The sequence below is a fragment of the Aedes aegypti genome, chromosome 3 (genome assembly GCF_002204515.2).
Source record: "Aedes aegypti strain LVP_AGWG chromosome 3, AaegL5.0 Primary Assembly, whole genome shotgun sequence".
Classification (NCBI taxonomy): domain Eukaryota; kingdom Metazoa; phylum Arthropoda; class Insecta; order Diptera; family Culicidae; genus Aedes; species Aedes aegypti.
The window spans coordinates 395,299,079-395,371,167 of record NC_035109.1 but is presented as its reverse complement, the minus strand read 5'-3'; the positions used below and the strand labels follow the sequence as shown (position 1 = coordinate 395,371,167).

Sequence of the window (72,089 nt, the reverse complement as noted above, 5' to 3'; positions counted from 1 at the left end):
ATATCTCGCGTAACAGTTCTAAAGGGCCAATGATCAATTTGTAAACAAATCGGGTTTTGATACCATTCGATAGCATCTCCCAACATCCACAAACTATGCAAACATTGTCAACATAATCATAAAACTTACCGTTATAAACTCGGTTTTCTAAACGGCCAATAACCGCTTTTTTCCAAATCATTCATTGGCCCCCACTCGAAAAGGCCAATGATTGGTTCTCGCTCCATCAAGAGGGCCTACAATCGGAAAATTTCGCAAACTGTCATTGGCCTTAGCATGGTGAGAGGCCAATGACTCTCTCTTGCTCATTCATTGAAAACCGAAAGGCCTAGCCTTGGGCCAAGCACGCTAATAAAATTCTTTTTTGGCCAATAAAAAAGGCCCATGCCTTGATGAAAATCGAAAATGGGCCAAGCATTTAAACTTATCATTTTTCCACATCTTTGTCAGTTTTCAGAATAAAATCAATTATTAGCGTGTAGTAATAGTAAATCGTCACTCAACTAGCAAGAAATCACATTGATTGAATTGAATACTGAAAAATAGGAATTGAAAATGTGCTGAATAATATTCAAATCGAATTTTCTCAGAGTCAACGATCTGAGGATTGGCCCTTTTGAATTGTTACGCGAGATATGATAGTGTTAAATGAATTTTGACGATACACTGTGATTCGAAACAAGTAATTAGAACTTTGTGTTAAGAAAATTTTTATATTGGAATGCAACCACGGGTTTTATTGTTTCGAACAAGCTCATGTTTTCTACGCGAGAAAACCTTCAGAGGCAGTACATAATTTCGTCGGTGATTGTCCCAAATTACTACTGTGTGCAGTGTGAAGAAGGTTCACGATGAGTGTGTTTGAGTGATACGCTTCCGGATAGATGAAACTGATGCTGCTGTCGGCACGCCGTTGATGGACCGCCACCAAACCGTACCGCGGCGCAGCATCAGCATCAGTGTCTATCTATCCCCCTTGTCTGTCTCTGTGTGTGTTCGGGTATTTGTTTACATGTTGATGATGGAAATCTGAAAGTCTGATGTGAAAAATCCCTTTTGGCACTTGACCGGAAGCGTTGTAACGATTTTCGAGTCGCTTTGGTAATGAGAGCGACGGCCGGCCAGATGATGGTGTTTCGAATGGATGCGAGGAAGAAGGAATTTGTTTGCGGATTTCGGGATGAAAGAAATGGTAGGTAAATAGAAGAAAATTAACATTTACCCAAATCTAAGCCTCATTTTGAATACATTATCGAAAGCATAGAGTTGAACAGTTGTGCTTTATGTTGTAGCAATTGAATAATTAAATCGTTTGAGTAAACTATTAAAAATATGACCAAATCAATTTGTTTTGAAAATCAAAAGACAATCAAGAGGTTATAATTTATGCAAAAGATAAATACAGTCTTAGAACTACAACATTAAAAGGAGTTTTTTCGAGCTTTGATAAATGTTTGATTCTTAAGAGTTGTTTGACGATTTGCAAATTTTGTAATTAAATGAAAAATCGAGTTTAGTACTACGGTAGGTGTCCCAGTTATGGACATAGTGGTTCCCTATCTCGATATATTTTGATATAAGAACATTCAAAAAGATTTCAAATGTGAAAGTTATCAACATTTCGCATATGGCCAAATAGGGAACCACTATGGGCATAACTGGTACACTTTCCCTATACATACCATTTAATTTTAACAAGAATTGTCTATCCTTTGACAGATACGCGTATATTGACCTCAACTGTAAGGCCAACTTCAGAGTCGTGTACTCAAGTCGAGTTATAGTTGAGGTCAAAATACGCGTACTTGTCGAAGGATACAGATTCTAGTTTGAATTAAATGGTATAGTAATAATTTCGATTTTTATTTATTCATCAATTTTAGTTTCAATGTAGGCACTATAGAATTCTATAGAATAGACTTTATTTTTCTACATCCCGAATGATCATCTTTCAGCGTATGGGAGTTAACAAATCGTCGGCAAAACAAAGTACATCATATCGGGTTTGCTTCATATTTGAGGGCACGGCTAGCGAAAAGGAAGCATAACAAGCCGAATTCAACTTCGTCCCGTGTATCACTTTTCCCGGAAACAAACGGAAAACTCTTCTACGTTACATAATAATTAACATAGCTTGCCGACCCTTTAGTCTTTGGCGCGGTAGGCTCCCGATTCTTCAACACCATATGGTATAATGGTGTGGCACTCGTCTCATCGAGATGGGTCCGTTCCGTGTGGCCTTTTTCCGCTTGGGTTTTCCAGCTGAACCATGTCTACCAGCTCGTATTGAATTCAATCTCATTTCTGCTAGCTCTAGAGACACACGAGGTGCGTCAAAATAAAATGGACAAAATTAAATGCTTGCCTTTCAGGCATTTGGTTTTTATTTTATTTCAATTGTATATTACACTGGTTTTGAAGTCAGAAAATTTGTACTAGTATAAGAAGTGAAACCAAAAAAAAAATTGGTGAAATAAGCATTGAAAATCGCGCTATTCATACCGACCGGTATATGGATAGAGGTGTCTTAACATATCAACATTAATGTGAGTTGATTTTTGAAAGATGCTTGTATTGGCGATTGCAAGGTGGAAGCAGTACTAAACTGAACACCAGAATGTGCCAGGCTGTAGAGAGCATGTAGCCCTCATAGCGGTAAAATTCATAACTATTACCCGAAAAACAACGCTAGACTTAAACTGTTTAAAAATGGCTTAAGACGAAACGTCCACAATTGGCCTATTATGACAGTTATGAAAGTAGAGTTGCTTAATGTTCCAGGATTGGCTTTCAATATACTTATTTACAATTTTCTATTACTTTTTGCGAATTTGTGACATTTGTCAAATGGCATTTAGTCGAATGACGTTTGGTCGAAAGTACGTTTGGTCTAACGGACATTTCGTCGAATGCACATTTGGTCGAAAAGCGTTTAATTGTAATAGAAAGCATATTATATTTGGTCTATTCGATGTTTCGTAGAAGAGACATTTGATTGAATATAAATAGGATGGAAACAATGCTTAGTCGGATTTTAGTCGAGAGTAGTATTTTTTCACTAAAACACTGGCTCATTGAGTAGTTGAAAGCAGTACAAGCCATATTATCTATATAAATAAAAATGGAGTGGTGTTTGTATGTCACGAAATGGCTTCCGAACGGGTTAACCGATTTGAATTATTATTCTTCCGTTTTGTTCGTCAAGTGTTCCAATGTATTTGTGTGTATAAAAATATTAGGATATTCACCGGGAAAGTCGGAAAAACGAGCATGAACGGAGCTGTCATTTTGTATGGGACGATCCATAGCGTTTTTCAACAGCCTACTTGATGGCAAGACAAAGTTTGTTGGGCCCACTAGTCAACAATAAATATGCAATTACCAATATATTGTTATTCGATTTGATGAACCATACTCTCCTAGCATATTTATCAATTCCTTCCATTTTGACATTTAATGCTGCTTTTTTATACATGTTCTGCTGGTCGAGACGATCTGATCTCAAATGGAAGCAAGCTGACTTTTGTCACCTCAGTCCACTCGTCTTATGTCACCCTATATGCAGAATAAGTCCAATTCCCCTGTTTGGCTACTTTGCATCCCACTATTCCTCAGATTTCTTGTCCTAATCATTCACACTTAAAAAAAATTACGGATTACGGTGAAATTTCACCGTAATCTCAACAGCTGAAGGTTCGGTGAAAAATCACCGAACAATCCGTAAAATCTTTGAACGAAAATATAAAGAAAAACAAGAAAATGGTTTGACCGGGACTCGAACTTCCGACTTATCGATCAGGAAGCAGGCTTGCTACCACTAAGCCAGCGTTCACTGCTTGTTAGTGGTGTGCAAAAACTGAAATAAAAGGAAGCTCATGCCTGCCAGAGCGGCTGTTACACGATTTCACAGAAGTTCGGTGAAAATAATGCTGTTACCGTGCTGAAGCCGAAAAATCACCGAAAAATCTGTAAAATCTTTGAACGAAATCATAAGCAAAAGCAAGAAAATGGTTCAGATCGGGAATCGAACTCCCGACCTACCGATCAGGAAGTAGGCTTGCTACTACTAAGCCAGTTTTCACTGCTTGTTAGTGGTGTGCAAAAACTGAAACAAAAGGAAGCTCATACCTGCCAGAGCGACTTTCACACGAGTTCACAGAAGTTCGGTGAAAATAATGCTGTTACCGAACTTTTTGTTAGTATTTCACAGGGTTACAGTAAAATTGTTTGTTTCACGAATTGTTTCCGGTAAAATAATAGATATCACGGATTTTCTCCGGTAAAATAGTTCTTTTCACGGATTTTGTCGGTAAAATAGTAGATTTCACTGGAAAATCTGTATTTTTGTTGTTTACAGTTCAATTTCGGTGATTTATTTCACAGGATACTGCGATTTATTTGAAGTGTGTATACTGGCCATAACTGCATAGCAGTCACATTCGCCTTTTTTGACAAATTAGAGTTTACACCATAGAGAGTCATCAAATGATAAATACTTTCGATCAGCTTACTGAAATCTGTGAGATTGTTCTAGAAAATTCGAAAAAAATAACAAGTTGTTTTGTCACATTGGTAATTATAATCGCATAACAGACACATTGAGATTATACATGAGCCTCGTAGTGTAATAGCACTGAAATTTCATTCAGAATTATTTTCTGACTATTCACCTGGTATGCGATATGAGTTGTACAAAATATCAGCCTCAAATAAGCACTACTGAATCTGATGTTGTTCTCATAAATGTTCCAGCACGTCACAATATTTAACTACAGGTCGCTAAAGTTGTATAAAACACTGGTTTTATTGATGTTTACATAAAAGTTAAGATATGAATTGCCAAACCTTTTTGTGATCTTATCCACCAAGCATGCGAAATATACATGTAACTTTCAGTTAAGATATAATTTAGTTGGAATTGCACGATTAAATTTAGATTGAACCGATTTTTTTAACATGCTTGCCGTCTCCATGCAAAATTCTTTGTTTTTCTTATATGGTGAAATACAATACTGATCTAAACCATCAAAAAATATTCAGTAGTATTATAAATTTTGACGACAAGTATTGTTATGTGGCAAATTAAGCAAATAAATTGCCTTATAAGCTGATAAACTTGCATACAAGATGAACGGAAAAGTCAATTTTTGCATTTTCAACAACCAATATCTCAAAAATCAGACGTGCTATGATAATTTTGAAAACGGCAATGGATTCAGTAACCCTTAATTAAATGAATAGCAGTGTTTCGGTGCTTGAGACGAAAACGTGTTCCGCAGTGTTATTAATCAGCTCATAAAATTATTTTTTTTCCAAATTGGCTTAAGTCACAATCAGAGTGAAATTTTTTTTCCCGTGTCGGCTTTTGGTCGGTATTATGACTTATGTAACGCTCGTAACGCCATACGGTTTCGTCAAATAACTTACCAAACGTCGTAAGCAACATTATTAACGAATCGGGTGCGACGTCGTGTGAGCCAAACTGTAAACACAGTTTTTTGTTCTTGCTGTGGTGACAAATAGAGTAACTGTACTATACTAAACTTAAATATATCAGGTTTAACATCGAAATTGTTCATAATCGGTGACGACATCAGCCGACAAAAACGAAACACCTGTTGTAGTCCATCAGAATATGGTAAGAAATTCCACCTGTTACTAAATTGTTCTGCATTTAAAATATTCTTAATTCTTATTGATGTCTTATACTATGATCATCAAAAACAATAGGTATTGATGAATGTCTATCGACCAATAACTATAACTTGCCAGTTGTGTTTTAAACAGGAATATCATCTAGTTAGGACAAAAGCTTTACACTTGCATTTTCTATATTGCAAAACTTCAAATCTATGTGAAATTGGATTCTCTGAGGTCTTCCTTTGACGATGTTTCCTTTTTCCATGCGTGTGCCGTGCAGCAAAAATCAGGAAATTTTCATTACGAAAAGGTCCAGGATCGACTGGGACTCGTTTTCAGACACCTTCAACATGACATTGATTTATAACAGCACGTTAACATCAGGCTGAGAACGGTCTATTCCCAGAAAATGATAAGGGCGCCACGATCTCAAACGTTCAGGAACCACTGCACAGTGGGAAAAAGGTATCAAACCGATGAAGAATACAGAATACATAAGATACAGAACCTTGTGAACGCAACGCGTAAACCTTAACCCTCAAATACCCAAATTTGAATTTTCGATTTAAATATTATTTTTCGTTATCTAAAATCGTTCTAAACACGTTCTGGGCAATTATTTATTTTTATACGCGAATTTTTGAATTTTGGTTTTTGATTTTTATAATTTTTATTTTTGAACTTTTTTCATTTTTTCTTGAAGCCTTTTCTGGTTGTTGATTTTTGGTAATAATAAAAATTTAAATTTTTGTGGTACTTTTAAAAATATTAAATTTTTAATTTTTTTTCGGAGCGTATTTTATTATCCGTGTAACTAACGGAAAAACAGGTTTGAAATTATTTTTATGCCACCTGGCTCTTCTTTTGTGATAGGTCGATCGTATAAAAATATAAAAGGTACGATTGTTTATATTACACGTTAAATTAACTCCGGGTATTTATAGGTTATATAAGAATACAATTTTTCAAACAATTTTCAAAAATACAAAAAAAGTTTCAAAAGTCATAAAAAACTTTTCTTATATGCGTGTTATGAGTCAAGGGACCCAGATAGCCGTAGCGGTAAACGCGCAGCTATTCAGCATGATCAAGCTGAGGGTCGTGGGTTCGAATCCCACCGGTCGAGGATCTTTTCGGGTTGGAAATCTTCTCGACTTCCCAGGGCATAGAGTATCTTCGTACCTGCCACACGATAAACACATGCAAAAATGGTAATCGGCATAGTAAGCTCTCAGTTAATAACTGTGGAAGTGCTCATAAGAACACTAAGCTGAGAAGCAGGCTCTGTCCCAGTGGTGACGTAAACGCCAGAAAGAAGAAGAAGAGTCAAGGTTTAAGCCAAAAATAAAATAATTTTGATTTCCGAGCTACGAAAAAATACACAAAATTCCAAAGTGTACCCCGTCTAAAGGCGGGGTTGGGTATTAGAGAGTTAAGGAAATAACTGCATATTTTTTTAATATTGTGTAAGGAATCGAATGAAAGCGGTTCTGATGGCTGCAAGGATTGTTATCTTGCCCATTTTATCTAAATTCCCCAGTTTTAATAGATTTTGATATGATTTATAACATTATATGCAGGGAAACTAGGTAGGAGCTATTTCTATAACGCTTTTTAGACGATAGGAGTATGAAGATGTGAATGCCGGAGTTGGACCTGACCACACGGATCATTATCATGCTCATTTTACTTCATTTTTTTCTCCATTTCATCAGGTTTTCATATGGTTTATAATATTATATGCAGGCAAACCGTTAATCAGTTATCGACATAACGTTTTCTGAGCAATAATAGTATAAGGAATGGAGTGCATGAATTAAAACTGACCGCACGGATCGTTATAATGTTCGTTTTACCCAAATTCCCCAAATTACCAAGTTTTTGAAAGGGTTTCCTGCACATAGGATAACCTGTATATCTATTGAAATAACATTTTCTAAGCGGTTAAAGTCTGAGTAAGTGAGTACATGAATTAAAACTGACCGCACGGTTCGTTATCATGCTCATTTCAACCAAATTCCTCATTTTTATCAAGTTTTTGATGGGATTTATTTATATACAAGGAAACTGTGTTTAGCTATTGATATAACGTTTTAAAGATGAGAGCAGTATAAAGATGTGAGAGCAGGAGTTGTACCTTACCGCACGGATCGTTATCATGCCCGTTCTACCCAAATTCCCCATTTATCAGGTTTTGTCATATGATTTATCTTGTTACACGAAGGATTATCGTTTATAATCTACTGACGTAATGTTTCATAAGCGATATCATTCTAAGGAAAGGAGTGCATGATTTAAAACTGATCGCACGGATCGTTATCATGTTCATTTTATCCGAATTCTCCGGTCGGATTTTAATTCATGTACTTTCTTTCCTACACTGTATATATACTGCGGTCAGTTTTAATTCATGCACTCTCTTCATTATAATAGTATTGCGCAAAAACCGTTATGTCGATAACATATAAACGGTTTGCCTTCATACAATATGAGAGATCATCTGGTAAAATGGAGAATATATTATCTACAATCATCTATAAAACGTTATTTCAATAGCTCACACACAGTTTTCCTTATGAAACTGGGAAATTTGGATAAAATCGGTATAATAACAATCCATGCGGCCATCAGAACCATTTTTAATTGATACCTTACACAATTTTATGTAAGATACAGTTGTTTTCTTGAGTTTTACGCATTTCCTTCACAAGATACAGAATTTGTCGTTGGTCTGCTGCCTTTTTTCCCACTGTTCACTGTTTCAAGGACTGTGTTATGATTTTCTGGAAGAGCTTCTAATAACATTGAATGCAATTATCTTTATATTGAAGGATTTTCGAGTAATCAGTTGATGATGAACTCCTGGGAGCATGAACGAAACTTTTGGATAAGTTTCTGGAAGAACATTTTGGAAAGTCTCTACAGAACTTTTTGTAGATTTTGTAAAATTCCTAGAGAACTTTCTGGAAGAAGAGGTTTCAAGTAAAATTATTGGAATTATAATAGCAGAAACTTAGAAAGATTTCCGGAGGAAATGTTTGCGTAGCTTCTGAAGGAATTCCTTGGAATATTCCATAAAACCATTCACAGATCTGTGACGCTCCAACAAATTTGCATATAAAAACAGATTATTTCCTTATTTCATGTTTCTGAATAGCATCAATTGATGCGTCGAGTGTTTTTCTTGTGTTGTAACAACACACCCTGTATGTCAAAACTCTTTCCAGGACCCGGTGGTTGTTGCGGAAGAAGCGATATTGTTTACATTTCTATTTACATCTTCAAACCGACAGTTGTTGTTAGCCTTCACTCGATCCTCACCTCCCGCCTAAGTATGTATATGTTGAATTAATGCTACCGCTCCTCTGCCGTCGGTTTGTTTGCATTTGAATTGTGCAAATACGCGAGGCCTTCCCATACTCCCAATCCCAAAGTCCAAACCCGCCTTCTCTTCTGGGTAGCAGGACCAAGGGTGGGGAGGCAGCCTTGTGTGTGTATAGTAAATTCATCAAAATAATAATAATGATAATATCCTCCTCTTATGGAAGCGAATCCTAATGGGGCTCTCGCTACTCTACTAGCTACCGACAAACAACAACGGGCCAGAGAATATCTCCGAGCATCCGAGTTTTTGGTTGCACTGTCGGGAATGATATCTACATTACAGGGCTGGTAGCGAGGAGTGATTCCTCTAAGCATTCCTTGAAAAATTCTTGGAAGAATTTCTGGATGTATTCTTGAGAGAAGTGGCGGGATAATTCCTGGAAGTATTGCTAGAGATCCGTGTATGAGTTTCTGAAAGTATTCTAGAAGAAATCACTGGAGACGTTCCCTTGAGTAATGCATAAAGAAATTCGGAAGAACCTGTGGAATAGTTGCGTAAGAATCGTTACCAGCCCTGTGACATTACGATGGTGGAAGGAGTAGAAGTCTCGGTTCCGTAAAAAATAAGATTCAGGAATAATAGGAGTTCATGCATTGCTTCACACAATGGCGCACTACTCCGCTGATGGAGAATCGGGACCAGAGTGTAGAAGAATAACTGTGGGAACTTGCAGAAGCGAGGAATAAGGTGTGTTGTATGTACCTATCTATCTATACACAGCAACGAACGCAGAGAGAAACAGTATCCTTTTCATTCGGGTTTTCCACCCAAGATGCTTTCTCCCCCTGTTTTTTTGGACGGGTTTTACGGTGGAAGCGCGGTAAGGTTTGGTTCGGGCAGGAATCCAACATTCATCATATTGTGTATACACTTGAGTAGACTCGTAATATTCATTTCTCCAGTGCAAAAGGTTCGCTCTCCGGGCTGCAACATGGGGGAGTGTGGTACAAAATGCATGGGGTAATGTGGTTTTATGCTAACAAAATATTTTAATAATATTCTCTGATAAAAAGGCTAAGTAATAGGAGTTAGCACTTGATTGTCCATAATAGAACACGCTCAATTTCCTATTTTTCATAAAGAATAACTCATTGAATGCATACAGCTGTGGTTCAGACTCTTCCAAGGATTCCATCAGGTTTTTCTTTATGGATTTCATCGGAAGTTCCTTTAGGGATTTCATTGGAAGATGATCTATGGATTCCATCAAGTTTCCTTCTGGGGATTTCATCCGAAGTTTTTCTAGAAATTCCATCAGGAGTTCTTCAAGGGTTCCATCTAGAATTCCTCCAGGGATTCCATCAAAAGTTCCTTCAGAGATTCCACCTCGAAAAATTCCATCAGGAGTTCCTCTAGCAGTTCCATCATAAGTTTCTCCATGGTTTCTAGTTCTTCTAGTTTTTTATAGAGTTCCTCAAGGGATTCCAGCAGGAGTTCCTATAGGGATTCAAGTTTCTCTAGGGATTCCAATAGGAGTTCCTTCAGAGATCTCAAATGGAATTCCTACAGGGATTCTTTCAGAAGTTCATTTAGGGTTTCTATAAGAAGTTCCTTCGGAGTTTGCACCTGGAATTCTTCTAGAGATTATATCAGGGGTTCCTCAAGGAATTCGTTCAGGGTTTCTACTTAAGATTTTATAAAAAGTTCCCCTACATATTATCAGAAATCCAGTGATTTCATCAGGAGTTCCTATAGGGACCCCAGCAGGAGATTCTTCAAAGATTCCATTAGGAGTTTCTCCAGGAATTACATCAAAAGTTCTTTCAGAGATTACAGCAGTAGTTCTTCTAGGGATTCCAACAGGATTTCTTCTAGAGATTGTATCAGGATTTCCTCCAGGGTTTCCATAAGAATGTTTTTTCAGAGATTCTACCTGGAATTACTACAGGAATTCTATCAAGATTTTACGTAGGGATTCCATCAGGAATTCCTCGAAGTTTTTCCAAGAATTCCATCACAAGTTTCTCTGAGGATTTCATCCGGAGTTCTTTGATAGATCACACTAGGAGTTTCAGCCGGAATTTCATTAGAAGTTCTTCCATTAGGAATACTTCTAAGATTCCATTAGAAAAACTTCTAAGATTTCATAATGAAATGTTACTGAAATTCTATCATGAACACCTTCTGGGATTCCATCAAAAATTCTTCTCTAGGGAACTCTTCTAGAGATTCTTCAAGGGAGTCCTTCCGGAATTCCTCAAGGGATTTCTCCCGCAATTAATCAAAAAAGCTTCACGAAATTCCTCAAGGAATTAATCTCGGAATTCCTGAAGGGATTGCTATCGGAAATCTCCAAGGATTCTCGAGAGTTATCAGGAATTCCTCCAGGGATTTCAACAGAAATTTCTTATAAGGATTTCATCACCGGAAATTTCCAAGATATTCCTCGCACACACACCTTATTCCTCGCTTCTGCAAGTTCCCACAGTTATTCTTCTACACTCTGGTCCCGATTCTCCATCAGCGGAGTAGTGCGCCATTGTGTGAAGCAATGCATGAACTCCTATTATTCATCAAGGGATTCCTTCCAAAATTTCTTAAACCTTCAGTCGTCGCGAGGTTTGCCACCGTCAGAATCACAACGCTGATACTGTGTACGATGAGCGAGGTTTTTTACCCACTGTTGTACAAAATACAGATTTTACCAGAAATTTCTCATAGGGTTTTATCAATAATTAAGGAATCCATCAGTATATCCTCCAGTGACTTTATCAGGAGTTTCTCATAGGATTAAAAAAAATCTTTAAGGATTCCTTTATGAATTCTTTCAGTCACTCCACCGGAAATTTTATCAAAAATTCCGCTAGCATTTTCTCTAAGGATTCCATCTAAAAACCCCTACATAAATCCTCCAGGGATTTTTCTAATGATTCCACCAGAGGTTCCTCCATGGATTTCATCTGGAATGCACCCAAGGAATTTTTCTCCATTTGGAAAACGTGATTTTACTAGCAAGCCAGGTTTCCCAACGAAAGGGGGTGGTAAAAACAGAATTGATCGATGTCACTATTAGACTGTGGAATCTTAATGACGAACCTATAATTCAATCACTTGAAATTCATAGGTGTTCCGTGCAACAAGTTACATATGAAAAAAGTTCCGCGAGTCAAAAAGCCTGAAAATCCCTGTCCAATTTGATGAACTGTGGGTGAATTGCATTCATTGATATTTGAAATGGCTAGTGAGATATCAAGAAATTTAGATTACCAACAAATTTTAATAACAAAAAAAAGGTTATGGCCCTAATTACACTTCACTAAGAAGATAACAACAGCAAATCAAATACCTGTTGAAAATTTGATTGAGAGGTTTATAAAAAGTAATGTATTAAATTTGCAACATCTGACAGTGACTTGACTGACCCACTGTGTGACCATCCATCTGGCTGAATGCAAATAGTATTCTCGTTTTTCTTTCATTCATTCATCTTGCACACAATTCAGTATACACGCGGATAGGGCAGGTCAACCGAGAACCAAGACTGAAATGGAAGGGGGCTACAGGACGAAGGATGGAACATCGTTTTCATAAGCAATAGCAGTAGCAGCCTCAATATAGCATTCACAAGTATCATCACTCATGCACGGCACACAGGAATAGGATAAGCACACACACAGAGAGGGAGAGAGCGGACAGGAGCGCCGACGAACCTGGCAGCAAAAAGAGGATATTCCTCCCCTCAATTCTAATTTAGAAGATTAAAATTATTCATTCGAAACACATGAAGCGATTTCTTGTTCTCGTTGTTTTTCCCTCCGCTTCGGAATTGAACTCGGGAAGTGTAGGTATAAGAAAGGAGCTCACAGTGCCGGCTGCAAGTTTGTAACTGGCATGTTTATTTTCAAGTACTCTCAGAATCATCGGATATGAATGGGCTGCTTTCGCTCATTCTGAGAACAATTGGTTAAACGTCGAGTCTAGTACACGACACTGAAGACGGCCTTATAGTTGAGGTCGAAATACGCGTATCTAACTCTAGTGGAATTAAATAGTACAGTAATAAATTTGGTTTTTCGTTTATTTACAGGTATTCCACTAAACAGCTCGAAGATTTATTATCACTAGAAACTATTTTAGATGTTCGTATGGACATACGGATACCATAAGAAAGTTTCAAATTTATTAATCAGTGATCTCTCCATAAAGTTCTCCTCAAACCCATCCAGATGAAAAAAGTCATTCGCTGTAGCTTTCTTTTGAAAACTTCTCGATAATTACGAAAGTATTACTGCAGAGTATGAATGAAGATGGATTGCTCACGATATTTTCGATAAACTCTCGCATAACTTATGATCTCTCCCTAAAAGCCAATGCATTGGTAACTAAGTGTGTAGCTCGTCGTTTTAAAACGAATGCATGGACCAGATAGCCGTAGCGGTAAACGCGCAGCTATTCAGCAAGACCAAGCTGAGGGTCGTGGGTTCGAATCCCACCGGTCGAGGATCTTTTCGGGTTGGAAATTTTCTCGACTTCCCAGGGCATAGAGTATCTTCGTACCTGCCACACGATATGCACATGCAAAAATGGTCATTGGCACAGTAAGCTCTCAGTTAATAACTGTGGAAGTGCTCATAAGAACACTAAGCTGAGAAGCAGGCGTTGTCCTAGTGGGGACGTAACGCCAGAAAGAAGAAGAAGAAGAATATGCAATCAGATACACAATTTGGTTTCCGCAGAGGCAAACGAAACGAACGACTGTCTTGTGCTACTTTCAACAGAAATCAAATGGGCCTATGCTCAAAACGAGCAAATGGGCACAGTATTTTTGAACATTAAGGGGGCTTTTGAATCAGTATGCATACACAGCTAAAAATATGTTGTAAATTTAAGTTAATGTTCATGCACATATTTGGAGCATCAAAATACACTGAAATGTCAACAATAAACCGCTTATTTTTCAATCAAATGCACTTTAAATTTACACGATCATGTAACGTTCAAGCATCTCCTTTCAGACTAACTCCACGATTATGGGCTTTTGACATTATTTGATAACTACTTGTACAATTGGTTGGCTGAAAAACTAATGAGTTTTTCTCACAGTACCTCAACAACATCACATGGGTCTCCCCTGGGCTCATGCTTAAGTCCCCTTCTTTATAACTTGTATGTCAGAGACATTGATGATTGTCTCGTGGAAAAATGCTCGTTAAGACAGCTTGCGGATGATGTCATTGTTTCTGCCATTGTTTCTGCAAAGATCACTGCAAGATGATCTAGACAATTTGTCTACTTGGGCCTTAAAGCTGGGTATTGAATTCTTTCCGGAGAAAACTAAGTTGCGTGACCTTGCAAAGATGAAGCTTCAATTCATGGGTAAGGAATAACTCAGGGTCTTTCACATATGGTCGGTGTTCAGACATACCGCACTAGATGAACATTTGGCGTTTAAAGATACGATAAGCACTCCATCAATTCTGATTTTTCCTATGATATTTGATACAGATGTATCATCAAATAGTTATTTTCCATTATTACAGCAAATAGTGCAATACGCTGAAGATTTTACCATAAATTCTTCAAAGATTCCGAATAATAATTAGTTGAGAATCTCTGAAGGGATTCGTCAAAATCAAAGTATAGTTAAGAATCTCTCCAGAAATCTACACGAAATCTTAGCAGTAATAAATTGAAACTCGCATGAGGAGGTTAGGATTTAACAAGAAGTACCTTAGAATTTCAACAGAACCGATGCATGCAAAAAGGCCGTTCTCGGAGATCATTAGAAGTAGGGCTTCGCTATGCATATTTCCTGAAATCCTTTAAGGGTCCTTTCATTTCATAACGACGAAAGAGGTGCGTGGGTGTCCTCAAAAAAATTGCCATTTTGTCTTTATCAAATTTTGTGAATAAACAACCCTAAGCTTTTACAAGTCCTCCAAGGCAATCGCCAAAAAAATTATCTAAAATTTAGAATGATGCTTAAAGTTGCCAAAAAGTTGATCAAGTACACTTAAAATATCATTACTTTAAAAAAGCTCAAGCATTTTTTAAATTGAAAAAAAAGTGCGATTCTGATTTTCTGCAGAGAAATACTTTGAGGTATGCAAACATCATTTGCCGGTAGTGTATACGAATAATCCATCGCAAGTTGAACAAATGCAAGCATCATAGGCGTGCGTTGCACTCTTAATGGATGATTGAAATGTATTCAACATGTTCTACCAATCCAATATAGATATTACAAAACTGTTAAAAGCTGAGGTTTTAAGTTGGATTGCTTCGAACCATGTAAGGTGGGCCGAAATTCTTTGGGGAGGACATTGGAACTCACGGTGTCAGTTCATAAACATATTCGTATAAATCACAGAGGAATAAAGAGTTATTGATTCCAAGCATGCATGCATTGCACATTTTCGAAACTGAAACGACACGGTGTCATTCCTCCCCTCCAGTGCACACCCCTGGCAACAATAACACCAGTAGCAACAGCAATCAACGACCTGATCATCGAAAACGGCAAAAGCATCATCTTGGCAATGGGAAAACAACACACACAAAAAAAAAAACCTATCACTCCCATTTGGCTGGCTGCCGTTGTTGGAGCAGTTCACAACAAGCTGCAGGTATCGAGATTTCCTTTTCTCGGTAATTAGAGAATTTTACTCTTCAGCTCCGGAACCGAAGGAGCTGCCGAGTGCGGATTAGGGTGGTTCAAATATCGAAACATACAGTTTGTGCTCACAACATCTCTATTGTTGTGCATTTTTGGCTCATTGACATAGATTGGACAAAGGGAAATTATCAAGGAACTGGCAAAAGTTGAGAAGATATATTTTAATAAATCGCAGAGGGTCAGAAAACCATGTTTCGAACCCTATGGCAGAGGTTTGCACTATATTCAGTCAAAAATTGAATAGCAAATAACTTTTACTCATGGTATAATAATTCTGAATCATATTTTCAAACTATAATAACATTTAGAGGATAAAAATAAAGCTTTTTGAAAAAAATACAGGACATTGAAGTTTAGTTCGTCACAGTCCTTACTTGCTTTTCCATAATAATTCTTTAAGAGGCAAATAATCATCATCGTTTCACAAATTTTCAAACCCAGTTTTTTGCTCAAAATTTAAGCAATGTTCAAGAAAATCTATCATTGCATTACACTTGCTATCTGGATGGCGATGATAGATTTGTATGAGGATTTCTTGAAATTTGAACGAAAAAACTGGTTGTTCATTTTTGATGATTGCTGATGATTGAATGATGGATTCTTGAGCCTTAAAAAAATTGAAGGTGCAATATCACTTTTAATCCAAACGAGCTCTTATGTTGATAGCACACTCAGAAATTGACCTAGAACCGAATGAGCCAAACGAGCTAAAACGAAATTTAGAATCACCCTACTGCGGCTGGATTGGATTGGATGGGGTGGGTGGATTGACGGTCGTCGACATCGTCATCATCGTCGATATGGTTGTTCTGTTTCTGTTTCTGAAGGTTAGCAGGATTATCGAGTTCAAATTATAGCCGGCCAGCTAGGGTGAACCCGTTGCTCCCGGTCGGAATCCCGGAGGGTAGTGAGAGGGAAGGTAAGGGGACGACGCAGTTCAGCGACAGGCAAATATAGGGAAATTTCGATCCGATTTAAAGCAAATTATATCCTTGAAGCGTGGCTTTGGTGCTGATGCTGCGCTGTTACTGATTTTCTCTCCCGTTCCCCTTCGGTCGTTGGGCACCCGAGCAGAAGAATATTTCCGCAGAATTCCGAAACTAAGGTATTCCTTACCAGATAATTTCAAATGGTACCATCAGAATTGAGTATTGAAGAGCTCTGCATAAGAAGTAAAATATCTCAAATAATATCACATGCATCTACTATCAACACCACACTGATAATTGGATCAGGTATTGCAATACCGAATAATAGATATGATGATTTTTGATATAGAAGTATTTTTTTGAATAGTAGTTCAATACCTCAAGCAATCATCAATAGTTTATTGATACGTCACTGAGGTATTTTGATTGTTATAAACAATATTTTTAATAGCATAATAATAACAAATTGAAGTGTGGACAATACCTGGACAACTGAACATAGCTAATTTTAGTATAATACCAAAATATGGTATGCTATTGACAGGTGCTCATTATAACTTTTTGTTAGGGTATCGGGTCCTCTAGGCAACTGCTTCCGTGCAGTCAGCAGCGGAGTGTGTATTTTAATAATCATTTTCCCGGCGGATGGTGAGTGGTGATGGCAAAATGTTGACGAGGCCGACGACGGGCGGGCGGCGGCATCGTGGTTGCCATTGACAAGGGGTCGACAAGAAAGGTTTACGCTGACAAGAAACGTCAACATAAGACGCTGAAGTTGCGATGATCATTTGCAGTAGGTACCTGCTATATTGGGAGTTTGAGAAAATGTTCTATAAAACTGGATTCGCAAATCAGCAATTAGGAAAATTTAGGGAGCGGTGGTGTACTTACTGCTTTGCTCCTAATACTTTTTTTAATAACACCAACACGTTAATGCTTCCAGTGGACGATTTGCCTTTTGGAGGAAGCACCACACTAGACAACGGGCTAGCATGCAACGCCCAGTGTCACAGTCGAAATACTTTCCTGACGAAAAGTTTTCCGGACTGAAACGGGAATCGAACCCAAACTCCTCGACACGATGCGGCTAAATGCTTGGTAACACTAACTTGAATGGTGAATGGTAAAGTTTTTTTTTTGATCTTATGAAGCAATCTGTAGAAGCTTATAGATAAGTTTTTTAGTTTATAATTAAAACACCTTTGAATATATTTTATAATTTTCTGCGATTATGAAAAGATGAAGAGGTTTTGTGCCTCTTTGAGAAAGATTTCGAAAGGAAATCACTCAAAGGAGTTTTCCGTCTTCCAAAATTATTCTTAAAATAAATAAACAAATAATTTTCTGCCATGTCTTTGTTGGTGAGCATCCATTACAATATTTTCATACCTAGATTTAATTTATTGATGGCCTCCATAGAGTCATCAACAAAGTTCCATGATGTTAAATAGCTTTTATAGCATGTCTGGCAATTTCATATCAAGATCCTTGCAATTTCAAGATTCTTGCAAGATCCGTGACAATTTTCTGACTGTATCTTTGTATAAGTGAAATACTTTGATATAGTTTGAGTGAAATCCTTGCATTCTAAGTAACAAAGTCCTTGACAGATGACAGTATCATTGATAGATTCGCATCTGGAAGGTCCTTGCCGTACATTTGGCTAGTGGAGCACTTTTTGAAATTAAATTGTTGCAGGTGCTCCTGTTCTTCATCACCACTCCGTTTGAAATCTGGCCTTTTTAACACCCCTAACAGGGAGCAGAAACATCTACGAAAATCGTAAAGCAAGCTTTATGTTGGCCAATCTTTCATTAAACGAAAGATGAATCAAATCCAAACCAGAAAAAACTTGACCGATTGGTTACTTGCTGTTGGTGACTAATCGATCAAATATTTAACTCAAACGGATGTACGGTACTCTAGATTTGTTCTCGAGAAAATTTGAGGTTATAATTTTTTTCTCGAAATATCATCATGAAAGAAAGGTACTTTATATGACATTAAACATTTTAAATTCGACGGAGGTGCAAGTAATAATCAATGGCATTTTTGTTATTTTGGCAGAGACAAGATGCGCTAATGTAGATAAATAATTTTAAGTTCTAAAGGATAACATAATGTTATTTTTCGTATCATGTTTTGTTATTGTTGCTTATGAGGCAAAGTTTTAATTTCCAACAAATCTGCAAAAGTCATACACCGAAGAAAATATAGCCGGATTTAGAGGAAAATCCTCTTCCGTCATAACAATTCAATCAAGCGATGGCAGTAATAGGTAGTACAACAACGAAATGAGCACTTCTCCGCTCCTTAATGATGGTGATGGCAGCTGCTAAGAATACGCAAAACGACGCATAGGGAAGCAGGAAAGATTGGTGGGTGGACCCAGAACAATGAAAGCACCGATACGCTTCCCCAGACGTAAAATTACATACGAGCCCCCTACGCGTTCCGTCCGTTCCCTATCTGTGCCCTAAACCTAATGCGTTCAAGAGTGATAAAATAACAATTCATTTCCGCTCAAGTAGTACCATAATTTTCCTATAAGCTCGTTGGTGAAGGAAGATTATAAACTTCCCTTGAAAAATAAGTCAAATAAATTACTTCCCCTTCCCGGTATTGTATTTTTACGACTCGTGCAGTTTCGTTTCCATCTCCTAGTATCAACAGCATAATCGTCGTGTTTTCCATGATTTCCTTTCGCCTCAAAAGAGATCCTAATTGTTTCAGCGGAAACGAATTGCCATTAAAAAAAAAATCCGACCAGCGAACAATGCCTCCGCCAGTGTTCTGTTTCTTTTTCCCTGTTTCATAGACGCTTCTTCCTATTATTCTTAATCTTCGCGCATTTTATAACAATAATTATCATTTCTTCTCGAATGACACCATTATTGCTGTGTACTTTCTGTTATCATTGTTTTCCACCATAATTAATGCTAACACATACTTACACGTGTAGTTTAAATGTAGTTACCCTCTAAATACCCAATATACCTATATCTATGTATCTTTAAATTTGGTTTCATTTCTAAACTTACGCAACTAAATACTTGTCATACTCATTCTTTGCATTCTCATCACTACTTCACCTTTATCGCATATTAAATTACATTTTTTTAAAACACCACAGATTGTTATCTTTTGCTTTATCTACTAAGTATTTTGTCACGTTTTTTTTTTTACTTCTTATTTGCAGCTTTCCACATTCAAGGGAAGGCGCCACTATCGCAAGTGACGTTTCATGTTTGCATAAACGAACATAGCGCTGTTTTGGTATAGTACGGATCCAAACGATACGATTTATTAGGTTAAGTACGGAAAGTTGCTTCCAAACGGGGAAGAATAATTTCTTACAACAGAAATTCAATAGCTCATTTTCTTGTTGACGCAATTTAATAAATTAACTAAAATTAAAATAACGATTTGAGATTTGCGTGTTCACTTGGTATACATTGCATTATCCGTCATCCGAACAGTCGGATCTTTTGGTTTGTCTTACTGAGTAAACTCTCTGGGTTTCCGATTCACTAGCGGAATCTGGTGACGAAATAATGCTCGAAAATGTCCCGGTCACCGCGGTTGCATTTAAGTCTTATAGGCGTGGGATTTGTTGCTGTGTTTGTGGGTGTAGCTGCGTTCCAATATTACACTACGGTACCGTAATTGCTCATGTAATCGTCCGACATACGAGTCCCGTCGTAGTTGTCGGATTCTTCATTTCGTATACAAATTTTCTTTCGCCTGCAGGGTATGAGAGAATAGCTTCAGTGGAAGAAACCTTACGGTGGATGATTTAGATCCACCTTATAATGTGTGACAACGAGCTTGAGAGAGATGAGTGAGTTTATAATAAAATATTGAAGTTTTTAGGAACGTGAGAACTGTGATAAAGGCTAGTAAATGCAAAATTGTACAATGTACACAGTACATTTGCATTTGGGCCAGAAGCTTAATTTAGGATGCCAGATACAGTCAAAGCTTGTTATATCGACATCGCAAGGGACCGTCGTAATAGAGAAAAGTCGTTATAGAGAATACTAATAACATTCAAATATTTTTCAAGGGACCGAAAAATGTCGCAATAAAGAGCTTTTGTCACTATAAAAGTTGTCGTTATAACAAGCTTTGACTTACAATACGTTCTGTTTTGGAATATGGATGTTTTACTTTTGGTTGTGCTACTCAAACTTATTTTTCAAAACTTGAAAAAATCCAAATTCGCTGTTTAAGAATTTGTTTAAAATTAATGAATTCCACTCATACAAAATCTGTTGAAGTTTTAGCTGGCGTGGTTCCACTTAAATTCCGTTACGATGAATTGAATTCTAAATTTCTAATTCAATGTTTTAGTAATAATCATCCAATAATTGGAATTTTGAAAGATATACATGAAATAAATCCCTCTTGTAAATTATTGAACTCATTTAATTATACTATTACAGAAAATATTGTTCCATTTGTTTCAAATACTTTCTATGATTGTAACATAAATATCCACTCTTTTCATCCGTTGATTGATTTATCTTTACACATGGAATTGAAACAAATTCCAAATTATGCACATAATCATTTTTCAAAATTATTATTGGAACGTAAATTCAATGGATTTGATAGAAAGCGAATATTTTATACGGATGGATCGCTAATTAATAATAATACTGGTTTTGGTGTGTATCATGTAGATGTAACACATTTTTTCAAATTGCAATCCCCGTGTTCCATTTTTGTTGCGGAATTGATCGCTTTATATTTTACATGTAACCTTATAGAGCAGTACTCTCCAAATGTTTTTATCGTATGTACTGATAGCATGAGTTGCATAAATGCTATTAAATCTATTAATTTTAATTATAAAACACACCATTTATTATTGTTGTTGAGAAGTTTGTTGTATAATTTACATAATCGAGGATTCCTTATTAAATTCATCTGGGTTCCAGCTCATTGTCAAATATATGGTAATGAACAAGCTGATTATTTAGCTAAGATGGGTGCAACTCGTGGTATTATTTTTCATCGTGATATTTTCTATTCAGAATATTTTGCAAAATTGAAAAGAGTCACAATGGGCTTCTGGCAAATTGATTGGGATTCTAGTGATAAAGGTCGTTGGTGTCATTCTATTTGTCCAATTGTGCATAAAAATCCCTGGTTCAAGTATTTATCTGTTGGTAGAAATTTTATTTGCCTTTTTTCCAGACTTATTTCTAATCATTATATTTGTAATAGTCATTTATATCGCATTAATATTGTAGATTCTAATTTATGTGACTGTGGCGAGTCTTATCAAGATATAGATCACATTATTTTTCATTGCAAGAATTATGTTTTACCTAGAAAGAAAATTCTTGATAATTGTCAAACATTGGATCACTCTGTACCTACATCCATTCGTGATATTATTGGCAGTAAATCTCTTTCTATGATGAAAATTATTTTTGAGTATTTAAATGAAATTTGTTATGTTGTTTGATACTGCCTTTTTTTAATTATCTTTTCAGAGTTCAAGAAAACATTCTCCTCGTTTGTCCCTCGACCACCACAGCCCAATGATGTTCTCCTTTCAAGATCTTGGCTCTGTTATGGATTATTTCCGGTTGAGCCTTTATTTTTAATTAGTCTTATTTTATAACGTTTTTGAAAAGATGAAGAGGTTTTGCGCCCTTTTGAGAAGTATTTGAATTAAAATCACTCAAAAGGGCTTTTCCCTCTTCCAAATTTTTTGTTAAAACCAATAAATAAATAAATAAATAAATAACAAGCTTTGACTGTAAAAAATCGATATTCAAGCAACTGATTTACTTTTACTACACGTTAATAATTCATTTCATTCTGAAAACTGCCAAAAATCTACAAAAAATGATGAGTTTAAATGTTTGACCCATATTCGATTTTCAACAAGGCATGGGTCTTTTCTATTGGTTAAATTGATTTTTATTAGCGTGCTTGGCCCAAGGCTAGGCCCTTTTGGATTTAAATGAATGAGCAAGGTGTTACCATGTTAAGGCCAATGACAGTTTGCGAAATTTCCGATTGTAGGCCCTCTTGATGGAGAGAAAACCGATCATTGGTCGTTCGAGCAGGGGGTTAATTAATGATATGGAAAAAAGCGATTATTGGCCGTTTTGAAAATCGAGTTTATAACGTAAAGTTTTATGATTATGATGACAATGTTTGCATAGTTTGTGGGTGTTGGGAGATGCTATAGAATCAAATTGATTTCTTAACCAAACCCGATTTGTTTACAATTTGATCATTGGCTCTTTGGAATTGTTACGCGAGAGAGAAAGTCTTCCTGAAAAGTTCAGCATTTGGTCGTTCCATAAGTTGGCGCATTTGAATTGAAGTTAATATGAGGTTTTTAGCTCAGCCATGTGGGAAACAGCAGATTGTCAAGAATATTGGTTCAATTGAAGCCAGAATGTCAAGAACACTACTTGATACTATAGCAAACAATATTGAAGAAGGTTTTTTGATGATTAAAATTGATAAATTTGATGTTTCAACTATTCGAAACAGATGGGCAACTCTACTTTGTTCTTCTTCAATCGCATAGTCGTAGCCACTAGACACATCATAGCCACCTATGACGCTCGGCGAGATACTGCTTAAAGTGCATGCATATAAGTGAAGTGCTGATCTAAGCCTAACTTTCAACCAGAGGCGACTCGTAACCTCACTTTCTACCTGTTCTACGAATCAAAAAATAGCTAATTAGGTAAATTTAGACTATAAATCAAAAAGTACATTATTGGAATCGTCTTTTCTAACAAATCACTTCTCAATATATGCAATTTTGTAGCTGAAACTCTTGAATTTCTATTCGTGGTACAGGTAGATTTGAGGTTGGGGAATCGCCACTGCTTTCAACAACTGAAATGTCAACGCAAATGAGCTTATTTTTAATTACAACCTTCTACACATATGTTCATTAGGGTATCAACAAGTGTATTTGCCATTCTGGGCTCAATTGAAAGCTGTCAACTAGTATACGGAACGAAACAGTGACATAGCGTCGATTTTCAATATATTTGAAACGAATATCCCATACCAACTTCGAATTGATTGCGCCAGCTGATGGAGCAACCAATTGAATTGAAATTTCGAGAAAGCTTTCTTCTTACCCAAAGCCATAAATCTAGTGGGTACCCCGTTGAATTTTACAACTTTTTTGTTCAAGACTGGCCTAGTGCTGCCGGGCGCTTCGAAAGCCGGTCTCTTGCCCTGTTCATGGTGTTGTTGGACCAAATACCGATTTTTTTGCCTTGAAACTGTAGTTAAGATGTCTTCTATATTATCCATGCATATAAGTAACAGAAAAAAAATATTTTTAGGTGATTTAAGGCCAGTATCCGGAATTCGAAATATCTGGACACTTCGAATCAACACGGTATTTAAGTCGTGAAAGACATATTTTGAAATATTTTCAAAAGTTTAAAATGATTTACTTTTCTTCAAAAGCTATCAAATGAAAATTATGGTCCACCATGTTAAACATATTTTAAATTATGGTCCATCATGCAGACACAGACCAATGGTATTAGAGGGATACCTGCCCAGCAAGCCGATGCTGGGAATCAACACTGATGCAATTCTCAAAAGTTATTAGAATTCATATTTAAAAGCAGAAGTAATTCAGAGCTTCCGTTCAACAGATGCTTGTCTGGTCAAGGCACGTTATATGCGAAAGTGTCTTAAGCGCCACATGTTATAGCTTCCCAAATTCGCTCTCTTTTTTATTTCGAAAGTTAGCACAATACAATGTTGTAGATTATTGAAAGTACGAAAACTTTTAGGAATATCATTTTTCATCAGTTTGGGAAATATAGATAACTTTAGAATGTTATGGTCAAAAGTCGGTTGTTCCTCAAAAAATATTAAATTTCCCGGCCGCCTACTATGCTAGAGTTTTAGATATGAGTAAAATTGTACGTTTGCATCAGAACATTTCGAAATAGGGGAAGTGGTGGTAAAATGAACACCGTGCTTTTTACCGAGAAAAAACAAATTTCAATTAATTTTCATCACACACGGATGATTTAGAGCTCGTTCGCGGTGTTCGGGTTGATACGAAGGTCAATTGTAGTGAAAATATCAACGAAAGCAAAGATTTTAGAAAATCACGTTTGAAAATTAGAACTGACGTAACTTTTAGCTCGGAGGTCATGAAGTTTTTCAGTGAGGTAAATAGCCTTATGATATGATGTCAAATCTGATACCACTAAATTTCTTTTTGAATGGGTTACAATCATTAATGGATATATTTTTGGGAACGCGATGAAAATTTTCAAAAATATTTGTTTTGCTCACGTTTTTTGCAGAATGCTCATATTACCACCAACAGTTTTCATTTTACCCGCATAGTCAGATAAAATGAACATCGTTTTGTGCTAGCGGTAAAAGTATGTGAAAATTTAGAAATTTTAGTCTGGATTCGTGTCGCTAGATAACATCCTTATTTTTGATGTTGTGCGATAAAACTATACAAATTCCTCGTATTTCTATCAGAAACAAGATAATATCCTTAAGGTGTTCATTTAACCACCCCTTCCTCTATGTCTCTTGAACTACAAAGTATAAGTGTACCGCAGACACCATCAAGATTAAACGTCACACTTAGGGGTCATCCAAAAATGACGTCCATTATTTGGGGGAGAGGGGGTCTTTGAAAGGGTGACAGTGCATGCATTAGGTATTGTAAAAAGCGTGACAGAGGGGGGAGGAGGGGTCTAGAAATCCCGAAAAATTATGGACGTCATATTTGAATCGTCCCTTACTTTGATGGATCGTGCATACTATTCGCACGGTTCTACTAGGAATGTATTCAGCCAAATGCATAATTTGGACCGCAGAGTTATATAATGAAAAGTTTAGGTTAAAGTTTTCTTCAAAGTTGTAAAGTAATCTACAATCTGCTTCTTCATGCTGAACAATTGCCTCGCTATCAACAACAGCACCGAAGAAACTACACATTTGTCAAAATAAGCAAAGTTTAAAGGTGTTTGCTCGTCTTGCTAGTGATTTTTAGTATTTTATTTTTTCTTATGCAAAAGTGAAGTAAAGTGTTAAAGTTCAATTAATAGTTTTTTTTTTCTTAAACATACTCTAATAATCCCTTCTATATATTTAAAAAAAAACTGTAGTGAGAAATTGCAGTTACTGCTACAGTCGAACGCCAACTATTGGCAAAACGGTGTAGAGAAGGTATACCATTCGAACGTATGCATATTGACCCTTTACATCTTGTCGCTGTTCGCCTTCACGTCCGCAATAGCATGAAAATACACCTTCCTCCCAAAATCATGACCTTTTCTCCTTGTTTTGAGTGCCGCATTTTTACCCGTGCAACCGGTTGAGAGTTCTAGGTATCACTCTGGATCGTACATTGACGTTCAAGCCCCTTTGCAAGATGGCGAAGAAAGCATATGAGTCACGTCTACGAATACTCCATATGATCGGAGCTAAATTGCCCCGAGGCACTCGGACAAGTTTTCTGCAGGTTGGACCGGTATTAGTTACTGTAAAAGTGGCGTACCGAATCGGATTGGTGAGCCGAGGGGGACCAGCAGCTTTGCAGATCCTTGCTCCGGCATATAATAAAATAGTTCGGTTTGCTTCCGGAGCTTTTGTCACAAGACCGATAAACTCGACCATGGCCGAAGCGAACTCCCCATCTTATGAGCTGCTGGCGATTCAGTCCGTAGCAAGGACAGCCATCCGTATTCTTTTGAAGACCAGCCCTTTGATTTCGGCGCACATCGGAGCTTTTGGAGGAAATCACCGACACAGCACTCCCTGCAATCAGTCAACTTATGAGACAAGGCGACCGCGCTTGGAACGAACGAAAACCCTGAATTGTATGGGACGTGAAGAGGAGTATCCGAGCCGGTGACCCTCCGGAGAAAGTCTGCCCAGCCGTCCAGCATTTATTGTCGACTCGCCTCTATAATTCGACCATCTCCGTAATGTATGATTCTACCTTAAGAACAACATTCTAATATCACATATAAACTGTCGGAATGATGTTAGAGGATAATATTGTGTATTTCTTTCACTACTGGACTGCGAAGTGCGGCCTCATAAGTGCGAAAGTGTGAATAAAAGTGCAGGATTGCATTGAATCCTGTTGGTGTCTTCAGAGCACTTAATCTTTGATTCACGAAAAATAAGTCCCCCGAAGACACCTACCCGATTTGATGCAATTGCGCACGTTTATTAGCGTTTCCGCACTTGTAAAAACTTCTGCGATAGTCCAGTGGTGAAAGAAATGCGCAATAAGTATTGAAATTTTATACTGGTCGGACTCGATTATCCGGAGACTCGATTATCCGGGTTTCGATTATCCGGAATTTTAGACTCGATTATCCGGAATTTGTTTTTTGATGTTCTTGTTTTTCAATTTTTATGCATAAATCTGATATAATTTGGTATTGCAATATACAATATGAATGGTTTTGCAGTTTTGAACGTATTCAAGATAAGGGGGTTTGAAAAAGTGATTTTTTTTTCTATCTTTATTAACGAGATTTTTAGCCCTGGGCTAGTTCATCTCAGGACCAACGGCTTTACTTCCCTTCCGAAGGAAGTCGTCACTGAAATTTTTAGTGACTATCTCGGGAATGGGATTCGATCCCAGGTCCTCGGCGTGAGAGGCGTGTGTTCTAACCACTACACCAGGTCCGTCCCCAGTGATTTTTTTGTGTATGCTGGTCAAAATTTTATTTTTTCTTGTAAAGACCCCTACTGTTCCTAGAAATAATTTTTGGCTACACCACCGCATTATATAAATAAAACAATAAAAAAAAGATAACATTTAAGTTCTTTTATCGAATATTTCGATTAATTTCTGAGTGATTCGATTATCCGGAGGATTCGATTATCCGGAGTGAAAAAAAAATCGATACTCCGGATAATCGAGTCCGACCTGTATTAAACTCTCTCTTTTCATATTATCGTTCCAGAGAGCGAGTAGTGGCGCTTAAGCCTAAGCTATGATAAGAGCCACTAGGAGAAAATTCCGGTATCAAACCCCTGGGCCTACGGATAACAATGGAGTGCAAATAACCATTCTTAGCAATATCACTCCCAACGGTCATAACCCGGTCGTATAATGAATCATAGACCATCACTCACCCACCTTCCCATCCACATCCTTGATATCTATGAGGGCGTCGGTGAGTCACTGACCTCTTGCTAAGTAAATATCATATTATCATTATTCTTTCCTATCCCAGTAACGGAGAAGATGGGCGTGGCCGGCAATGAAAGTTCTCATGTCTTCTCAACTCTGAACTCTGATTGGATGGCTATTCACTCCAAAATAGCCCTCCATAAGCAATCGGAATAAGATTAAGAAAACAAAAACATGAAAGCTCTCAGTATGCAATCTACGAAGTGCTACATTACTACGCAATGCAACGCAACGCAACTCGCCTCTACAACTCGACCGTCGTCAACACTGACGACTCCAAGCGTGATAATACGGTAGGGGCCGCGTTCTATAATATTGGTCTTGGCGGGACGTTTAGTCTACCAAAAGAATGCAGCGTTTTCTCAGCAGATGTATTTGCGATAAAAAAGGAGGTTTCAATTCCCAACATAAGAAACGAGGCAGAATCTTCTAAGCTCCCGCGAATTAAGAAGATTGCACAAATAGTACGAAACAAAAACGTTCGGTTCTGTTGGATCCCGGGACATGCTGGCGATGATGCACTGAGAGCGACGAAAGAACTATACGGCGCCGATGGGTTAGCCAATGGTAAGGATTAAGAGATAACAAGTTGAGAGATTTAAAGCACGATATCAAAAGGTTGTAAGAACGTGCCAATGCTGCCGACCAAAGCGTGTTAACGAGGTTGAGAATTCTTTTATAAAGGGAATCTCCGCCCACCTACGAGTGTTGCAGAACCACAATCGATGTGCGACATCTTATTCTGCACTGCAGGAAGTTTTAAGGCCATTTTAATAACTTACGCCTGGAAAAGTATATGAAAAAAATACAAAAACGTTTACATCTTTTCAAAGGAAAATTTTTGGAGAAAGATGTCTTCAGAGCAAGTATGTATTTTGCTCATATCTAAAACTCTTCAGAACATGGTAGGCCTAAAAATGTGATTTTTTTTGTTAGTACCAGTGTTAGTGTTAGTTTATTGAGAGAGACCCGATATTCAACCATAAAATTCTAAAGCGACCTATATCTCCCAAACTATTAGATATGGAAAAAATGATGTTATAGCAAGTTTTCGTATTTTCAATAAACTACAACATTGTAAAACATAGTACTGTGCTATCTTTTGAAATAAAAAAGTTAAGAGTGAATTTTAAAAGTTATGAAATGTTACGCTTAGGACATTTTTGCATATAACGTGCCTTGGCCAAAAAAGCAAAAGGTTTAGAAAACACCAAAACGCTATCTCTCAAATTTTTCAAAGTACATATTATATTATTCCACTGAATTTCGTTCCGTGGACCAATGTGCAATGTACAAGAAATGGCGAATTTTGTATGGAGTCGACAGGCATGATTAAAAATTTGATATTGATATTAATTCGTGTAACTTCAATCGGAATATATCTCTTACGAAAGTTGAAGTCCTGTTTGCATGCTCAGTGGACTCAATTATCAAACAGTTTAGTAAATCGTAGTTTAAATCTCATTTAAACATCAATTATTCAATGCAAATCTGGCGACCTGTCACACAAAATTGAGACGAATTGAAACATTCCTAAAAACAGAAACTGTTTCAGCAACTCCTAATTTACTGGAGACCCATAATTTAATCTTTGTGGCACGCGATAAGAGTATTTTTATTTCACTGTGTGATGAATTCACTGAACCGCAATTGTGCTATTGTGAAAATCAATCAAATACATGACGCGGAAACTGACCGAACTTAAGGACGTTTGAATAAGCTCATGAGCACTTTTATTCCCAAGGGTTTGGGATAAGTATCGACAACTGTATCAATAAACTGCCAACGTCTCTCCATCGATATACCTACAGTCATCGTAATGCAATGAAATCCTCTCACTGCTCCCTCATCGAATTATCAACCGCACTCATTTGCGTTTCATTGACTAAAAAAGTAGCGCTTCTATCACGAGAGACACTCTCGTGCCAAGTGTTTATATATAAGAACCGCACGGCGCTAGACAAAAAGCCTCGGCCGGAATTCAACAGGTCCCTCATCAAACTACCACCCTCTTTTTGGCAGTGGCAAACTCACACATCTCTTCGGCAAGCTCGTTATCACACTTCACTCCCTGCACCCATCGGAGCCCAACAACAATAGGAATAAATAGGAACGACGACGACACAAAAAAAACATGTTTTGACACTTACCTGCTCGCCGCTTCCGTCCCCAGTTGGTCCTTCTTTTTCGCTTTCCGCTTTTTCTTCGCCCCGTATCCGTAATTGTCCCGTGCGGTCCAGCCCGGGTACATTTCCATGTGCAGCTGGCGTTCCTGGCGGGCCTTGTCGTAGTAGACGCTCTGTTCCTCCCGCGTCAGCGAGTGCCACTTCCGGCCCAGGATCTGATTAATGGCGGCCGATTCCTTGAGGGTGCACTCGGCCACCACTTTGGCGCGCATCTCCTTCATGTAGAGCATGAACGCGTTCAGTGGCTTTTTGATATGTGGTTTGGTGTTTTGCGGTTGCTGTCGGTCGCTGGAGGAGCACTTCTTTTTTGAGGCGCCGGTGGAGGAGGAGGTGGATCCCGGTCCGGATGAGCTGCCACTGATCGATTGACGTGCGTAGCGGTTGGTAAGTTCTTGGGGCATGTCGTTGCTGGATTTGGATGGGGACCCATGGTGGTTTGTTTGCCGTATGCTGTAGTTGTGGGAGATTTCTTGGGAGGGAGAAATTTCCTGTTTCACTTGGTTTAGCACATTGTGGGAGTGTACGGAGTTGAGGAGGGAGGAGGACTGGTAGCGTGAGTACAGGTCACTAGCTAAGGTGGTGTAGATTTGAAGAGATGATGGGTACGTATTTCGGAAACTTGGCGCCGTGGAGTACATTGATGGAGTGTGCCAAGAGGGTGGGACGGGTAACATATTGGAGGATAGTATAGGATAAGGGTACTGACTAGTGGAGAAGGAATAGAGCGACTGCCGGGCGGAGAGTCCGATCGCTTTTGAGTCTAATTGGTAGGGAATGATTCCACAATGTGCTGGCGGTGGGTTTGAGAGTGGGTCGTCGTTGCAGAAGAACTGCGATAGACCTATTTTACTCATGGAGCCCTGTATTGCACTGGCCGTTCCGCTGGAATATTGATAAGGCGGTAGATAGCCCATGTTGAAGCCAGGTGAATGATCAGGTGAGTTGAGCTTTCCAGCACTGCTTCCACCGCTGGCACCACCGGCGTACGGCGGGCTTAGATCTTGTCGCGAAGAATTCTTCACCAGATTTTCCGCACTTTCCGTCAAATCGATCAGGTTAAACTTCTCCTCGAGTAGATTTTCCGACGAAGCTTTCTCATCTTCACGGTCGCCTTCGTCTTTGAATACTTTCACCTCATCGGTGCTGCCGAGATCATCGCCGGAGGAGCCGGAATGTGTATTTTCGTTTGTGTTTGGCATGCTTCGGCCATCAACAGCACAAAACTACGCGTGGTGTGAATGCTGCTACTGCTGGCACTGAACATAAATTATTTCACTGCTGACGATTCCACGAAGGCGGTGTGTGGAGCATCAGGATTGGAAAATATAGAAAATCTTCTTCACAGTTGTGAACTCGAGTTTTCTTGTTTCGTTGGCTGCTGCACTCTCTTTGCTTCCAGGCAATCCACTTTCTTTGTGTGACACGAAACTTTTCCTTGCGCGAAGTGTCTCCTTCAAGGAGAATTGTAATACAAATTCTGCAACTCTCTATTATTTATGGCACTATGGCAAATGACTTTCCTTCGCACATACAACCCAGCAGAGGAAACACTACACACACTATATCCCTTCACAGCGAGTGAGATTTTTGCACAACTTCTCTCAGACTCAGCTCTTACGAACTAAAACAAACATTTTCGTAAAAACATATTTTCTCTCCTAGTTGTTGTAGGTGGTAGTTGTCGTCGTCGTCGCAAAACTGACGACGACATTGATGACTAGAGCTTCGTTGCAATATTGCACTTTTCTCCACGGCACTGTCTAGACTAGATATTCAACGCGAAAGTATGCATGTAAGCGCCCGGCTTACATTCGACCAAAACGTGTGATATTTTATGCGAGTCACTTTTTCTTCGGTAAAACATCCATCATGTTCACATTCTAGTGTCACATCAGAAGAACGCACCGCACGAACCGGAACTCACGACCGCGGCAAATCATTATCCGATTCCGCGAAACCAAATGTCGACGACAACGATTGCGACGACCCGTGGTATGCCTGTAACGAAAAGGAGAAAAGGGAACAATTAGCGTGTGGTGACAATTTGAGTAACAGTAGGTGTAATTAATAACAGCATGCTGCAGAGTAGACTGGCCCAGCTCAGTATGGGAGAAAAATAAAGTTGTATAATTCCACGGGGCATCCCCCAGGATTATTTCTTGGGGTTAGAGGAAGCCTTTCTGAAAAATTCAGCTCATTTGGTCATTCCATGAGCTGGCGCATTTGAATTGAAGTTAATATGGGATTTTCAGCTCAAACATATGAGCAACAGCACATCATCTACTGTTTGGTTCAGGAAAATTGATGATTGCGTTCAATTGGACCCAGAATGTCAAAAACACTACTTGATGTAATAGCGAAGAATATTGTAGAAGATTGTACCATGATCAAAATTAATAAAGTTGGTGTTTTAGCTATCTGAAGTATATCATGCAATACTGCTTGTATTTCTTCAACATAGCTTGGAGGTAGCCACTAAGCGCATCATAGCCACATATGACGCTGGGCGAGCTGAGGTACATGTCGCATGCATATAAGTGACTGTACGAGAGTGCTGATCTAAGCCTAACTTTCAACAACTGAAAGAGTAATGAAAATGAGATTAAATCCCGATACAACCGTCTGCAATTATGTTCATTAGGGTATCAACTAGTGTATTAGTCATTCTGGGCTTATTTGAACGCAAACAATTAGTATACGGAACGAAACAGTGACATAGGATCAATTTTCAATACATTTGAAACGAATATCCCATACAAACTTCAAATCGAATGCGCCAGCTGGTGGAGCAACCAATTGAGTTGAAATTTTGAGAGAGCGTTTTTCTTACCCCAAGGCTCATATCTAGGGGGTGCCCCGTTGAGTTTTACAACTTTTTTGTTTAAGGGCCAGTCTACTGCAGAGCACAGCATATGTGGCTGATATGTTGGACGACTCAAAACTGCATATCATACTATGTACCTATAACGAAAACTTCTAATTGATAGAAGGTTCATAACCATTGATGAGGCCTTCCTTAGCCGAGTGGTTCGCGTTCGCGGCTACAAAGCAAAGTCATGCTGAAGGTGTCAGGGTTCGAGGTTAGTAAGTTTATTTTCAAAATTAGGTTTTTCAAACAGGCATTGCAGAATCCGTTCTCAATTGATTTCGAAGTATGATCAAAGCAAGCGAAAAAAACCATCGCATTTGTATCGGTCCGTGATTTGCAATGTTTCGCAAGTTTTAACATGCTTGATAAATAGCAGCAGCGAAGGAGAGTCCCAAAGAAAGAGCGATAATAAACCCCATTTTGCTCGCTTATTTACCATCAGGGTAGACATAAATCAACTAGATTCGCGTATAGAACCACGTAGTGCACGTAGCGGCACGTTTTTTGGTCTTCATGTTGGCACATCTTTCTTAACTGGTGTCTTTTACACCATGTTCCCCTACAAAAAAAACTTATATATGTACATATAACTCTACAGAAAAATTGAATCATTTTCTGGAAATTCGTATAATGGTTGTCGAATAGCGCAAGATTCAGGAATGCGGAGGTTTTCCTTTTAAATTTCAAATTTAGTAATTTTCATTGGCTAAAGGGTATACGGAATCAAATTGCGATACATACATAAATTTGGCAAAGCTCGCACGTTCAACCATTCATCTTCAAACTTTCAGGTTTACTCCCTACATAAAACATGTTATGAATATTTTCCAGTGGCGACTCGTAACCTCACTCTCTACCTGTTCTACGACTCTAAAAATGACTATTTCGACAAATTTAGATTATAAATCAAAAAGTCAATTATTGAAATCGTTCTTTCTAATAGACCTGTGCGCCGAAATATTTTTGGTCGGCGGCGGCGTCAGAGCATTTTTGTACCGGCGGCGGCGGCGTCATCGGCGTCACGCCGTTGTCTATTTTCGGCGGCGGCGGCGGCGGCGTACATCGGCGTGGACAAAAATTGAACGTTAAAAAATATCGAACATATAACTTATGAAACCGTATGCGTACAAATGCAATCGAAACCGAACTTGAAATTCCATTTCCCATATCTGTCTTACAATCTTATGATTGAAATAGAGTGCAGGAATACTTTCAGTCATTTTGGTAAGAATTCAAAGTTTGGAAGTTTATATAAAAAATCCTAATTTCAACACTAGTAAAACTATCATATAATATATTATATCCCCGTTGTTGCTACTAAGATATATTATCTGACCTGATTATTCGAACTTTTTATTTAAGAAAATTGAAGAAAAGTAATTTAATTTTGTGCAAAATTTTGTTTGTATTTTTGTAGAAGTTTACTGGATTTTTCGCGTTACTTTTTGAATTAACTTATCTGATATCCATATCTATAGAATCGTTCCTAATATTCCACAATAAATAATCACAGCTTTGGATATTGTCAGTATTTTATTTTCTCGGAACAGAAAAAATGTACAAATTTCTATCATAGTTTCTTGCGTGCTGTTTAGATTACTCGAGAAAAGTTCAACATCATGAAGAAAGCATGTTGAAAACATATCTTGTTTTCAGCAGTAAGATGATATCTACCATATAACTATAACTCAAAAGTGCTACATACTAATAAAAAATTAAGTCTTTATTTTGATGACTTCATTTCAATGCCAGTCAAAAATATGTGTAACCTCAATGAGTTCTCAATGTCCTTAATGCGGAAAAAGTTTTCAAATTTTTAAACTGCTTTCACTGAGAGCTGTTAAATGTCGAAATTTCGGAAACATTGAAGTGCGTTTAGCGTTTTTCTAAGCCAATATATGGCCAACTGCAAGTAGTTCAGATATGATCACAAGAGAAAAACATTTTCCAATGACTTTTTCCGCGGGGATGGAAGATATTCGCATTATTCAATTGGCTTGTTAAGGGGTATCCAGCTTTTTACATATTATGATTCTACGTTAAAAATTGAGCAAGAATCCAAAGTTTCATAATTTTCCGTGCTCTGGAAGTATTTTAAAAACACGTTTGAAGTTAGTATGGAAATCCATTTTGAATCACCCCTCGGAAAATTTTACTACAAGGCGAGCTGTCATTATGTGGATTGAAATGTCATGGAGTCCTCAGATTGAAATCTTTATTTATCATTTATAATGTGAAAAGTGAGATATTGAAGCGCAATAAAATTGTGCTATACTTAGGAAAATGTACTCTTTCGATCAAGCTATGAAAATCTGTAACTTTTTCATCGCTAAACAACCCAATTGTCAGAGTCACGTGATGTTCATGACATTTAACATCACTGTCACTTGTAATTGTAATTGCTCAATCCACACCCTGGCAGACAATTGTCCGCCAATCTAGACACGGGCTGGGTGAGGACCTACCAAGCCTCCCCCGTTAACATGTCCTATACCGTTTAGCACACCGGGTTCTTCCACAAGCAGGCGCCGGAATTAAAGCGGTCCCACGAGTTTCAGATACATTAAATAGATATAGTCCCTCTGGCACTAAACCGAATAGCGCCCTCCACCTCATCACCAGCACTGCCCATCCCGCACGCCAAACAAAATGCCGGAAGTGGCGTGCCGTGTAGCACATCAGATGTTCTACAGAGCACACCACCTCCGACACCATGCTCAACGTACAGCAAAGACAGCGCTAATAAAAGCGGAAGGCGCACCACTCGGTTCAGTGCCAGAGGGACTATAAGTATAACGAAGAAGAAATGAAAAGATAGTAGAGTTGGTTCGGTTGTTTGATTGCTGAAACGAAAAAAACAGAAACAAAGTGTTAACATTAAAACGGGGTTTTATAATTGATAAATGTATCGATAGTTTCTCATCTGTTACGTTTCCTTATCGTAGCGCTGTCGATTTTTTCCATCTCCAGGGTGTTCATCTCCGCTCGAGCAATGAGGACCATGATGAAATGAGAATATAAAAATGTGAGCATTAGTGTTGATCTACTAATAGATTAATTTAAACTGCTTTTCATGTGCTTTCAAGTCCCTAAGTAACTTGTGAACTCCTACTCAATTATGTTTTGTTGGCCTACACGTTTTATTTAGACACAATTTTTATTTAGAAAACTATTTGGATCCGAGATTTTAGGTGCAGATTGAGTATGTTTAATAAAACAAGCATCCTGTTTTCCTGTTGATGATTCTGTTATTTATACCAGCTGTATACAAGAATTTATTAATGTAATATATGGATATTGAATAAGTTTCAACGCGCGATTATAATACTTCAGTTTTCGTGCTGTTGTATTGGTGTATGTAGTGGGAAACCAATCAGTTTGGTGATTCTAACGGTAACAAATAGCACGACGAAAGGAAAGTTGATAATCTATCATCATTATGATTTCAGTCCTAATTTCATAATCCGTTTAATAAATTCCGCGTATGCTTCGGCAATTTTAACAATTTATACATATGTATTCGAAGAAAACAGACTACGAGCATTTATTACCTTGCAACACATTCCTAAGTGATCAGATATTTATCATTTTCTACAGCCTAATTTAATAATACCTACATTGGGTTGTAACAAAAAATTGATCTTGGGATGTTGATTTGCCTCCTAATCATAGTTTCGACAATAGTCACATGCTTACTATCCCTTATGGCAGTGTTGTTGATTCTATTGTCTATCGCTCATCAGTTTCGCGCTACCCGGCAGGGACTTGGTCCTGTGTACCCAATACTCTGCTGTGTCTTAACTTCACGCAATACATTCTGTAGATGTGTGATACAGTTTGCGGAATATTATGATTTATTACTTCATTCAGATGGAAAATTCTGTTATGGTACCATATTCACATATCAGATAACTCCCACCTGGAACGATGTAATACATCGGAGACATGTAGATTCAGATGTATGTATACGATCTATGCCTAGTTCGGCTCTGATCGACAGGCAATCAGTGTATTCAGTTTTTCAACTAGCTTGAAGCGATGAACGTATCAAGACAAGCTCTCCACTATATCTGCTAGCAATCACCGGTCGTCGATAGACATTTCGGTTCTTTTCTGCTAAAGAAAGATCCAATTGTATGCCAAAGACTATGGCTCATGCTTTTCGATACAGCTGGAAAAACAAGAACTACACCCAGCACCAAATAGTACGTAACTATGAGGCGGACCGGAAGGTTTGATGAGCAATCCCCACCACATTTAACATCACTGTCACTTATGGCAAAAATCATTTTTAATTTGATTTCTTAGGAACAGGTTTCTGCTTTCAGTTTTGATATTTTAACTGTTAAAATGATCAAAATGATAAGAAGCTGAGTAATCAAAATGCGGCATCACAGTATCAACATTAGTTTCCAATATAACTAATGTTTATTCTGGTATCATTACACGTAGTTGAAATGTTGTTCACATTAGATGCCCAGATTTTGACAGCCTTTTTTTCAAAACTTTGTGAAGCTCTCCTTCAAAATGTAAACAATTGATCAATATTATATATTTGCCTTGTTATGAATATTAATAGTAGCTTTAACATGACTAAAAAATACTTGGTTGAAATTTATTAATCAAACAGTGAGAACAACAAGATTTCTGAAAAAGGGACTAACAAAATCGGGTTAGTACTGTATTCCAAAATTATATGATTAATAATTCTGTACTTCATCAAACGTTGATCCAAAGCGGCGGGACGACCGTACTCAAGAGTCTGAAATTGTTATCCCGTATTTGTTCCTGTCATAATAACGGAAGATACCAAAGATACTTATTCGAAGAAAAATCCATGCCCGTCCATTTATTTTTTCAAGGTTACCAATAAGAATAACAGAATAAATTACCGTCAAGCTACAATTCACCGTGCATTAAAAAAAAATATATGCATTTCAATAAATTATATTTTTTAACAAATCATTATAAGCCAACTAGAATACCACTATGAAGCGTGCAATTATACCATAATTCAGGGAAAAATAAAAAATCAGTGATGCATAACAAAAACATACTCAAAAATTATGTTTACAAATATCATGTTAACGCCTTTAGACGGGGTACACTTTGCAATTTTGTGTATTTTTTTGTAGCTCGGAAATCAAAATGATTTTATTTTTGGCTTAAACCTCGGCTCATAACACGCATATAAGGAAAGTTTTTTATGACTTTTGAAACTTTTTTGTATTTTTGAAAAATGTTTGAAAAATTGTATTCTTATATAACCTACAAATGCCTGGGGTTAATTTAATGTGTAATATAAAAAATCGTATCTCTAATATTTTTCTACAATCAACCTATCATGGAAGAAGAGCCTGATGGTATTGAAATAATTTCAAACCTGTTTTTCCGTTAGTTACACGGAAAATAAAATATGCTCCAAGAAAAAATTAAAAAAAATATATTTACAGAAGTACCGTAAAAATGTGATTTTTTATTATTGCCAAAAATAAGTAATCAGAAGAGGTTTCAAGAAAAAATGAAAAAGGATAGGGATGTTCAAAAATAAAAATTATAAAAATCAAAAATAGAAATTCATAAATTTGCAAATAAAAATAAATCATTGCCCAAAACGTGTTAAGAACGATTTTAGATAACGAAAAATGATATTTAGATTGAAAATAAAAATTTGGGTATTAGAGAGTAAAGGTCGACTCGCACCATTCTTTATCACCATTCACCGTGCGTATAGTTTTCGACATGATTTAATTTTGTACCTTGAAGAAACGTTGTTGGTGGAGAAAATATGTTGCTAGTAGTATGCGCACTCTTTTTTAAGGTATTCAAATCTTATATTTAAATAAAAATCATAAAAAGTTGGAAAAAATAACTAAATCATTAATTTTTTATCAAAATCGTTATAGGAGGTTTGACTGTTTTGTTCAAACCATTTCATATTTGCTCAAAAACTAAATATAAAGTAGTTAAATCGCGATATAACAATAAATTCAATATTATCCAATAATTTCAAGCCTTGTATACTAAGGCACGGTAAAAGGAACCATAAATATGGAAAACGGTCCATTCACCGTGCATTTGTGTTTCGACTGAATCGCAAGAAAAAAAATCTGATTTGCATAAAACCTCATGGCTCACCTCATACGATGAAATACATCTTACTGCAGCGAAAACTTGTTGAAATAATGAAAAATGTGATACTCTAACGTTGAAATGAAAAATGTTAATTTTTGGCGTTTCTACTAAGAGTATTGAAAAATCGCATTATTGAACGGAATTCACATGATTTTGACTGCATACACTAGGTTTTTCAAAATGTTTTGTGACAAGAACTACCTCATTTCATCAGTTTTATCTTATTTTGCTGCCAAAAGAATAATTTGCGAATATTGTATAAATATTCTGTAGGAATTTGCATATGTGCACGGTGACTGGTGACCCTGGCAAACCCTGAAAAATATTTTTTAAAAATTAATAGTAAAATATTTTTTTAGAGGAGTATTCATGAATATTGATGGCATAACACCTTTTTAAAGAGAGAAGAGCAACTCACTGTCTTATGGAAATATTCTTCAAAGATCAAGAAACACTGAATTTCTTACGAGATCCCCTGGTGGAATATCTACAAATTTTATTAGAGGAATTCTTGCAAACTTTCTTTATAAACCTCTGAACATGCTCAAGAAATAGTTCCTTAAAAGACTTTAATTCAAGGATTATATAGAAAAATCTTTTCAAGCATTCGTGGAGCATTTATTGAAAAAAAATGTGAGAATATATTAAAAGAATTTTCAGAACGAAATTTTGTAAAATAAGTGCATGAAGCTCTGCAGGAATTCGTGTAAGAATATTCAACAAAATTCTGACTGAACCACTGAAGTAATTCAAGCATAATCTAGAAAAAATTTTGCACGAAACTTATGAAGAAAACATCTCAAGATTACCGTGTGTTCGATCTCACACCGACAACGGCAGAATCATCCAAGCCAAGCGCAAATTGAACCATTCAATTTGTTGCCCATTGTTTGGTTCCTTTGCTTCATCGCATCGTCAGCCCAACGCTGCGATAGGCATCATCCATGCAGCATCCAGCGCACTGCTGTGCGCACGTTTTTTATCTATCGCCGTACTGTGTCGCCTATAAAAGGCGACAGTAGTTTGTATGCTCTGTATATAGTTTCTTCCATTCCCCACCGAGTAGGCACGCTGCCTCTCGGTGGAAATAAATCGATTAGTATTATCGAAAGCAGTTCGAATTTTTCTTCGTCGTCATCCCCGTCATACCTTCCAACACAACGTAGGGCTCCATCTCCAATCAAACATTGGTGCCGTGACCAGGATTGGCCGCCACGGAGCGACCACGGACCGACCGAACCAAGGACTCCAGGACTGCCAGCGATCATGAACCAACAGTACCACGGGATCCAAGACGACGGCAGAGACAAACGGACCTACAACTTCCTCCTTCCGGACCAGCGTGTTCACCTACGGATTAAACGAAAAGATCTCTGGACCAGCGTTTCAAGCCATGGACTGGAGAAGCCTCCTCCGGACCGGCGTGTCCATCCTATAGCAAGAACTGATATCCTTCCGAGCTGGCGTGCTCTCCATCCAAAGTGGTACGTCCAAATATCACACCGGTAACCATCCAATCCTTCGAACCGGCGCGTTCTTCATCAGTGTCCAAATTCCAAACCGGCATGTTCATCTCCAAACCGCTACATCCATCCTCCGGACCGGCGCGTCCACTTTCGGGCTATGATGGCATCTAGTCCAACGGCAAATCCATCTTCCAAATGGTCGAATCAATTGGCTGCTTCTTCCACCGGCGTTGTGGAAATTCCGAAGGTGTTCCTTCTCATCCGATTCGACCAATGGCCGTATCCGCTGGCACCCGGAAATTCTGGCCTTCAACTCGGCGAAGTCAGGCCAAGTTGTCGCTCGAGATAACAAGAATCTTCCATCGACCAGCCCCAGTGATATCATCCCAATCCACCAAACCACCCGGACTATCAATCAAATCCAATCAACCCAATTCGAACGGACCGCAATGTGAACGAACATCATCCATGCTACCTACCTACAGCAGTCATCCAACGATCATCGTTCCAACGGCAGGCATCGATCGAGCAAGGCAAAATAAAAAAACGAATTTTCAATTTCGTTTTGAGGCGCCGGGATGTTCGATCTCACACCGACAACGGCAGAATCATCCAAGCCAAGCGCAAATTGAACCATTCAATTTGTTGCCCATTGTTTGGTTCCTTTGCTTCATCGCATCGTCAGCCCAACGCTGCGATAGGCATCATCCATGCAGCATCCAGCGCACTGCTGTGCGCACGTTTTTTATCTATCGCCGTACTGTGTCGCCTATAAAAGGCGACAGTAGTTTGTATGCTCTGTATATAGTTTCTTCCATTCCCCACCGAGTAGGCACGCTGCCTCTCGGTGGAAATAAATCGATTAGTATTATCGAAAGCAGTTCGAATTTTTCTTCGTCGTCATCCCCGTCATACCTTCCAACACAACGTAGGGCTCCATCTCCAATCAAACACCGTGTAAGAACTTTTGGAGAATAGGATCCTAAAGCCTTCCCAATTCTAGTGCCAAGCGCTTAAGTTTAGGCTAAAAACAAATGTTTGCTCAATTTTCAAATGCTTTTCATTTGCTTAACTCCAAAAAACATTGGTTATGTTTTTTTTTAGATTTTGTCACACCTCTTGGCTTAAACTCAAATTTTGGGTGTATTTTGTTTTCCGTGTCCATTCCGAAATGCCAGATAGGAACAACCCCAGTGTTAAAACTACAGCCCCTGTGGTGTTTTTATCGAATAAGCGAACGTCAAACATGATCAAAAATGTCAAGGTTCATTTATGGACCTAATTTTTAAATTAAAGTTTAAACATGATATGGTGATAGTGTTAATGAAAATTGAAACGAATTCCGGGTGACTTTATTTTTGTGTTTTTCGTGCTGTGAACGAAGTTGAGTCTCGGCCTGGAATTCAGCTGAGATCATGGTCCAAAATGTTTCCGGAGGTTGCAGGAAGCAACCGGTGTCAATGAAATAAATTGGTGAGTTTGTTCCATCGTAACAAGGCCTACAGCTATATTTAAAGTGGAGATGAATCGAGGGCAAGACTTATCATCGATCAAGTTTTCAACATAGAGGGATGTTTGCTCATGCTAATTTTTAAATTAAAATTTAAATATGATATAGCCGTTATTTGAGCTCAAAAAATTTGCTAAAGAAGCTGCAGTAACATGCTATTTCGTGTTATTGAAGAAAAAAACAAGATTTAATTAAACATTTAAGGACCCTATTCTTCGGAGAAATCCCAGAAAAAACTCCAGGAATAATAAAGAAACATATTGAATAATTCCTGAGAAAATGCAAAGCGCAATTACTGTTGGAATTCTTGAAGTGACTATTGTACGATTTATTAGAAAAACTCCAAAAATAATCAATGGTAGGATTCCTTAAAAAACAACTTGGAGGAATAGTTGAACAAATTTTAAAGATATTTCAAGAGGAAATCTCACAGGACTTTTTGACAGAATAAATGTGCCGTAAGTTATTTATTCTCCTAGTTCATTGTAGTTTTTTTAAAACGATATTCTTCTCACACACTGGTGAGGTGATTGAGATTTTTGAATAAATTTATGCCGCATCGTTAGAACAGTTTTTAAGAAGTGCTAGAAACAACTCCTACAATACATAATTTTGCAATTCTTAGAAAAACTCCAGAAGAAATTACTTTTAAAAAAATCCTAAAGAAATTACTATGAGAATTTCAAGAACTAGGTGTCTCAGCGACTCTTTTCGAAAACAATAATAGAGAAATCCATTCAAAAATTCTAGACAATCCTTGAACGAGTTTACATTAGTGCTCCTTTATAGAGAGATAAGCGGAAGTAAAATGGAATGTTTTGGCAACATACAAGCAGTGCTGATTTTGCTTGGCGTCGAGAATAATATTGTAACACGGACATGACTTTCTCATTGCTAAAAAGTGTATTTTGTTTCTTTATAGATCTTTGAGCTACTTTTCCAAACTAATAAACAGCAGAAAAAATCAACAACTAAAAATCGCATTGACAAAAATTTAAAAAAGGGAAATATTTCATATTTTTTGCTTCATGTAAAACAACTTTTACCGAAATAATTTCAAGCGGATTACATTACTCCTCAAGAAAAGTTCGAAACAAACATAACGCATGTTCGTTTGGCTCACGCTTTGACAGCTCTCGCTGCTCGATTGGCTCACACTTTCAAAAATGTCAGCTTCCGCGAATCTCTCTCATAAAGGATTACTAGTTTACATGAATAAGGGTGAATTCATGATAAAAACTGAGGTGGAAATCTATCGATGTATACATGAGCTCTTGGAAAGTAAGGAATTTTTAGAGAACAATTTTTTGAAGGAAACGCCGAAGAAAATCTTGGTAAAATCATTAGAATAATTTAATAATTTAATCTTAAAAAATAAAATCCTGGTGGAATCTCAAGAATTATTCACTTCTAGAAGGTATTCTTAAAAGAAACTTTGAAAAGATTCTCCATGGGATCCGTAGAAAAAATTCTGAAGGATCCACTGGGCGATTTTCGGGACAACTTTTTTAAAAAAATCCCTTGAAACATCGATTTTTTTATCCTTAGACGATACCTAATTAACCTGGGTTATTTTTTAATTATTATAAATTATTTGAGTTAATGTGTTTATCGGCGTGAAAACGCAAAATCGGCGGCGAGACGTTGATCGGCGTATGGCGCACCGCCGATGTATCAATCGGCGTCGGCGTGACGTGAAATGGGTCGGCGGCGGCGGCGTGGCGCGGCGGCGCACAGGTCTACTTTCTAACAAATATCTGCTCATTATATGCAAATTTGTTGCTGAAATACAAGAATTTCTTTTCGTGGAACAGGTAGATTTGAGGTTAGAGAATCGCCACTTAAATTTTCCCATGTTTTTTTTTTATTCAATTTCAATTTCATATCAAAATGCACGAACTTTTCTCTTGACAATACTCATAAAGTCCTGTACAATATTTCGACCAACTTTTTTTATTTTGCATGGCAGTCCATTTTTTCTTCAAATCTTCCTCCGATTTTACTTCCTTAGGATGCTTCCGAAGTTCCTGCTTCATGACGGCATAATACTTTTCAATTGGCCGCAGTTCCGGTGCGTTTGGGGGGTTGAGATGCTACGGCCAGAAAATCGCAGGGCCATCGTGTGACCTCAGAAGAGGAAGTAGACGCTTTTGGAGGCATTCCTTTAAGTACACCTGCTCTTTTACCGTTTCCGTTGTCACGAATGGGGTGCTCCACTTTTACCACGCGCAAATCATATATTTTTTTGGAAAACTTTGACATCTTCTGCTTTCTAACGTCCTCAGGGACCATCGAAATTTTTATGAGCAGTGAAAAACTGAAGCCCCGAAAGCTGCCGGAAGTCTGCTTTTACATACGTCTCATCCATAACGAGGCAATGTGGTTTCGTCAATATTTACGTAAGCTCTACATTACGTGCACGTATTTTACCTTCCGTATTCTGTCGTTCATCGCGATTAGGCGCCTTTTGTTCACATCTCGAACCAAACTGTTGGGATTCCTCAACATATGATATCCATTTTTGCCACTTTTCCTTTTCGTTCGTTGTCAAACTTTCGTGGTACCGATTTAAAACACGAGTAGACACAGTAGAATGTACGGGAAGTGGTGGTAAAATGAACAGGGGTGGTAAAATGAACACCGTGCCTTTACCGAGAAAAAACACATTTCGAAGCATTTTCATCACGCACGAACGATTTAGAGCATAAATCGGAGTGTTCAAGTTGATACGTAAGTCAATTAAAGTGAAAACATAATTAAAAACTAAGATTTTAGAAAACCACGTTTGAAAATTGAAACTGACGTAACTTTTAGCTCGGAATCTTCAGGTTTTTCAGTGAGATGAATATCGTTGTCATATGATGTCAAATCTGAAACTTTTAGAATTTTTTTGAATGGGCTTTAATCATTAATGGATATATTTTCGGTAAGGCAATAAACATTTTCAGAAATATTTGGTTTGCTCCCGATTTTTATGTGATGTTCATTTTTCCACCAACAGCTGTTCATTTTACCCACATAGTGCAGATAAAATGAACATTTACATCGTTTTTTGCTTGCGCCAAAAATATGTGAAAATTCAGCTATTTTAGTCTGAATTCATGTCGCTGCTATAGAAAACATCCCTATTTTTGATGTTGTGGGATAGAACGATACAAATTCCTCGTTTTTCTATTAGAAACACGATGATTTCCTTATGGTGTTCATTTTACCACTCCTTCCCCTACCATTCCCAGCTTTCTGCTAATAGTCCATTTTACGAGACGTTTCTGAACAGCTGATCGCTTATTTAATGAATGAAATTTTAAGAGTAGGCGGTGTCGTAACGTGTGAAAGTAACAGCAATATCATCAGTGTTGCCGTTTCATAAAATGGACTATAGCACTATGAGACAGATCTGGATTTTTGAGGTACGTTCGCAAAATTCCTTTGCGCCACTGCTGTTCTTCCAACTCCATCTTCAATTCTGCAATTTGATTCCGTACACCCTTTAAGTAATGCAAGGATCGTATATAATTGTGGATCCAGACATTCAAAGATAGGGGGAGATCCCCCAGTACCGAACACTTAAGCCGCTAAATTCATATTTCAAAAAATATTCGTTTTAACAATAATGCCTGCTACGTTTAGTCTCAGAACAACGAGAAGAAGAATGAGGAACTGGCGTTGCATTTGGCTTGCTCACTGTGGACCGCATATACCACTGCGTCTACGCGTGTATATAGATATTGACGTAACATAATTTATGATAAAGGTTTGATAGCAGCTTACTAATGAAAACTTCTAAAATCTATATTGATTTACAATAATCAACTCAGATTGACATATTTCACCTTCTTTTGAACTTCATCAGTTCTTGTTTTAAAATACCGACACGTTAATGCTTTCATTTGCCCTTTTAAGGAAGCACCACACTAGATAACGGACTTACATGTAGAAGTGGCACAGTAGGAAAAAAAAATTCACGACGAAAAATTTTCCGGGCTGAAGCGGGAATCGAACCTACATTCCATGGATTGATGTGGCTTAATGCTTGTTAATACTAACCGTAAGGCTACGAAGCCCGCGCTGCATAGAAAATCATAACCTTCATACTAATCCCGAATCGGTTTAATCCAAAGAACAGCACATGTACGAAAAAAGGCGACATTTTTTAGTTTGAGCTATTCACTGCGAATTAATAGATTGTTTGTAACATGTAACACTCCCACATGTTTCGAAATTTTCATTTTTTAGAACATTGGTTGTTTTTTACAGAAAAACAGCATGGTCAATTACCTCGAATGCTAGGACAATTAGCTTTAGCTTGAAGCGATTTTCAAAGCTTACGGGCATTCACCAATCACGATAGGACCATACAGAGCCTAGTACAGAGCAAATCATAAAAGCTTTTGATGCTGTTGCTCTTCATACATATTTGGTAGCAAGTCATACAACTATCATTTTGCAGGTAGACGAATCAAGGGCGTCATAATTATATTTATATTATATCATAATTATATTTTGGGGCCTTCCTTAGCCGAGTGGTTAGAGTCCGCGGCTACAAAGCAAAGCCATGCTGAAGGTGTCTGGGTTCGAATCCCGGTCGGTCCAGGATCTTTTCGTAATGGAAATTTCCTTGGCTTTCCTGGGCATTGAGTATCATCGTACTTGCCACACGATAAACGAATGCGAAAATGGCAACTTTGGCAAAGAAAGCTCTCAGTTAATAACTTTGGAAGTGCTCATAAGAACACTAAGCTGAGAAGCAGGCTCTGTCCCAGTGGGGACGTAATGCCAAGAAGAAGAAGAAGAATAATTATATTTCAATACATGTTCTAATCCAAAAACTTCATTAAACTTGGAATCGACAATTTAAAAAAAATATGCTTATTTATTATCACAAATATTATTATTATTGATATTATGTATGACATGACATTAATACATACAAGCTGGCGACAAAGTTGATGCTGCTTCTATCACTCCCCCATGAAGGACGAATAATCACAATTACAAGTTACACTTCATTCATAAAAAATGTACCTAGTGTACTAAATACAAATATAAACGGACAAATTCTTTGAAAATGATTACCGTAAAAAGGGGTGTTAAGGGATGAAAAAAAAATTCAACTCGAATTTCAAGCAAGTTCTAGTATGTCAATAATTGAACAAAGTACAGCCCTACCATTCTCTCGTCGTGTACATCAAAAGCCAAATACAATTATGAGGATCCCATAACAGATTTCTGAGATAATAATGAAAATGTGTGATTTTTGACGGAAATGCAAAATGGGGTGTTAAGGAATTTGAGTTTCGTAAATAAAACCATATTTTTCAAACAGTTTAACATAATCTTTTTGATCAATAACTTTGGTGCTTCCATTCAATTTCATAAGTTATGTTCAACCTTAATCAGATAATACATCAATATTATTGAACTTGGAACTCCTTCAAACGCAAACCGTTTCATTTTAAGTGCTAATTTTTTCATATTTATTAATCCTATTTGGGAACTATGAAAACATCATAAAATTGTCTTGAAATGGTTTTTATACTTATATGCAACAGGATCATAACCTAAATATTTGCAGTTTACGTATCCTATAAGCTATGCAGAGCAACTTCGTAAATAATCTATAGTATAAGGATAATTTCAACAAACTTTTAGTTTTAATGGGGGAAATGGTCAATTTGTCCTGAAAATAAAACACTACACTAAACAAAGTATTTGCATGTAACACCCACTGGCATGGTCGAAAAAATACCGAAGAAGAAAAGTGTTCCAGTATGGAGTGGAAATCAAACGCTTACTATACAACACGTTAAGTGCCCGACTTATCAAAAATTTTACCAGTAAGTTCGAACAAGTTTTGGAAATAATATCTACAAAAATCCGATATACTTTAATACGTAGTTAACTAGATTTTTCAACCCGCTTAACCAATTTTTGTGATTAGACATTATTGGAGATATTTTTTATTGTTACTGAACAAAACAGGGTCCGTAACTTTTACAATGCAGTTCTACCTCACGGAGTAAGGCAAAAGTATATTGGAATATATTACAGCATAAATCGAATGAGTTTAGTAACTTGGAAAAAATAGAAAAGATAATCCCTTAACACCCCTCGTATTTTCAAAAACAGACTTTTTCCATAAAAAATATTAAAAGTCGAAATCAAGATAAAACTTTTAAAATTTGTTGCCTACATTGTGATCTCAATTAAATATACTTATCTTCTAAGTTACTCACATATTTTTCTCAATATTGTTTCATAGTTTTGTAGTTTAATGTATTTAGCCTATAAAATTTGAGCAAAAAACTTTTGAATCGTTTTCAATATCTAGACTCCACAATACTTTATTTTATTAGACATTCCCTATCACATACTGCAGTTCACAATCTTCCGAGCAAATCAAGCATTTCAGACGACTGATATATCGACTTTCGACGTTTTTGTGACTTGTCAAACTTGATTGAGAAGTTCAATCCCTTAAAACCCCACGAGTCCTTAACACCCCATTTTACGGTACTGGTACTTGGTGGCCTGCTTACCCTTCTGATTTTTTAACACAATTTGTTCTGTTGTTTTAGTTTTGGAAGTGCTGCTCATACACATTTTTTCCAAAATTGAAAATAATCAATATCGTTTTTTTTTAATAATTTGTTTAAAATTGATGATTTCCACTCACACAAAGATTGAGGATGTTTTAACAGGAATTGTTCCATTAAAAAATCAATTTCATGAATTAAGTTGTAAATTACTCAATGTATGTATTTCGAATAATTATCCTATAATAACTATTTTGAAAAGGATTCCACAAGGATAATTTCTACAAAAATTCTTGGATTTCTCCAGAAATTCCTTCAATAATCTCAAAGGATTAGTCCTGTTATTTCTTTAGTAATTTCTGGAGAAATTCCTTCAAGTATAATTGAAGAAATTTCCACAGGTGAGCAATTCTCGCTGAAACCAGGCCGCCATCGGCACCCATCGTTAGAATTCCATTTTTTGTCACTGATCGCTAGTATATGCTAAACTAGAAGGTGGTCCTTTCGGTTTTCTCTGATTGGTGGACCCCTCGTACGCCAGCTAGCTAAACAGTTTGCAAATAAGCCCATTTTTTGATAAATCTTAGGTATTTCTTCACGTGATATGATTGATATTTCCCTTGGAACACATAGCAAAATTAGTGGCACCGTATAGAGGAAGGACAATATGAGCAATAATTTCAATGATAAAATCTGGCGGCCATCTTGAATTTTGACGCCATTTTGATTTTAAGCTGTAGAATGCTGCCCATATAAGCATAACTGTCCCATATGGATTTTTGAATCAACACCTTTTTTCGTCGCAACATTCATGTTTTTATATGTACTTTACTATGCATAAAAAAGTGAACACAAGGAACACAAGGAAAAGTTGCGGAAAAATATGAAGCTGGTGCAGTCCCATATTGAAAAATAAAGGCATAACAGTCTCTATATGAACTTTGTACCCGAATAACAATTGCAAAACGTGAGTTGTGTTCAAGATTATATTTTTTGCTGATGCCTAGAGGCAAAATGAGTTATCTGTGCGGTGGTGCTAAATAAATATGGCATGCAGAAATGTACTAGAAAGTTATGAATATTTGTATGAGAATACAAAACTCAAACTTCGAGCGCAATTTTCTCAAAGCCTACTATTTCCATATGGGACAGTTATGCTTTTATGGACAGAATGAGTCTCAGATGAAAGTTATATCCTTCCTCTATACGATGCCACTAATTTTGCTATGTGTTCCAAAGGGAATTATCAATCATATCACGTGAAGAAAAACCTAAGATTTATCAAAAAATGGGCTGTTCAGCTAGCTGGCGTACGAGGGATCCACCAATTAGAGAAAACCGAAAGGACCACCTTCTAGTTTAGCATATACTAGCGATCAGTGACAAAAAATTGAATTCTAACGATGGGTGCCGATGGCGCCCTGGTTTCAGCGAAAATTGTTCAGGTAGACCCAGGGTGGCTAAAAAAATCATCTTCAAATTCCCGGGTTTCTCCCGTTTTTTTCCGATATTTCAAAAATATTCCCGGTTTAATTGAATGCTAAAAAATGTAAATTATAATTTTTGCCATTTAAAATACTTCAAGTACAAATATTATTCATAGAGAGTTGTAGAAAGTTGTTGTCGCGAATTGCAAGCTTTTAAAATAAATGTAATGGAGAGCATCCAAACAGTATATTTTGTCATATGAAATTCTTCATAAAACGTTATGGAAAAAATCATCATTTACAAAAATTTTCTTGAATAAAAGGTTGTAAATTGTTGTCCAATTAATTACTGAAGTATACAAAGTCTCCGTTTTCTTTAAAGATTTGCTTCCATATACTATCCCTGACATTATTGATTAGCTTTAGATTCAAATGTTGAAGCTATGATAAACATCCAAATCCAAAAATGCGAAAATTGTTTGAACGCGAATTCAGCATGGATAATAAAAATAAAGCAAACTAGATTAAAGGTTTGTTCTCTAAAAGTCAGAACAAGTCGCCACTTTGACTATTTGTTTCATTATTGATTATCTCGGAGATGGGATTCGATCCCAGGTCCTCAGAGTGAGAGGCGTGTGTCCTACTACACCAGGTCTGTTCCTTTAATACATTACTTTATTTGGTATCAGGAGATGGAAGAGATCTTAGAGAACGTTTAATTTATGTTCGCAATTTAACATGTTGCCAGGGTCATGGTTTAGGGAGCATTTGCGTCTAATAGGTTTGATTTGCTTTTATTTATTTTTTGTTAAATTTTGATAAAAAAGTATAGAGGTCTAGAAAACTTTTTTGATGAAGAAGACAACTTTCAATACTAACGCAAAAGTTTTTAGCAAAACAAATAATCTCATCTCATTGTGAACGCTTCGAAAGCATTCATTGCAAAGATATTGAACTCGATAACTGCATGATAAAATTTGATGGTTTGTTTCGAATTTCCCTCTAGTAAGGAGAAACTTACAGGTGAAATCACCAAAAGTGAAAAACGGAGTCTGAAAAGATTAAACAATCATATTGTTAGTATCTTTATAGGGATTGTACTGGTTGGAACATTATCTGGTATGCAAAATTTTACCGGTATTCATTGAAATCCCGTATATTTCTCGGTTTACTCCCGGTTATTTGAAATTCCCGGTTTTTTTCCGATTTCCCGGTGCACTGGTCACCCTGAGACCTCTCGAGATTCCTCCAGGAATTGTTCCAGAGATTTCTTCAGGGATACCTACATGAATTCCGCCTACAGGTAGTACTGCACGAAGGAATCCTTAGAGTAATCTCTAGAAGGATCTCTGGGAAAATTCCTTGAGGAATCCTTGCCTGATCCCTGGAAGATTCCTTGGAAAATCATTAGAAAAATTCTTGCAAGAGGCTTTGGAGGAATTTCTGAATAAATCTCTGGTATATTTTTAGATGAGCCCTTGTAGATGAATTCAAACTCTTTGAATGTTTTGGCTGTTATTCCTAGGCGTGGCTTATCTTCCTGAGAAGTTTTAATGAGGGTTCAGCGATCTTTCTGTAGCCGCAGATTATTGCAGAAAGTGCACAAGTAATTAATTCAGCAGGTGCAGGTATATCAGTATTTATCCTGGTTTTCACCAAAATTTATTATAATATTTCGGCCAGAAAATTCATCGTAAATTCGCTTTCTTAGTTTTACCAGAATCTTCTCCAAAACTATTCTCAATTTTTTTTTACATTTTCCGTTGGAAATATTTACGAAATATTCACCTGAATTCTTCAAGAAAGTTAGCCAGAAATTCCTAACTTTCTTGACACTTTGATTTCCAAATCACACTATATTTGTCTTTATAATAATGAGTATTTTTTTCTAGTTGTTTGTATTTGAAAAGCTAACGCAGCATAGAATGTCATTATCATCAAATCACTTTAGTGATTATTTTTCTGAAAAAAGTGACTTTAATGACTTTTTGTTGGAAATAGTGAAATTTTGGTGACCAGGTCGAAAAAAGTGATCAAATCACGCTACCGAAACCGGTTCCGGAGTTTTCCTATCAAATCTAATTGTTCGTACCCTAGGTGCTCTTGTAAATCAGAATGAAAAATCATAAAATGCGTATGAACTTTTAGATATGATATGTACCAGTACCTTCTGAAACAGGTTCTAGGTCTCCCTGCGCCCAAAGTGGCCCTACTTACAAAAAGTTCTATTCTATAAATCCTTAGCTTTCATATAAAGCTAAATGAACGGATGGATTTTTGAGAGCGTTTAAAATGCATGGGCCATTTTTAAATCTTAATGCATAATGTGACACTTTTTCTTAAGCAGCAAGTAGAAATTGAGCCAATGCTATAACTGAAAAAGCTGTCTCATAATGTTATGATATTTTTTTTATGTTTTTAGATAAGACCTCTTTTTGTGTCTTTTTGAAAAAGATTTTTTTAATAGTTTTATGAATTTTCCTTTTTCAAAATTTGAAGTCAAAAAATAAAATAAATAAAATAAAAATAGTTTTTCGGAAGTGAATGGACATGCAAAACGCATCTTCCACCCCCTCAGTGCACCTACCTTTTCATAACAATTTACACCATGTAGGCCACATTATTGTGTGCCCCGAGACGGGAACTTGCCCCGCTGTTGTTGTGTTGTAATATGACGTCACGGCGGCGGCGGCTTCCTTTGTGTTCCTGTATGGTAGTGCTTCTAATCCCCCCGGCGGCAGGGAAGTGTAAGAAGGTGATAAAACTGTTCTTCTTTATACCCCCACCGAAATTGCGGTGCGTTTTCCTTTGGAGTTTCTTCTGACTTTGAGGAGAAGCGCTCGGCACAAAACGAAGATGCGTTGCTATAAATAGGTCCGGATTTCTCGGGGTTTTTGTGTCGTGTTTGTTGCCGAGACGGGCTTGCGGGATGGGAGAACCAGCCAGTTTTGTGGCCAGTCTACAATGACGACGCTCTGCAGCCTCTTTCTTCTTTGCTCTTGCAGCGAATGAATCGCATAATGTTGATGGCACACGCAAGTTTTCCACTTTTCCGAGAACTATTTAGCTTCCCACATTTGCTTCGACACTTTGACGCTAACAAATTCGCAGTTTTCTTCGGTCAAAAAGAGAATTTTTCCTCCACTGAGGAAAAACAAGGATGCACAAATTCACTTCCCACCATATTTACTCAGAAAAACAGCAACAGAATCCTTCCAATTTGTGAATTTTTAATCCCTTTTCACATTGCACTCTAAGCACCAGATATTTTCTCAACCGGAGGAAGAGAAAGGCGATCCGCTGGAAAAACGTCTCAAACCGAAAGCAAAAACTAAAACTTTTGTCCTTATTCTTGATTGTGATGCTTTTGGCTGTCAAACAGCGAGACGACCGATTGAAGTAAAAGTGAAGACGTGAAGAGCGCGTGAAAAAGCAAAGTGAACTGACTTGACAACGCGAAGCGACTGAGCGATGAATGGGAAATTGGAAAATCTAGCCAACGATCGAGAAAAACCGGGAGAGGAAATTCGACGGTCGGTGAGAAAATTGCACCTTCTTTTCTCGCATGCATGCAAAGTTCGCCCACTCGCGAGTAGCGGCACGAATACAAACAACACTCGCGACGAGATGGAAATGACACTGACGTTTCGCGGTGGCTCACGATTCCGATTGACTGCGGAGGGTTTTGGCTCAAATGCGAAGCGTTTGCGCAAACGGCATACCAAAAATTCGATCCCGCACGGTTAAAAATTAGAAGCGTGAGCGTATTGTAATTTTCACGAATGATTAGACTTACATGACGAAATTGAGAAGCTGCCAATAATGTACTTCTGGTACATTTTCAAACACCATCCACCTTTCATCCTTGATTTCAGTCACTACCAGCGAGAACACGATCAGCTGGAGCATGAGAACAATGACGATGACTGTAAACATCGGAAGACCAGCTGGTTTTGTTGTGTACACAAGACCAGCTGGTGAGTCGAGAACAAAGAAAAAATGGTAAACATTGAGCCGGCCGGAGAAATCTAGCGTAACATTTGAAAAGGGCCTATCTGCAAAACGTAAACATTGAGAAATTCTCAATTGAAGATTCCGTACCATATTTATAATTCCTATTTTAAACCCATTCGCATTTTTACTAGTTTCATACCTGTGTTCGAAACCCATTAAAGTCTGTTGCGTGGCCCATTATGTTTCTAATCTCAAATAACACAACAACTCGTCAAAATTGTTGAATTCAAACATCATCGGCAGATAGGCCCTAATATGAATCTTCAAACCAGTTCGGCCCTTTTTACAAGTTGTGCTATTTCAAATTCAAATCGTTGTGAGCCACGTAATAGACCATTATAAGTGTCGAACACAAGGGGTCCATGACGTCCATCAATTGGGGCCTTCTCCAATGGGGGGATGTACGAAAATGTGACAGTGCATGGATTGGGTATTAGAAAAAGCGTGACTACCACAAGGGTTCTAGAAATCCCGAAAAACGATGGACGTCATTTTTGGATCTTCCCCAAGTATGAAACTAGTAAAAATCGAATGGGTTTGAAATAGGAATAATCAATATGGTACTGAATCTTCAACCGAAAATTTCCAATATTTAGCTATTATATAGTGTTCACATAATCGCTAAATTTTGTTCAAGATTTATGCAAACCAATTCAAAAATCAATAAAATTAGCAAATTATAAAAGAGCCTAACTGAAACCATGGTCAATTAAAGGGCCTAATTGAAAGGGCCTAACTGGTTTGAAGACTCGTAAAAGGGCCTATCTGCCGATGATGTTTAAATTCAACATTTTTTACTAGTTTTTATGTTATGTTAGATTTAAAACGTTACGTGGCCCAGTAATAGACTATGAGTGTCGAACAAAAGTTTAAAACTATTAGATAGCAATGAGTTTAAAATAGTAACAATCAATGTTACAGAATCTTCAATCGAGCATTTCTCAATTTTTACGTTATGCTGATCACTATACAAGGGCTAAATATTGAAAAATATGGAGCAAAATTAAAAATGCACGGAAGGGCCAATCTGATTTTGATGGAAATTTTCAGTTAGGCCCTTTTATGACCAGTTAGGCCCTCTTAGTTTTATCATTTTCAGATAGGCCCTTTTAAGTTTGAATAAAATTACCATTAATAATGCATTTTGCATGCCCGTAGGGGTATGTAGGAATAATTTACGTAAAAAATGATACGAATAATGAATAATCAAGTTTGTTTACATTTTGCAGTTAGGCCCTTTTCAAATGTTACGCTAGAAATCTGTCATGAACATCAGGATAATTGCATGGGCGGCGGTGATCGAAAAGGGGCAGCGAAATCGAAGGCGAAATCTGAGAAAGACGAAATTCAGATCACTAAAGTCTAAGTGGTGAAAAAAATCGCAATACACACGATAGAAAAAAATGTGCGGTAAAAACTACCATTTTTAGGGGGTTAACTTAAGCGTTCGCACCGGCAATTTTCAGCAGACCATAGAAATGCACTTGATTTTACCATGTCTGTAGTTGGAATCAGATTGTTGTAAATTATTTCTGTTAAATGTACCAGCAATGCGGTGGAGTGTACCGTAAACATAGTAAATTGGTCTGAATTTCCAATTAAGGTAGTTTTAAGAATGGGCGTAGTCAGCTAAAATAATTATTTTTATTTTTAGAATTTTTTCCGTGTACGCACTAAGATTATTTATTACCGAAGTCGGTAAAATTTTACTGGGTTTTCGAACAGCAGAGATAAGTCGGTAATAGTTTGTGAGTACCGAAAACTCCGCAAACTATGAAATATTGAGATGTCAAAAAACTACCGATAAAGTCAGTAACAATCCATCCAAAACGTTACTGTATTTTTCGGTATAGTAATTTTTGTTTACTTTTATCACTGATTTTTCAGTTTTTTTTTTTTCAACACCCCCAATCCCATTCTCATTTCCCCAAATTTGAACATATTTTTCTAAATTTCCACTATATTTCCATAATTCTCATATTCCGCCCCTGTCGACTACTCGTGATTGGAATCTGGTGTCCTATTGTAACGCGCCCACAAACTCAATTTCCACAGCCTCCGACGAGTTGGATCGCCGCGAAGTTTGGAATCCGCAGTCATACAAGAAAAGATCTTTCCACCGGAATCGGAATGGCCTCTCGGAAGTATGTAATTGACGGCTTATAATGATGTACTAACATGGTGGTGTTGTGTTATTTCTCACGGAAGATAATAAATCTGTACAATAACAGATGTGCTATCTTTCCAGCTTGCGCGATGCTGTGCGAGTTTAGTATAGATGCATCTGGTCCATCGAAAGATTTTTGAATACTTACCGTGAGCAGCGATAGGGCTTAAATATTAATAAAATGGAATTTCCGTTCGTCCATTCCATGAAAATAATCATTAAGAGGCATTCTGTTGCAGAAGCTTTTTACTAAAAGAACATTTTCTCTTGACAGTTTGCAAATTTGATTAGGTATTTGTTTTCGTTGCGTTTTTTTGCGAAAACTCGGTAAAAAATATTTGATACTGGCAAGTCAGTACTAACCTTACTGACTCTTCACATTTTCTCGGTAATTTGTAATTTCACGGTGTTATCAGCACAAGCGTTTACCGTGTGCAGTAAAAAATATAATATATTAACGAAAAATCAGTATGTTTACCAAGAAATGCTGGAATCTCAGTATTTTTTGTGATGTACTGATCAAAAACCGTAAAATAATTTACCGAACAGCGATATCGTTTTTATGTGTGTATACAGCAGCTCGCCCAGCATCATTGGTGGCTATGATGCGCTTAGTGGCTACCACCAAGCTATGTTGAAGAAATACAAGCAGTATTGCGTTACTACTTTAGAAAGTTGAAACACCAACTTTACTTATAAGTATACTTACTTATTTGGCTTTACATCAATTATCTTGACAAAGCCTCGCCAACAATAATTCGCCAATTCACTCGGTTCATGGCCGCTTCTCTCCATCCTCCTGTGACTCACGCTCTCCAGGTCCTGGTGCACCTGGTCAATCCACCTAGCTCGCTGCGCCCCACGCCTTCTTGTTCCGACCGGATTCGTAGCGAATACCATCTTTACACGGAAAAAATCCGTTGCCGGAATCATGAACGTAAAGTCATGAAATCATAAAATTTTATGTTTCATAATATCATGACTACAAGTCATGAAACCATGTCTATTAATTCAAGAATTTGTGTGCTCAGGGCGTTACATAAATCCAACTGTCACTTTTATTCATTTAAGTCAACACGTCTTTTGCGATCGGTAGTGCTTTTTTTAAGTGCAATTATAAATAAGAGGAAGAGGTTAATTTTAATACCATGCTTGTCGGAACTTTACCATCGTATCGATGACATTCCCGATGACCCAATTTAACTGTCGGTGCTATTAATAGAAGTAATAAACCATAGAAGAAGAATGTCGCTGGCGTCGCAGCAGGAACATCTTTTGCTGGCGGAGATAGGCGGGGCTATAAATGTCAACGCGAAAATGTATGCAGTTTGACATTTTTGTACCCAACATGTTTCTGAGCGAGAACAAAGGGAACACCAGCGACATTATTCTTCTATGGTTTATTATTTCTATTGTGCTATTTGATGTGCGAAAATGTACTTGCAAGCTTTCACACTCATTATTCCGTACCGCCCAACTAACAATTTTAGCGCTATAAGCCAAGATTATTTGCTTTGTGCTGTATAACAGTTGAATTGAAGCAGCGAGCGCAGCAAAAAATGAAAGCTGTCAAAAATAGAACGATTAGCGTTAATACAGCTGTAACGCAAACGTTTTGCAGCTACAAATCTTAGATGAATAAATTTCGTCAGTTATCGCTTTTACTGTTTTTTTTTGTGGGCTTCGTGGCCGTGCGGTTAGCGGCGTCAGTCGTTTAGGCGTATTGTGTCACGGGGTGTGGGTTCGATTCCCACTCCGGTCGGTGGAAACTTTTCGTCAAAACGAAAAATTCATCGCTGGACTACTGGGTGTTATGTGTTGTCCGTTGCCTAATGTTAGTGATCGTTCAGTCTGTGCAGCCTTTGGCTGAAGACGGTGTAAATTGTCTTTTTTTTTTCTTTTTTTAAAAGATAGCAACCTAATGATGTGGAATAAAACTCGCCATCATCAATCCGGCTGCTTCTATACAATATGATTTGTTATGCTGCTCAATATATATTTAAGAAGCGCTTTGTCGTTAGTTATACAGCGAGCATACAGCAGTATACTGTAAAACAACAACTTGTGGCGCATCTACTCAGCTTGTGGGATGTAAACATTGCGTTTGACGTTTCGCACCCTATTACAGCCTGATGAAGTGGTGTAAGCGCGGCTATGGCATCTTTTACGATCATTATAAAATATTGTGTGAACCGTTTTCGATGTAGAACAAAACGGTGTGTTTTTTTTTGCCTTTCGATATAGACTGTGGTGGAAACAAGGACAGCGTCGAGACTTGTGGATGCAGAGATCGTGAGTTCGATTCCAAGCGGTGGCAGGTAACGTTGGGAACATTAAATTCAGATACTTATGATATGAATTCCGGAAGCTGTGAAACATCTTGAAAATAATATTTAATCGATTATACAGCGAAGCTGTATAATAATTATTCAACAGTTGCAAAACGGTTGAGAAAGCGCCTTCCGAAGATGTTACACAGCTACTTGTCGTATAACTGTCGAGATAGAGCATTGATCGGTATGAATAAGAGCTGCCAACAAAGCTTAAAACACAGACAAACAGACGTCACACTCTCATCATTGTCCATCGACTACCTTTTTAACGGTCGATTTAAAAATATGATAGGTGGCCAATCCGCCACCCGCAGCGCTCGCATCGTTTTTGTTCGTGTTTGACGTTTAAGCACTACCGCCATCTGTTGGCCCGTCGGCCAAACACACCGATTTTAGCATTGGGCGTACATGTCGTCGTGACTATGATTATGATCGAGATTTGTCCTAAGTGTGACGTCTGTTTGTCTGTGCTTAAAAGTAGCTAAGTAGATTCGCCAGATTTGTTGGTAAAAGGATCGCATAGAAGCTTTCGTTCGTATGTACAGCGGCTTTACTCAGTATAAAGCCGTATAAAGAGGGCCTAGAGAATGTTTACATTTGCACTAAATGTTAGTTGGGCGGGCAATGATCGACGAAGGTTTTGCTTGACAAATTCGTCGGTGATTTTAAGAGGAAAATAACCATCATCGTTTTACAAATTTTCCAAACCTGTTTTTTCGCTCAAAATTGAAGCAATGTTCAAGATAATCTATCATGGCACTGAACTTGCTATCTGTAATGCGATGATAGATTTTCATGAGGATTTCATAGAATTTGAACGAAAAAACTGGTTTTGCATTCTTGATGATTGGTGATGATTGAAGGATGGATTCTTGAGCCTTAAATGTTCGGATGTGATGCATTCTCCATGTCTTACAATAGAGCAGTTCACACAAACCTTCAGCAGCCGGATGATCTTTACCACTTTCCACGCCCGTAGAGTCGTTTAGGATTTTTCCATCGCCAATACAATCCACCAGCATTTTGCAGCCCAGGGCGAAGTGCCAATTCAATTGATGTTCGAAATGACATTTTTCGTGCAAACCTAACCACCGGATGTTCGCGTTCCTGCCAAATATGTGGCACTCGTTAAGTTGACTCTTCTCACAGTTTATTCCGAAACCACCGGCACAAAATCCATCTTCATGTTATTTGTTTACCTATGACAAATATACTGGGATCATAATTGACGTTTGTATGTTTTCATGAAGTTAGTTCATGATTTCATGATTTCATGACTCAAATTTCCACTTTTCATCACCAAAACTGGAATCATAAAAGACAGGTATCTAAATCCATGAATAGTGTTCATGTTCATGGATTTTATTCATGGTTCCAGCACAGACAAACAGACGTAACACTTAGAACAAATCTCGATCAAAATCATAGTCACGAGAACATGTACGCCCAATGCTAAAATTAGTGTGTTTGGCCGACGGGCCAACAGATGGCGGTAGTGTGTAAACGTCAAACGCGAACAAAAACGATGCGAGCGCCGCGGGTGGCGGATTGGCCACCTACCATATATTTGAAACGACCGTTATGAAGGTGATCGATGGACAATGAAGAGAGTGTGATGTCTGTTTGTCTGTGGTTCCAGCATACATAGTTTATGATCTGATGATTTGAATTTACACTTTGAAAACATAACGATTTCATGATTTCATGACTTTTGATCATGGATTCCTCCCAAAATCATGACCTTTTCTCCTTGTTTTGAGTGCCGCATTTTTACCCGTGTACAGGGTTGTTGTCCGGCATTCTTGCAACATGCCCTGCCCAGCGTATCCTTCCAGCTTTAGCTACCTTCACGATACTGGGTTCGCCGTAGAGTTGAGCGAGCTCGTGGTTCATCCTTCGCCGCCACACGCCGTTCTCCTGTACGCCGCCGAAGATCGTCCTTCGAAACCCCAAGAGCTTGCAAGTCCTCCTCGAGCATAGTCCACGCCTCATGCCCATAGAGGACTACCGGTCTTATGAGCGTTTTGTACATCGTACATTTGGTGCGGGGGTGAATCTTTCTTGACCGCAGTTTCTTTTGGAGCCCATAGTATGCACGACTTCCGCTGATGATGCGCCTTCGTATTTCCCGACTAACATTGTTCTCAGCCGTCAACAAGGATCCGAGGTAGACGAACTCGTCCATCACCTCGAAGGTATCTCCGTCTATCGTAACACTGCTTCCTAGGCGGGTCCTGTCGCGCTCAGTTCCGCCAACCAACATGTACTTTGTTTTCGACGCATTCACCATTAGCCCGACTCATGTTGCTTCGCGTTTTAGGCGGGTGAACAAATCTGCCACCGTTTCAAATTTTCTCCCAATAATATCCATGTCGTCCGCGAAGCAAACAAATTGTCCGGATCTCGTGAAAATCGTGCCTCGACTGTTAAGTCCGGCTCTCCGCATAACACCTTCAAGCGCAATATTAAACAACAGGCACGAAAGTCCATCGCCCTGTCGTAGTCCCCGCCGAGACTCGAACGAACTGGAGTGTTCGCCCGAGATCTTCACGCAGTTTTGCACACTGGATAAGCTGTTCTCGTCCATGATTTTCCATAGCTCTACGCGGTCGATACTATCGTATGGCGCCTTGAAATCTATGAACAAATGGTGCGTAGGGACCTGGTACTCACGGCATTTCTGGAGGATTTGCCGCACGGAAAAGATCTGGTCCGTTGTCGAGCGGCCGTCGATGAAACCTGCTTGATAACATCCCACGAACTCGTTTGCTATAGGCGATAGCCGACGGAAGAGAATCTGGGATAGAACTTTGTAGGCGGCGATTAGGATGGTGATTGCACGATAATTTTCACACTCCAGTTTGTCGCCCTTTTTGTAGATAGGGCATATAACGCCTTGCTTCCACTCCTCCGGTAGTTGATACGTTTCCCAGATTCTGACTATCAGTCAATGCAAACAAGCGGCCAACCTGTCCGGGCCCATCTTGATGAGTTCGGCTCCGATACCATCCTTGCCAGCGGCCTTGTTGTTCCTAGGCTGTTGAACGGCATCCTTAACTTCGCGTCCATCCGTCAAGATGCTCCCATCCTTATCCCGGCACATCTCAGCTCGCGGCCAGTGTTGTGAAAAACTCAATTTCTCACAACTCACGCTTGAGATTTTTCATGCGTGAGTTGTCAATCATGCAACTCAGCAGTCAAAAAATCATGGATGAGTTGGCTCACCTTTTTAACTCATTGTCTTGTATTTCCACAGTTTACTCACACACGGCAATATTTTTTTGTTAGTCTGGTAAAATTATGTTAATCCTTTCTAACGTAAACAACAACATTTGGGTTTCATGAGTTTTTGCCGGGTTTTGCAACTGAATTATTTTTTTCGGTTTGAGTTGATTGAGTTGATTTTGCATCAAAATCTCAAGCGTGAGATTTGCGGATCAGATCTCTAATGAGTTTGCTCTCACGGGAGAGCGTATTGATTTAGATTTTGAGTGTGAGTCTATCAACACTGCTCGCGGCACGAAGCCTTTGCGGGATGTGTTGAGCTTCTGATAGAACTTCCGCATTTCTTGAGAACGGTACAGCAACTCCATCTCTTGGCATTCCACCTCTTCCAGGCGGCGCTTTTTGTCCCGGAATAGGCGGGTTTGCCGTTGTCGCTTCTGTCTGTATCGTTCCACGTTTTGCCACGTACCATGCTGCAGCATTGCAGCCCGCGCTGCATTCTTCTCCTCTAAAACCTCCAGGCACTCCTCGTCGAACCAATCGTTTCTTGAGCTCCGTTCCACAAATCCTACAATGCTTTCGACAGCGTCGTTAATGGCTGCTTTGACTGTCCTCCAGCAGTCCTCAAGAGGGGCCCTATCGAGCTCGCCCTCATCCGGCAACGCTGCCTCAAGATGCTGCGCGTACGCATTGGCGACATCCGGTTGTTTCAGCCGCTCGAGATTGTACCGGGGCGGGCGTCGGTACCGTACATAATTGATGACGGATAGTTTTGAGCGCAGTTTCACCATTACCATGTAGTGGTCGGAGTCAATGTTAGCGCCACGATAGGTTCTGACGTCGGTTATGTCGGAGAAGTGCCGTCTATCGATCAAAACGTGGTCGATTTGCGATTCTGTCTGCTGAGGTGATCTCCAGGTGTACCGATACGGGAGGCTGTGCTGGAAATAGGTGCTACGAATGGCCATATTCTTGGAGGCGGCAAAATCTATCAGTCGTAGGCCGTTCTCGTTCGTCAGCCGGTGGGCGCTGAACTTTCCAATCGTCGGTCTGAACTCCTCCTCCTGGCCTACCTGAGCGTTCAAATCTCCTATGATGATCTTGACGTCGTGGCTTGGGCAGCGGTCGTACTCGCGTTCGAGCTGCGCGTAAATGCGGCCTTGTCATCATCAGTGCTTCCGGAGTGTGAGCTATGCACGTTGATTATGCTGAAGTTAAAGAATCGGCCTTTGATTCTTAACTTGCACATTCGTTCATTGATCGGCCACCACCCGATCACGCGCCTTTGCATATTACCCATCACTATGAAAGCTGTTCCCAGCTCGCGTGTGTTGCCGCAGCTCTGGTAGATGGTATGATTACCTCTAAACGTTCGCACCAATGCTCCTGTCCAGCACACCTCCTGCAGCGCTACGATGTCGAAACCGCGGGTCTTCAGTACATCGGAGAGCAGTGAATAAATTGTCACCCAACACGCAGCAACAAAGACATTGTCACCTCCTATTCTTGTTGCAACAATTTTATTCCGCAACATGAGTTTGTCATCACCTGAACAGAATATGACAAAGATCGATCACCAAGTGCGCGGCGATTTTCTGGGCTTCGCTTTGCAAATTTCGAGAACTTTCTCCGTGTTGGTAAACATTGACACATTATCAAACATCATCCATAAAACAAATTTGGTTTTGTGTTTAAAGATACTGATTATTCGCGAGTTGAAAAGGTTGCAACAATATTGCGCTCTGTGATTGTCATGACAATTCTGCTTTTAATTGTGTCCTTATCCGCAACAGTTGTGACAAACGGTTGTGAGCGAGCTTGCTCTGTTGTTTGTTTTTCGTCTATTTTGATGATAATTTGATTCACTGTCGGAGAGTATGCAAGTACTTCCAATGAAGTTGAGAGATTTGCAGTTCCACGTAACGAGTTTCCAATCGCTAGTCCTTATTCGTCGCTGTGGTCTTTGCCGATTGTTCCGGTCCGTATTCTCTCGTTGACGTTCCTGTGCTGATGTGTTTTTACGGTTGGCTTGCAGGGCCTGACACCAACCCCCTAGATTTCCGTAGGACCATTCCCCCTAAATGTTCGGAGGGCCATAGTGCGCAGTTTAGCTTAGAGTCCTTCTCTGGCACTCGGACGATGATCAGTCGCCCCTGACATGGGGAACAGACGCTGTTGTGAGCCACTCCTAACATGGAGTACAGACGCTCCAGGTTTGCAAAAGCAAACCCCCCCTTCCCTGTCAGCATACGATCAAAGTTCCCACCGGGGGTTGGTTATCCGATCTTTCCCAAGGTTACTCGTACCCCGGCCAGTACCACAAGGAGGTAGGGATAAAAGTTGCTGGGCAAGAGGCTGAGGACCGCACAAAGGGGTCTATTTTATTCCTGCAGATACGCGAGGTACCAATGGTACGCCATGCCCAGCCATTTACCAACTTTATCAATAGTAATCATGATACAACCTTCTGCAATATTATTTGCTTTAGTATCAAGTAGTGTTTTTGACCTTCCGGGTTCCATTGAACGCGATCAACAATTTTCCTGAAGCAAACAGTAGATGATGTGCTGTTCCCCATATGTTTGAGCTGGGAATCCCATATTAACTTCAATTCCAATGCGCCAGCTCATGGAACGACCAAATGAGCTAAAATTTTCAAGAAGTTTTCCTCTAACCCTAAGGAATCATCCTAGGGGTGCCCAGTGTAATTATACAACTTTATTTTTCTTCCATACTGAGCTGGGCCAGTCTATTGCACATTTATTAACTGAGAGCTTACTATGCCAATGGCCATTTTTGCATGCGTATATCGTGTGACAGGTGCGAAGATACCACAGACAAACACCAATACCAATACCACAGAACAAATTTCTTTAAAATCCACGTTTGGGTCCTGAAATTTTAATAAAATCTTATTTTTATTTAATAACACGAAAGAGCATGTTACTGCAACTACTTCAGCAATTTTTCCCGCTCAAATAACGGCTATATCATGTTTAAACTTTAATTTGAAAATTGGGTCCATAAATGAACCTTGACACTTTTGATCATGTTTGACGTTCGCTTAGTAGACAAAAACACCACAGGGGTTTTAGTTTGAACACCGGGGTTGTTCCTATCTGACATTTCGGAAGGGACACGGAAAACAAAATACACCCAAAATTTGAGTTTAAGTCAAGGGGCGTGACAAAATCTAAAAAAACATAAAAAAAATGTTTTTTGGACTTAAACCAACGGAAAACATTAGAAAATTGAGTAAACATGTGACCTAAACTTAAGCGTTTGGAACTAAAATTGGGACAGGGCTTTAGAACCCTCCTAAATAGATGGTTAAGTACATGCATAATAAACAAAAAGTATACTCTAGCCAAGATCTATTCGGCAAATTTCAAAGGTTTGGTTTGCAAAAGAAGCCTGTCCTAAGAAGTATGATAAGTTTTTAATCTAAAATATAACATTAAATAATTATTTATGTCTTGGGCTATAGTGTTAAATACCTATATTATAGATTTAAAGAGCTAATGTGCTTCATACCAGGATGGTTGGGTTAATAAATCAAATTTCGAAGACAAAGATAATAATTAAGATGAATAATTTGAAATGTAGTGTAGAAGATGTACAATAGAAGATAAACATTTAATTATCCATCACAAGGTAAGTTCCTATTAAATAAGAATACGCAAGATAATCAAAAATAATACGAAACATTTATATCTTTAGTTTTATAACAAATAAAAACTTAGATACTATTACAAATTACGCGGAACTCTATGAAAGATTAACTTGTTTTTACAAGGAAATCACGAACCAATATTTTGAAACTGATATGATTTTGTTTTGGGTAATGACCTAACTTAAAACTTAGCCTAAATAAAAAAAAATGCCGATTCATATTTTTCTCCCGAAAATTTAGCTCAAAATAGTTGAAAAAAGCGACCTTTTGACGAAAAAATCAGAGGGAGTTGTGTACAAGACACGACCGCATGACGTTAACTACGCCAAGTGATTTTTTGCATTTGAATTTTAGTCAATTTTCATAGTTGCAGCCTTCCTTTAGTTCAAACTCTAACATAATTTCGTGACGGTCGCAACATTTTAGATTTTCTATTGATACTGGGTGTCGGGTGTCGTAAGACGTAGTTAACGTCAAAAGAAAAATGCGCGAAGAAGCAGAAATTGGTCTGCTTTCATAGTGCATTAGCCAACCCAAAGGAATCGTGGAAGACAATATGAACGAGTTTGGTTGCGTAAGAAAGGGGTCGACATTTTCCCAATTTTTGACGGTCTATCGTCAAAAATCAAAAGTTTTCGCCATTTGAGTAAAATGTTGTATAAATTTCCGACCGATTGGTGGGAAAATATTGAAAATCTACCGATAATTGGCTGAGTTATTACCATTCAAAATCTTACATAGTTTCGTGACGGTCGCAACATTTTAGATTTTCAATTGACACCCAGTATATTGCCGTAAGACGTAGTTAACGTCAAAAGTGACTTTAGTTGAAATGGCTTCAAAAAAGAGACTTTGAAGTGACTGGCTTAAAATAAATGACTCCCTACCAGCCTTGAATCCTGAGCAGAAGCAATTATCTTCATCTCAATTTCATGATTGACTTATTACGTAACGCTAAAATTTGAAATTTTTGACCCGAAGCAAAAATTCGGGACTTTGGGACTCTGTTTGTCTGTGCTTTATGTATTACCGTGCACCCAGGCTTCAAATGGCACGTCATGCAAACCATCGGGATTCGTTTTGAATCTGAGCTTCTAGTTGTGGGAGAGTACGATTTACCACACACGGGAAAGCGGGGTATATTTTATATTACCGGAAAACGATTGACTATGAAATTAAGAAAAAATAATAAATACATCTTTTATCTAGTAGCATGTTTGCAAAAAGGGTACATATATGTTACTCATTCACAAACAAACTTTCGGGCGAAGCAACTAAAGTAATGCTAAGAACAACTTTGAGGTGTTAATCATTAGCTGCTTATCTAACTTTATTTTTAAAATAGGTGTGTTCTTAATGGATACCTAATTGTTTACTTCAATGTTCAAACATCCATTTGGGCGTAGCTAATTTGGCTGGCTAAATGTGCGAAGGTTGCTCGGTTAAAACGATAATGATTAAGAATTTTTCACACGCCTATTCCATTTTAACGTGAATTTTGTTACTGAAAGGATACAGTACTGCTCGATTTTAACCGCCAGCAACGATAGCTTTATCAGTGAATGATCGAAAGTGTTTTCAATTTCGGTTCACTATATGTACGACCTAAGACAAGATTGCCGAAAGCATTTCGGTACATCGTTCGCATTGCGATGATTTCTAATATTAAACCACTTATCATCATGCCGAGAAGTTTTGAGATCAGAGTTCAATGTTGGAATTTTAGTGTTATGGAATAGCACTTCGAAAGCCCCGGCGACGGTTAATAGAAATCACACTCGAATATTTGTGGGAACATTGGATCGCCGTTTGAAATCACGAGCATGAGTTTCGAACTTTCTAGGAACGATTTTTTTTTATCGTAATTGGTTTAAAGGATTAATCCAGGTGACAAAAAAATGATAACACCGCGGAGGCTTAAGATAACTTTGGTATGTTCTGTAGTAGATTTGATTTTACCGTGGGACGTGTGTTTCAACACTGGCATTGATTGTAGGGCACGTTGTCTGAGGAATTTTAGCAAGTGGATGCTTTGTGCCCTACAGGTAATATCTGTCCGATATCTTGTGTTTACCTACCCGTATGCAGGTATCTGCTAAACAAACGAAGATTCTTATCGTGTTCGTTTTAAAGCGAGCCCTATACTCTGTCCATGTGGCCTGACTGCGCTGTACCTACTGATAAGAAACCGCAAACCCGCTTGGCTCAGCTGAAATATGTAGTAAAACGCCTAGATGAGTAATCGGCCTACGAGGATTGCGTCGATCGTCTATTTGATTTAATACTCAACAACGATTCGTACGGGAAGCGACCAAAGGTTACGCACTCTGTTTCGGGAGTTTTAAATAGTTTCAAGGCTTCTTCAATGGGCAACGGTGTAATGGTTTACACGTTGATTCAAATTGTCGCTTTTAAAGTGGGATGGACATTTGTTTTATTAGACGCTAATTCGAAACTCTTCCCATCGTCTTTGATTTAACAGGCTGCAACTGTTCCTATTTTTTTAATTTTAGCGAAAATGGGTTCACGGTGTATCTGAAACCGTTATTAACGTAAAATGGCCCTCAGTTCTGCACTCACTATTCGAACAATACGGTATCCGAGCATCCTTTTTGTGAATTTGCAAATGTTTCTTCGAGAAAAACAGAAGTTATGATGATTTGAAAATTTATGACCATTTTTAAGATGAATATGAATCGAAGCCAAACCTCAGATTTTCAAAAGCACAAATCTGGAGAACCAAACATCCATTTGAGCTGAAAACTTTATCGATCGGTCACTAGCTGGTGGTGACTAATCGATTAAGTTTTCAGCTCAAACTGGTGTTCGGTTCTCCAGATTTGTGCTTTTGAAAATTTGAGGTTTGGCTTCGATTCATCTTCACCTTAAGGGATATTTTAATTTTTGAGAGAATTCCAAGACTATACATCATTTAAGTAGATGAAAAAATTTAGCACTATACCATTTAATTCCACTAGAGTTTGTATCCTTTGACAGATACGCGTATTTCGACCTCAACTGTAAGGCCGTCTTCAGTGTCGTGTACTAGACTCGACTAAGTCGACTTAGTTAGTCGAGTCAATATGAACTGTGTGAGGTGAGTCAAAAGCTCCAAGAATAAGATCGACTCCCTATACAATGTTTTACACAATTGAGTTTCAAATGTTTTCAAGTTCTCTTTAAGTCAGTTTGATAAACATTTGAGTTGTGAGATTAAGATGGTCAAATTGAAAATTCAAAGTTAAAACTCGAAAAGTTATCAAAATGAATCATCTAAACCCGTGGTGGCCATCTGGATCTTCTGAATATGACAAACTTCGTACATACTACCTATACTATCCTTAAATACCATGATACTGATACATTCGGATAACTGTCTTCGGCCAGAAATACACGCGATTGAAAAATGAGCCTGAGCATCACTGATCTAGACTAATACAGTTAGGTAGTTTTCAGTTTTAATGATCTCTTTAGTTGAAAATAACTATTTAGGTATTCTCTAATCTTTGAGACATTTTCTATTTCATCGAGTTGATTTTGAGTCTTGGAAAAATTGTTGTTGATTGAATTGGAATTGAATTACATTGAAACATTGTGGTTTATGTTAAGTTTTAAAATAATCTCTGAAATCCCGAGATAATCGGAACGGGATGCGCAAAATTTCAAAACATTTCAAATTCTGGGATTGTTTGTTCCGGAATGGACACTATAATCCGAGCTTTTGGATAAATCTTGCGCGAATATCAACGATTTCAATCCACTAATTTCTTCAAATTCACAGGAAAGATATAACATCTTTTAAAAGTTGGATGTGAATTTGATAGTTACATGACATGTATTTCAAAAGTGAATGATCGGGATCTTTCCGCAGGCATAAACATATCCGTTGAAAATGGCTCTATAACTTCAAATCACTTCCATTACTCTCATTGATACATGTCTAAATTCACGGAGAAGATGCAATAATACCATATCTTCAGAACCGTAGGTACGTGTTTATAACGCTTCCAGACACATCGTGGACCCATTTTTAGGTAAGTAAATAACACTGTTGTTTTCTGAAGATGTATTAAATATTTACACAAAAGATGAAAACAAACTAAAGAAGAAAATTTAACAGAAAAAAAAACCATCATGATTCGATCGTTGCTGCTTTTGGAATCCTTTTTGCTTAAACGCTAAAACGAACTTCCCACGAAAATGGTAAAAGTTTCTCGAAAATAGGTATATCCTTATGTTGTATGGTTTGGTTTATAAATTAAACTTTATACATTGATTAACACGAAAACGAAAAAAAAAAATAGTTAGATGAGTGTGTGTTTGTGTTCGTAGGGTGTTAAAGCTACGACTTGATCTGGGAGGTTAACTCGTACGCAATTCCACCCCATGCCAGCTTGTAGACCCTCGTTCGCCATCTGATGGCCGGGTTCCAGAGGGCGTTGAAGAACAGGTACGGCCCGCTAAGCTCCCGGAAGGCCCACCCCACGAAGAAGGTGAACTTGTTGAATGGTAACGAACCATTCTGGATGATTGACAGTAGGATCCAGTCCGACAGGAACCAGAACAGGGTGTGGATGAGGAAAAACACGAGTGGATTCCACCGGAATAGTATCTTCGCTGCCCAGCAGGCAAACATTCCGACTATGATGCACTCGGACAGAGGTTCCAACAGGATGGTCGTAGGGACCATGGCGACACGTAGTTTGGCCCATCGAGTGAGTCGTGCCTGAAAGCTGCTAATATCACAAATGCCGGAATTTTGCCAGGCAGGCTGACTGCTGATGGTAAGCTTCCAGCCGGCGTCGTGGAAGCCTTTGGCCAGGAAGAAGTCCTCCGCGAGATAGCACCCGAACGATTGGATTCCTCCGAGCTCATCGAGGACGTCTTTCCGCATAAGACAGGACATGCCCGTGTGGCAGTTGATGCCGAGCAGATCGGCACAAAGGTAAATCCTGGATTGGACAGTCCCGAAGTAGATCTTCTCGAAGGCGGCCGCGAATCCCTCGCGGTCACACACGAACGGCATCTGATGCACCAAACCGACCCGATCGGTCATGTGATTCACCATATCGGTGAGTGTGTCGGATTTCATGCGAATTCCGGCGTCTGAAATCATTATCAGCTCGTATTTGGCCACCAAATAGCCCGGGTAAAGGTTGTTCACCTTTGGGTTCACTCCGACGTTGGACCCCCCGAGTAGGAGCGTTGTCTCGATATTGGGATACTTTTCCCGCAGTCGATTGACCACATCAATTGCGGGATCGTCGGATGATTCAACGCAGAATAGCAACTCGTACGTGGGGTAGTCCATGAGGAAGAATGTCTCCAAATTGCTGGACAAATTCGGATCCATGCCCATCAGGGGCTTCAGAATGGACACCGATGGATAAGGCGTTTCACGAGGCTGTGTCGCCGAGGTGGTCTTCTTGTGCAGCTTCAGCTTCCCGTACGTGATGGCCATCAGATGGACGATCCATTTCCCGCACCAAAAGATTAATATCCCTATGGCCAAACAGTGCACAATGGTGATCATCGCTGCTGGCATTGTTTTATCATGATTGTACTCTGTAGATTCCTTAGTGGGATGTGATTGGGAGAAGCTACACACCTGGTCTTCTCTGTTACCGTATTTCACTACTACGACTTCCGACCGTGATTTGATTCGAGCACTTTTTACACTTACAAACTATAGATCTGTATATTATTCGGATCAACCTGTCTCGGCAGAGAACAATCACTCATATTTCGTTCGAATATTGATTCTTTAAAAGTACACACGCACGCAACGCGATAATTATCCGCCCGTCTTCTTCGGGTGAGTAATAATTGAAACTTTTTTCTTTTCAATCCTGGTGCCACATGACGATACGCCGAGCAGCAGACGTCGTCACGGTTCCGAGTCTTTCTGGTTACTGATAACGTACTCGGGAACGCCTATCTACCAAAATAACAGCATACCGAAGTCGAAGCGAAGCTCTACTGATGCTGATGCTGATATTAATACTTCTTCTGTGTGTCACTTGATTCACGTTAATTTCGGTGAGAATCCCGGCCGCTTAATACTGTTGGGGCCACTAGCAGCTAGTAGCGCTATGATGAACCGTCAGTACGCATTCCTGATTAGATTAGCGCTCTATTACGGCAACTACTCGCTGCTACTATCTCAGGAAGGGCAGGCAGAGAGTGCTAAAGGGCTCGCAGGTTAATCGACGACGAAAACGACGATGCCCAGCACCAGAGGAGATTCTGACAACGGTCCCGGAAAGTTACTGCTCACTGCTCAGCTCACTGTAAGACAAAACGGAGACCAAAAGAAATATACATTAGTCATTCAGTTTTTGCTTATATGAGCTTGCTGCTTATGTGTAGTGTCTTATGACAGTGTTCAAGAGGTTCCCAAGCGGTTTCTAGCTCTTATCTGCTTCATATAAAATTTAGTTTCAAAATTATTCTTATCGCACAGGGGCGTTGAAAGAGATAAAGATTTACAATAAGATTTTATATGGATAACTTTCATCGTAAATGTGTATATCTCGCATAATTTATGACAACGCATAATTTATGAAAATACATTGGAAGTGATTCATATGCTCTGAAACATCAAGCTACACACCAAGGCGGGTTCAATTCTCTACATTACTACAATTCTCTGTACTCTGGCTACAGGCTACCTTGCTACACACTTCGTTATCAATGACTCTTAGAGCTAGGAATACCATCCGTCCAGATTTAGCAGAACATGTCCTGATTTTGAAATTCTTTTAAGGCGTCCTGATTTATTTAT

At 38.3% G+C, this 72,089-nt stretch overlaps 2 protein-coding genes across 6 annotated transcripts in view; both read right to left on the bottom strand.

The window, feature by feature from the left end:
* Nucleotides 1-19,657: 19,657 nt before the first annotated feature.
* Nucleotides 19,658-53,536, bottom strand: LOC5565437 (protein pangolin, isoforms A/H/I/S). Of its 5 annotated transcripts, XM_021854830.1 has the most exons (4): nt 53,446-53,536; nt 52,481-53,205; nt 29,915-31,948; nt 19,952-20,314 (listed from the first exon to the last, which is right to left on the bottom strand). In XM_021854830.1, the coding sequence occupies exons 3-4, from the start codon at nt 31,147-31,149 to the stop codon at nt 20,218-20,220; spliced, it is 1,332 nt and encodes a 443-aa protein (XP_021710522.1). In that variant the 5' UTR covers nt 31,150-31,948; nt 52,481-53,205; nt 53,446-53,536; the 3' UTR covers nt 19,952-20,217. The 5 variants fall into 5 exon arrangements, with proteins under 5 accessions (XP_021710521.1, XP_021710522.1, XP_001649780.1 ...); XM_021854829.1 differs by having other exon boundaries at nt 19,658-20,314; nt 52,481-53,526; XM_001649730.2 differs by having other exon boundaries at nt 29,915-31,571; nt 53,075-53,526.
* Nucleotides 53,537-68,481: 14,945 nt separating this feature from the next.
* LOC5565442 (ceramide glucosyltransferase) overlaps nt 68,482-72,089 on the bottom strand; it is a 14,589-nt gene continuing 10,981 nt past the window's right edge. Inside the window, exon 2 of the mRNA XM_021854821.1 lies at nt 68,482-71,593. Coding sequence (XP_021710513.1) covers nt 69,648-70,850 — 1,203 coding nt within the window. The 5' untranslated portion in view covers nt 70,851-71,593 and the 3' untranslated portion in view covers nt 68,482-69,647. The remainder of the gene's footprint in view (nt 71,594-72,089) is intronic.

Bases quoted from the DNA above. Each gene is read 5' to 3' on its own strand.
- LOC5565437 (XM_021854830.1), bottom strand. From the start codon at position 31,149: ATGCCAAACACAAACGAAAATACACATTCCGGCTCCTCCGGCGATGAT. The intron at 20,315-29,914 runs GTAAGTGTCAAA...CATACCCTGCAG, and splicing joins GGGACGGAAGCGGCGAGCAG to GCGAAAGAAAATTTGTATAC.